At 36.8% G+C, this 60948-nt stretch overlaps 3 protein-coding genes across 3 annotated transcripts; all 3 read left to right on the top strand.

Annotated features, from left to right (window-relative positions):
• The first annotated feature begins 5140 nt into the window (after positions 1-5140).
• LOC132545679 (cadherin EGF LAG seven-pass G-type receptor 1-like) lies at positions 5141-38440 on the top strand. The gene is made up of 26 exons (XM_060209367.1): positions 5141-5329; positions 9699-9916; positions 10556-10678; positions 10888-11193; positions 11468-11785; positions 18230-18295; positions 18608-18727; positions 19782-19888; positions 20600-20758; positions 22533-22634; positions 25758-25965; positions 26274-26423; positions 26935-27004; positions 27188-27305; positions 28816-28865; positions 29200-29323; positions 29591-29700; positions 30938-31037; positions 32808-32979; positions 33493-33559; positions 34344-34404; positions 34851-34936; positions 35393-35519; positions 35732-35770; positions 36150-36266; positions 36565-38440. The coding sequence occupies exons 2-26, from the start codon at positions 9790-9792 to the stop codon at positions 36703-36705; spliced, it is 3168 nt and encodes a 1055-aa protein (XP_060065350.1). The 5' UTR covers positions 5141-5329; positions 9699-9789; the 3' UTR covers positions 36706-38440.
• Positions 38441-44119: 5679 nt separating this feature from the next.
• On the top strand, positions 44120-46776 carry LOC132545703 (putative sodium-dependent multivitamin transporter). Its single transcript, XM_060209393.1, has 4 exons — positions 44120-44464; positions 45644-45712; positions 46144-46195; positions 46739-46776. The coding sequence occupies exons 1-4, from the start codon at positions 44120-44122 to the stop codon at positions 46774-46776; spliced, it is 504 nt and encodes a 167-aa protein (XP_060065376.1).
• A 334-nt stretch (positions 46777-47110) lies between these two features.
• LOC132545704 (sodium-coupled monocarboxylate transporter 1-like) lies at positions 47111-59990 on the top strand. The gene is made up of 13 exons (XM_060209394.1): positions 47111-47164; positions 53492-53572; positions 54017-54090; positions 54304-54441; positions 54739-54874; positions 55370-55458; positions 55727-55839; positions 56019-56089; positions 56429-56515; positions 56951-57162; positions 57530-57630; positions 58884-59002; positions 59538-59990. The coding sequence occupies exons 1-13, from the start codon at positions 47111-47113 to the stop codon at positions 59988-59990; spliced, it is 1728 nt and encodes a 575-aa protein (XP_060065377.1).
• The last annotated feature ends 958 nt before the right edge of the window (positions 59991-60948 follow it).

A 60948-nucleotide genomic window follows, 5' to 3' on the forward strand; every position in this document is an offset into this window, starting at 1 on the left:
AGGTATTTACATGTAGTCTATACTATTTACATGTAATCTAACTATTTACATGTAGTCTATACTATTTACATGTAATCTATACTATTTACATGTAGTCTATACTATTTACATGTAGTCTATACTATTTACATGTAGTCTAAGGTATTTACATGTAATCTATACTATTTACATGTAGTCTATACTATTTACATGTAGTCTAAGGTATTTACATGTTGTCTATCTATTTACATGTACTATTTACATGTAGTCTATACTATTTACATGTAGTCTAAGGTATTTACATGTAATCTATACTATTTACATGTAGTCTATACTATTTACATGTAGTCTATACTATTTACATGTAGTCTATACATATTTACATGTAGTCTATACTATTTACATGTAATCTAAGGTATTTACATGTAGTCTAAGGTATTTACATGTAATCTATACTATTTACATGTAGTCTATACTATTTACATGTAGTCTAAGGTATTTACATGTTGTCTATACTATTTACATGTAGTCTATACTATTTACATGTAGTCTATACTATTTACATGTAGTCTAGGGTATTTACACGTAGTCTGTATTATTTACATGTAGTCTATACTATTTACATGTAGTCTATACTATTTACTTGTAGTCTCTACTATTTACATGTAGTCTAAGGTATTTACATGTTGTCTATACTATTTACATGTAGTCTATCTATACTATTTACATGTAGTCTATACTATTTACATGTAGTCTATACTATTTACATGTAGTCTAAGGTATTTACATGTAGTCTATACTATTTACATGTAGTCTATACTATTTACATGTTGTCTAAGGTATTTACATGTAATCTATACTATTTACATGTAGTCTATACTATTTACATGTAGTTGCATCTAGTGCAGTCTGTGATCTTTACATTTAATGTAGTTCATGACATTTGCATCTTAGGTGGTGAAAATAATATGTACATTTAATATCTAATGTATTCTGTAAATTTCCATCTAATGTTATTTACGGTTTAGTATGTCTGTGATAGTAACATTTAACGACATTTAATCTAATGATATTTGTATCTGATGTAGTCTACTTGACATTTACATCTAATGATATTTGTATCTGATGTAGTCTACTTGGCATTTACATCTAACGATTGTTGTATCTGATGTAGTCTACTTGACATTGACATCTAATGATTTTTGTATCTGATGTAGTCTACTTGACATTTACATCTAATGATTTTTGTATCTGATGTAGTCTACTTGACATTTACATCTAATGATTTTTGTATCTGATGTAGTCTACTTGACATTATCTGATGTAGTCTACTTGACATTGACATCTAATGATATTTGTATCTGATGTAGTCTACTTGACATTGACATCTAATGATATTTGTATCTGATGTAGTCTACTTGACATTGACATCTAATGATATTTGTATTTGATGTAGTCTACTTGACATTGACATCTAATGATATTTGTATCTGATGTAGTCTACTTGACATTGACATCTAATGATATTTGTATCTGATGTAGTCTACTTGACATTGACATCTAATGATATTTGTATCTGATGTAGTCTACTTGACATTGACATCTAATGATATTTGTATCTGATGTAGTCTACTTGACATTGACATCTAATGATATTTGTATCTGATGTAGTCTACTTGACATTGACATCTAATGATATTTGTATCTGATGTAGTCTACTTGACATTGACATCTAATGATATTTGTATCTGATGTAGTCTACTTGACATTGACATCTAATGATATTTGTATCTGATGTAGTCTACTTGACATTGACATCTAATGATATTTGTATCTGATGTAGTCTACTTGACATTGACATCTAATGATATTTGTATCTGATGTAGTCTACTTGACATTGACATCTAATGATATTTGTATCTGATGTAGTCTACTTGACATTGACATCTAATGATTTTTGTATCTGATGTAGTTAACTTGACATTGACATCTAATGATTTTTGTATCTGATGTAGTCTACTTGACATTGACATCTAATGATATTTGTATCTGATGTAGTCTACTTGACATTGACATCTAATGATATTTGTATCTGATGTAGTCTACTTGACATTGACATCTAATGATATTTGTATCTGATGTAGTCTACTTGACATTGACATCTAATGATATTTGTATCTGATGTAGTCTACTTGACATTGACATCTAATGATATTTGTATCTGATGTAGTTAACTTGACATTTACATGTAATGATATTTACATTTGAGGTAGTCGTCCTGAAATTTACAACTTATGATATTTACAGTTAGTAATAATTACACCTAATATAGTGTATACATGTGATTGAGTAGCCTGATATCAAGTCTTTTCATGTCCTGGTTTATAAATATCAAATGAAAATAAGACAGTTCACCTGTCAATTATAGTCAGCTTCAAGTTAACTCTGTGTAATTAAAACCCTAAAATAGTCACGAAAAGCGCATTGTATTCCCCATGCCAATCTGTCAAAATCATCTGGCTGAGCATTCATGTCCCCTGCCTTTACAAGTTAATCAATGCTAGTAGCGACATCTAGCGTAATTGTGTGTACACACGTCCTAATGAATCGGCCTGATATAAATTAATACCAAATTAGTTTAATTGAGTGATTTGTTGATGGATAGGACACAGAATGTACCATTAATCGGAAACTGGTGTTGACGAAACCTCTCCCCTCCTCCAATAGAATGTTCAGCAAGTACAAGCAAGGCATGGAGTTCCACAGAATGATGTTAACGTTCCTTCTCATCATTCATGTGTCAAGATTTTTTCTTCACGAAAAATCCGTCCGAATAATGAATCTGATAAAGAACTCAACTGTATCTTATAGTCCTGCCATGGTGGTTTTTCAGCTATATATTTGAATCACGATATCATATATTATATACAATTTGTATATGGTGATGCATGTATGTTGTTCATTGCTGGCAGTGTCTAACTATATCTAATACTTGTAGTGTGACGCTGCATCTAATACTGGTAGTGTGACGCTGTATTTAATACTGCTAGTGTGACGCTGTATCTAATACTGGTAGTGTGACGCTATATCTAATACTGGTAGTGTGACGCTATATCTAATACTGGTAGTGTGACGCTATATCTAATACTGGTAGTGTGACGCTATATCTAATACTGGTAGTGTGACGCTATATCTAATACTGGTAGTGTGACACTATATCGGATACTGGTAGTGTGACGCTATATCTAATACTGGTAGTGTGACGCTATATCTAATACTGGTAGTGTGATGCTATATCTAATACTGGTAGTGTGACGATATATCTAATACCGGTAGTGTGACGCTCTGTCTATTACTGGTAGTGTGATGCTATATCTAATACTGGTAGTGTGATGCTATATCTAATACTGGTAATGTTACGCCATGTCTAATACTGGTAGTGTGACGCTATATCTAATACTGGTAGTGTGACGATATATCTAATACTGGTGGCGTGACGCTATATCTAATAATGGTAGTGTGACGCTATATCTAATAATGGTAGTGTGACGCTATATCTAATACTGGTAGTGTGACGCTCTGTCTATTACTGGTAGTGTGATGCTATATCTAATACTTGTAGTGTGACACTGTATCTAATACTGGTAGTGTGACGCTATATCGGATCCTGGTAGTGTGACGCTATATCTAATACTGGTAGTGTGACGCTTTATCTAATATTGGTAGTGTGACGCTATATCTAATACTGGTAGTGTGACTCTGTATCTAATACTGATAGTGTGACGCTATATCGGATACTGGTAGTGTGACGCTATATCTAATACTGGTAGTGTGACGCTATATCGGATACTGGTAGTGTGACGCTATATCTAATACTGGTAGTGTGACACTATATCGGATACTGGTAGTGTGACGCTATATCTAATACTGGTAGTGTGACGCTTTATCTAATACTGGTAGTGTGACGCTATATCTAATACAGGTAGTATGACACTTTATCTAATACAGGTAGTGTAACGCTTTGTCTGTTACTGGTACTGTGACACTATATCTAATACAGGTAATGTGATGCTTTATCTAATACTGGTAATGTGACGCTTTGTCAGTTACTGGTACTGTGACACTATATCTAATACAGGTAGTATGACACTATCTAATACAGGTAGTGTAACGCTTTGTCTGTTACTGGTACTGTAACGCTTTGTCTATTACTGGTAGTGTGACGCTATATCTGATACAGGTAGTGTGACGCTTTTTCTGTTACTGGTACTGTGACGCTTTGTATATTACTGGTAGTGTGACGCTATATCTAATACTGGTAGTGTGACGCTATATCTAATACTGGTACTGTGACGCTTTGTCTATTACTGGTTGTGTGACTCTATCTACATTGCCAGAGATTGTGTAAGCAGTGTCAGATAATATATAGTTGTAAGGCGCAGACTGGTATCGAGTTAACGGCCGTACTGGGCGAGTTAGTCTGCTCGTACAAGGTCACGTGACAAGCTAATGGAGATGAAATACACATCGAAAGGCGATTGAACACTTTGTTTGAGCACAAAATAGTAACTTCAGCGTCACGATCGAGAAAGATAAGACAAAATTAGATCCTAATTTGTACAAAGCGGTAGCGTACACCGGAGGTACATGTCACGGTTAGTGTAACAGAGACAATTTTAACATCGTTTGGGACCAAAAAGACAGCATGGATATCTCTGTGCCCGTCTGCACGCGCAGTCTTTGATCTGTAATAATAGTATCAACGAGATTTGTGCATACTACTCCATAAGGTCTGAAGCAGGCTGTGCACACACAGCAAGGTCTAAAGAAAATTGTGTGGATAAGACATCTTAGTCGGCAGCAGACGTTGTGGGTAACGTCTGGTGTGAAGCAAATGACGTCGGTAACACAAGGTCTGAAGCAGACTGTGTGGGTAGGACAAATCACGGTTAGTGTAACAGAGACAATTTTAACATCGTTTGGGACCAAAAAGACAGCATGGATATCTCTGTGCCCGTCTGCACGCGCAGTCTTTGATCTGTAATAATAGTATCAACGAGATTTGTGCATACTACACCATAAGGTCTGAAGCAGGCTGTGCACACACAGTAACTAAAGAAAATTGTGTGGATAAGACATCTGAAGCAAACGACCTCGGCAACACAAGGTCTGAAGCAGACTGTGTGGGTAGGACGACTTGGTCGGCAGCAGACGTTGTGGGTAACGTCTGGTCTGAAGCAATCGACGTCGGTAACACAAGGTCTGAAGCAGACTGTGTGGGTAGGACGACTTGGTCGGCAGCAGACGTGGGTAACGTCTGGTCTGAAGCAAACGACCTCGGCAACACAAGGTAAAAAGTAGAAAATTATTGAGTTAAGACCCGGTCTAAAGTAGACTACATGTTTGTCGGTAACTTCAGATTTCTCGAACAGTCAAACGTGACATTTTCAAAATTGACATCTCTGCAGAAATAAAAGCCTTGGGGCGGTGAGCAACGTGCATTTTTAGCAAAATTCAGTCAGTATAAAGATAAGATGGTCTGTCCTAAATAAAACCAAAAAACTTAGAAATGGAGGGGCAGTTTTCAGGATTATCTCGATCTGTGTTTATTGGAATGAAAACAGATTTTCATGACGCGCACTTGCTACGCTACAGCAACACCTGTGTAACTTGTCTATTAATTAAAATTAATTAATTAAAAAAATGAAACATCAAAATTGTACGATGAAACCTAAATACTGTAAACACAGACTCGTTGGTTTTTAACTTGGCACCATGGCAAATACAATTTGTTAATGACTCCCGAGAAAAATGTGCAATCTAATATCTTTTCTAGGATGTATGACTAATAAATAGCGAATCTGTTTGTTTATCCTCCAGATCGATAACCATTCTTACCAAGACAGTGCCCTGATGGCGCGATAGGGAGCTAATCGGGCGCAAGTAGAGAAGAATTTATTTTCATATAAAGTGACTAATCAGTAAGAGAGGGAGAGAAAAAGAGACAGGATTATTTCAGGAATGTCTGATATACACAATCTTCAGCACGCTTGTCCCTGATGCACATAAGGAATAACATACTCGTCCATCTGTCCCTCGCAAACAACTCACAGCGTACTTGTCTGTCTGAGATGAATGGGAGTTTTAAGTCTGTGAGGTTTGACAGGATAATGTAGGGAATAGAAACAAACAACACAGTTACTAAACACCCCAACACTTTATTGAAGTTGAATCATTTCGTGTCAAAGTGTTTGTGACGCTACATTGTAAATTAACAATTTAGTCAACAGGTTTTTAAAATTAGATGTGGTTGATTTATCAAATGTGATTTATTTATCATAACTTAACATAAAAAAAATCAAAATTACTAAACACCCATTGATTACATAACATACGCATCATATTCAGTGTGTACACAACATTTCCTTGAAATCAATGTTTACAGAAGCATCCCTTTATAGTCTGTGTTTACACAACATAAACTTGTTAACCTGGTGTTTCAACAACATATACCTTACCTACCTAGTGTTTACACAACATGTACTTTATAACCCAGTGTTTCCACAGCATCTACTTTATATCACCCAGTGTTTACACAACTTACACTTTATGGAACCCAGTGTTTACACAACATACCCTTTATAACCTAGTGTTTACGCAAAATACCCTTTATAGCACCCATTGTTTACACAACATACCATTTATAACCTAGTGTTTACACAACATACCCTTTATAACCTAGTGTTTACACAACATACCCTTTATAGAACCCAGTGTTTACACAACATACCCTTTATAACCTAGTGTTTACACAACATACCCTTTATAGAACCCAGTGTTTCCACAACATACACTTTACATAGCCAGTGTTTACACAACATACCCTTTATAACCTAGTGTTTACACAACGTATCCCAGATAATAAATGTATGAAATCAAAGAAACGACAGAATCTTTCCCTATTGTGAATTTTCCATTTCTGGATAGCAATTCTTGCATCCCCAACCTATAGTGTTTACATGTCGCAGTTGATTCGATATGCTAGGGCCTTTTCTCATATCACGACTTTCGTGCAAGAAGTCGTTAACTTACGGAAAAACTTTTACACATGTTTCGATATTCTAGGACTTTCGTTCAAGAAGTCGTCAACTGACGGACAAACCCGTAACACAGGGTTCCAGTAGATGCAAGCTGATGAAAAATATTGGGAAGTTTAACGGTCGTCACAGTAATCTTGTTGAGAAGTATTTGATTTCTTTTGGCGTTGATTTGTGTTCCGTTGTTGTATATATTGTTCTCATTCCAGAACGTGACATTACTCACTTGGATTGACCAAGTTTTTTTTTTAAATGGCTGGTGTCGTCGATGAAATAGTAGACGCTTTCTCTTCCGGAGCACCTGGACTTATTCTTCTTGTACTTTGTTCGAGAACCTCCGTGTAAATCTTTCGTTTGTTTATATAACACCCTGGTTTTATTGAATTTGAGTTATGATTTTGTTGACTTGTTGGTATTTTATTGTGTTTTTATCGAATGTTTTCATTCTATGCTGAATAACCTGTTTACACGACGAGCTTATTTCAGGTTTTTACATACATACTTCTTAAACACTATGTAGACCGTGTTAATTTCCAGTTGTACGCGGCATATATGTGCATGCAGTATTTGCGGAGTGGCCACATGCCTACAGAATACACGGCTTGAATCCTAATTAGCATTTACCAAAATCTTCTGCCATTTACATTTGATGTATGACGTGTCATTTTAAGATCGTATGAATAATCTAGGCAAAGTTTTTCGTCTTTGATATGATGTACGGTTTCGTTTTTCGTATCGTCTTTAATAAGACAGTTACCAAGCGCGTGAGAGTGACGGACGCAGTAAAACTGCCGATCATTCCTGATACCGCAGTATTACATTAGCCATGCGCTCGGTTACACAGAAGCATTCATTATAACGGCACGCATTTGCAATATTAGTGGTATCTTGCATGCGAATTCTTATTTATCTAGTGATTTTGAAAACAAATATTGCTTCATATATCATAGTAAATCTCGTAGAATTCGAGGCTGATAGTAAGACCAGGCAAACTGGCGGTCAGGATTAAGTCGCGTCGCTGGTGATATCTTGGAATAGAGATCAAAATTACTGCCAGGCTTAAAGCTTACGGTCAGATGAATTCGGTGACGTCATGTTAACAACACATAAAACATTTTTTGTGAAATATTCGAGGCACCTTTTTACTGCTGCAGTTGCCACTAGTAACATAACGAAATAACGAAAACATGTAACGAAAAATTACGAAAACACGAAGTCATTGTACAAAACGTCGTTCTTTCCTTCGCCGGACGAAAAATACGATGATAATCGACATTTCGTACGCAACAGAAGACAGATTTTGTTATCTGAAAAAAAATCTATTTCGCTTAAATTTACTTATTTCGTTATAGCGTCGCAAAAAGACGATGCTTAGCAGAGCAAATGACAAACTTAATAAACGAAATGGTGCATCGGGTTAACCTGTAAAGGGAGATAACCAGAGTGACGTGTTCGAGAACACTTGTATGTTAACACAATACTTGTATGCACCGAGTAGCTATGAAGTGTAGGCAGCACGAGACCTCACCATTCTCCGTAATGAATTTACTGATGATACCCTATGATGAATGTTGAGATCTGACCCGAGAAGAATTAGTCCGGCGCCGTGTACTCCGGTCAGTGTTTGTTTTATGACAAAAGACGATAAAGAGCCGTATATCGTTAATTAGGTTTCCGAGCTAGTATCACTTTGTTACTTGTCTGTTATTGATACTTTTTGAAGAACCTGTTTTCCTCGGTTTTCCGGATGACTGTTGAATTTTTAACATTTCCGTTTATCAAGGAGTTGATCACAAGTTATCAAATTGCTTGATTTCTTATAGATGTACAATTATCAAAGTGAACCCGCTTAGTTGTTAGTAAGCATTTAAACATAATTTCTTTGAACTTGATGAAATGAAATAACCGTTTCTTGCGAATTTATTGAGTTAAAATAAAAAAAGCATCCACATGGGTTTGCCACACAGATTTCCTACTAAAATAAACTATACGGTATGCGGTCATGAGAGAACGGTATATGGTTGTGAGATACGGTATGTGGTTACAAAATACGGTTTGTGGTTATGAGAGTGCGGTCCGTGGTTGTGAGAGTACGGTGTGTGGTTATGAGAGTACGGTGTTGTAGTGAGAGTGCGGTGTGTAGTTGAGTACGGTATATGGATGTGGTGCTGCAGTGGAACAAGACTGATTTTCTTTCTATCACCATACAATTTGTGTTTCTCAGAAGCTAGAATACGTCTGTGACGATAATGAATACTAAGTGTAAATTGGTCGGCGGAACATTGACATGTAATAGGTGGTTAGCGCCGTAAATGACCGTCAGACATACTAACGGAGATACACTCAATGCTGGCGAATTGACGCTCGTCAGTCGAGGCACTTTGTCTGGAACCGCCCTGTGTCTTTGGTGTCTGGAGCCGTAGCTAGAACATACAAATCTCTGTATGATATAATATTCATTCTGATAGTCGTAAGCCCGGGGCTTCACAAAGGTAATAACTGCTGTACGCAGGGAGATTGGCGTACGTAAGAGCTGACGAACAGACGGTAAGACGGTAGGTCCTCGGAACGGAGGGGGATCAATATAGTTTCTAATCTCTCACACGCCACTCTCTTCCCCAGATAAACACCCGACAATTTTAGCCAACACCAACTCTCAGTTACGACGACGACGACGACGACGACGACGAAGACGACGACGAAGAATGGTGCAATGTCCTATGGACGGAAAGCCGGTTACTTTGAGGGAGTGGCGGAAAAAATCTGTGGAGTTGGACTAAGCATCGCATTTATTTCTCTATTTGGATTGTCCTGTGTGAGCAAACATGGCGTCACCGCCGGTAAGTATACACATACATCACACGGTATAAATCTTTATACAAAATATTACATATAATTCATATCGTTTGTCTGGACAAATGTTTAAACAATCCGTTTCGTGGCATAAACGATGTTTGTGCGTACAAATCGATATATGAAATTGTTCGTGGAAATCGTATTTGTTGTCTGTACTAAACGTCATACAAATTGTTCGTGGTAATCAAATATTGATTGTCTGTACAGAACGCCAAATTGTTCGTGGTAATCATATTTGTTGTCTGTACTGAACATCATACAAATTGTTCGTGGTAATCATATTTGTTGTCTGTACTAAACGTCATACAAATTGTTCTTGGTAATCAAATATTGATTGTCTGTACAGAACGCCATACAAATTGTTCGTGGTAACCATAGTTGTTGTCTGTTCAGAATGCCATACAAATTGTTCGTGGTAATCAAATATTGGTTGTCTGTACAGAACGTCATAAAATTGTTCGTGGTAATCATATTTGTTGTCTGTACAGAACGTCATACATATTGTTCATGGTATACCTATTTTTATCTGTACTGAACGTCATACAACTTCTGGTATTTTTCTGTACACAATGACACACATTTGTTTGGTTTGCCACTTACCGTGATAAGTTTTGTCTTCTCAGCCACAGATTTTGCGTCGGCCTGTCACAGTTCCTACTATAACAATCCCGAATGCATAGACCATCCGGACGGGTATGGCTGCGAGTGTGGGTCCGGCTTTCATTGGAACACGGAGCAGTGCATGTGTAAGTATAGATGGATGTGTCACATTGTTATTGTCGACATAAGGCCATGATAGTCTGTCAGAACGAGTCTAACACTTAGAGAACCCACTAACAACAGACGGTGTTTGTTTTACTGTCTATATATTTTGTGGATTCATCTTTGGAATTAGTGTACGTGTGATATGTGGACTCGCTGCGAACTTACTGTAAATATGTGTATGTATTTGCAGCCACCGCCATAGACTCCCGGTTGGAGTTTAAGGAGAAGGAGCCGAAGCGGTACACGTTGCTGCTAGGGAAAGGATTTCCGAGGGTAGAGGCATTTACCATAGTGTATTGGATTCGACTGAGCAAGAATCATTCTGCTTCCAAAAATGGCACAATTCTCTCCTACAAACAGGGAACCACTCTTGATATTATTCAGATGGGAGTCGACCACAGACTCTGGTTTCGGCTGTTTGACCGAGTGAAATACACCAAGATCATTCTTCCGGCCGGCGAGTGGGCCCATGTAGCTTGGACATGGAACAAGAAAGGTGCACTTTTTAGTTTATCGGCACATTTCTGAATTCAAATGTTTAACGTGCGTTACAATGAATTTACAAATCTACCAATACCGGTACCGTGCCGTTCATTTCATAATACAAGACTGACAATGAAATATTATGACAGTAATGACATACAAAAGACACCATTGACTGAGATATGACATTAGATTTAGGGGTAATATAATATTATAATTAGATATGCAAATGTAACGTATAAGATAAGTTAAATTCTTACTTACTTGTTGTTTAATTTCTATTTCAGATGGTTCATGGAAACTGTATTGGAATACCGAAGAGGTAAACAGCGGCCGAAGGAACGCTTTCCGGAAGTTCGTACCCGGGGGAGGAGAGTTTGTACTGGGCCAGGCGTCCCGGGAAGCCTTTGATTTCGACTCAAGTGTTGCATTCATGGGTGACCTGGCTCATCTCCACGTGTGGGATTTTGTCATGAGTCACGATGATATCGTCTGGCTAAACACCTCATGTACGTTCATGTATTGTGGAAATGTCGCTCAGTGGGCAGACTTCCGGAGTGGAACTCGAGGTGCCATGCGCATGAGATGGCCTTCCGGTATCCTAAGTAAGTTACATGTGAAACGGAAGTAATTTATAAACTTATAGACCTGTTCCGGGTGAACACCATGTAAAAACAATCCATTACATAAGTGTTGAATATTTTCTTTAAACTTAACACACACACACACACAATGTAGTTTAGGGGTAACTTGCACAAACAATGAACACTTTATTATACAGTTCAACACAGATATCACCCTGTAATTGCTTACATTTCACCAATTCACGTTACACATACTGATCTGATGTACATGTTGTTCATTATCTAGTTCACCACATATTTTGCAGAAGGTCGAAGATTATGATATCATGTGATGGCGTCATGTTTGTAAACCGTCTCCATTGTTTTGAACACCACAAATCCCGTCATTTGTGTAATTAATCCAATACTGTCTACGTCTCATCGTTCTCGTTGGTTTGGAAATAAGGTATTCTGAACATTTTTCAAGCATCGGTTGAAAATCACTTGTGATCATTGTGACTTTTGTGTCTCAATTGTGTAAAAGTATAAGCGAAATTCATTGAAGCCGTCCTCCTATTCTATTGCAGGTGGGATATTAACAACCCTACAGAGTATGTTCTATGTTTTCCTCTCTCTCTCTCTTTTTTTTTTATAATTTTCTACGCCTTTTTACGATTGTTCACTAGTTAACATGCACGTGTGGTGTAGTTTTGCGCTGCCAGGTAATGATCATTACAAGGCAGCTGGAGTCGCCACACACGCAACTCAAGTCCCTGTTATTGTTGTGAAGCATTTATAATAGTCAAACGTTTAAACTTATTTTCCTTGTTGTCTTTTTATCTTGTTGTTGTAAAATTTGAATTTTTTTACATACTAATTCTTACCGATGTCCATGCAACATAGAGGTACGGCAAGGAAAGTTTAAAGTTCCCCGTCACGTACAGGTTCAAGAATCCATATGCAGCCATAATGATTGGTTTCGTAGCCTCTACTGGTCACGAAAGGTCATCCGTAGATTCTAGCTGGTTTGCATGACGTTTTTTAAATCAGGGATTTTATTGAAACTTTTTATGGTAGTGCCAACTTTTTTATGTATATTTTTTCATTTTCTAAAACTCAATATAGATTCACATCTAAATCAATTGTTTTACAACTTTCGTTAATATGTGTTGGTGTAAGGTAGGTCCACGTAGTAATTTTGGAATGCTCTGTAATTTTTTTTCTTATAATATCATGTCTCCATTTTTAGACTCGTGGCACCTCGAGGCTATAGCCACACAACTTTCTGTAAGCATGGGTGAGATATCGACATTGCACCGACTGTGTAAACGACGAAACACTACTCTAGAATGTTACAAAATTGTAACAAGATGTCAAGATTGTTTCAGAATTTATTTCAAATAACCGTATATAATGAATGTTTTGAGGTTTTACCTACATGTGATGAAACAAGTGCACCCTACTTAAGTAAATGTATAAAATTTAAATAAACAAAGCGGAATGCAAATAAAAAGTAAAAAGAATAATGAAGAAATAAATCGCCCACACCGTCCGTTTTACTTATATTTGATTTATCATATTGTCGGTCGGGTTTAAGTTCATTCATCTTCTCTATGTGAAATAAAACGGATTAGATGAATTGCCCCAAACAGAAGGATTGACTAATTGTAAATCAGGTCTTTTGAAGACTAAGAAACTTATTTTAACAGAAATTGCCGAGCGTTTTGCAAGTTTTGTGTTTACCACTTAGAGAATATTTAAGAAACATTTTGCTGGCGACCTTTCAACTAACAAACTATTTTATGATAAAGTCAGAGAAGTGAGTCTGTGCTGATTCTCACCACTCACTTACATCACGTCAAAAACTGACTGCAGGACATCGCAAGCTGGTATCGCATCGATTTTCGCTCTGATAACCAGTATGAATGGTTAAATTCTGTATATCGCTAAAGATTGATTAAAATAATCAATATAATTTTAACATAGAAAAATCTGAAGTCCTGGAATCAAGAGATGTGGTGTTTCCTCGAGGGCATTCTGGGGTCACAATCAAGATGACGTCATCAAAATTCAAATCAACCTCGTGAGAACATCCAAACTCTCAGAACCATTCGTGCAAGTCATATAAACAAAAACGATGCATTTTAAGCCATTCTTATACGCGATATATAAATTCTAGAACTATATATGTGTAGCTTGTGATCACATCAACCAACAACCACTCGTCAATGCTAAACAAACACCCATATCCAGTCCCTGGCTCGTAATAACCAAGATCAAGTTCGAAAGGTGCCATGATGTAAACAGTGCAATGTCCTGACTGTCACGAAGACTAGCAAGAAGGTCTCATAAAGTATGAGAATTTAAGTTTCTTAATTCAGATTTTTGAAAAAAAGCGAAAAAGGCGAGAAAAATAGTGATGTATTTCATGGTGTGTAAAAAAACAAGGACAAAGTTCTGTTATATTAAGGAATTTGGTAGTACCAGTAGGGCAGCTTGTCTGGTACCACCTTCTTAAAACTGGACAACATCACTCAAGATAACACCACAGTGATGTTTGGTAGTATCAGAAAACCAGCTTGTCTGGAACAAACTTCTTAACAGTGGACAATAACTCCCAAGATAACACTGGAGTGATGTTTGGTAGCATCAGTAGGCCAGCTTGGACAACATTATAAGATAATGTTGCTTTAAGTGATGTATAATTGTCAATTATGAACTATTACTTATCATATCTACATTTCGACAGTTTGTTTTATTTACAATGCTGAAGAAAACGCTTTTTCGCCATTAATTGGACGTTATCATGTGACACAATGACGGAATGTTTCCAATTTGGCAAGAATGGTTGTCAGCAACACTAAGTAAAAAGAAAATAGTTCTAGAATAACACATTTTTTATTTTAAAGAGATGTTTTGAATATTTACATTTTAGTTCACATACTGTTTGATTGCTATCGGATTCACACTAACTTTCTATCACTTGACGTTTACCGAAGTGTAAACATCAAATTTTATCGTAAGGCGAAATAAAGAATACACACCGGAAATGTAAATATCTGTACGTGAACTGATGAATAGGGGATAATCACCCCATTTTAAGTGATGTTTGGACGTATCACATTAAAAGACCTATTTAAAGGCACAACTATATAAGACTATGCAGTTTGTTTATTTGAACATAGTGTAATTCAAAATAAAAGCTCTTCAAAGCAATGATTATTAAGTCAACAATTTTAAATATAAAAACTGCCGCTAGAAATCGGAAAATGGGAGGAAATCTGACTTGAACATGTTGTTCTGTGTAATACATGTAAAACACCAGTTGTGACTTGTCTGCACTTAAACTACACTGATTCAAACTTACACAAACAGATGTGAAAACGAAATTGAACTCGAATGAGATTTATCAGTTTGATATAGGTATTTTATAGATTGTAAGTGAGAGTTTTTTTTAAAATGCCGGTTTCCTTTATCAAGCAAAAGAATGCAAATAATTGAGTGTTGTCGACAGGTCGCTATTCGGTGAATGGATGAAAATGTAAAGTCTGATGTCAAATTGTCAGGACATTCTCGTCCTGCTTGCACTCTAATACAACAGGCAGTCTGAAGGATGGTCGGTGTTTCATTCGTTCCTCCCTTTATATTATTACTGTAGTGTAACTATTGTTCCGGAAGCTTATACTTTTCACGGTCTAGGATTATGTAACATTTTATAAACATGTCAATATCTGTGATGTATCTTTTATCTCGAGTTTTCATGCCGATGCTACTATTTTGATATCTATACTGTTCGTTCGTAATGTCGCAGAACTCTCTGTTTACCGTTCTCTCTTAATGTCGCAGAACTCTCTGTTTACCGTTCTCTCTTAATGTCGCAGAACTCTCTGTTTACTATTCTCTCTTAATGTCGCAGAACTCTCTGTTTACTATTCTCTCTTAATGTCGCAGAACTCTCTGTTTACTGTTCTCTCTTAATGTCGCAGAACTCTCTGTTTACTATTCTCTCTTAATGTCGCAGAACTCTCTGTTTACTGTTCTCTCTTAATGTCGCAGAACTCTCTGTTTACCGTTCTCTCTTAATGTCGCAGAACTCTCTGTTTACCGTTCTCTCTTAATGTCGCGGGCTCTCTGTTTACTGTTCTCTCTTAATGTCGCAGAACTCTCTGTTTACTGTTCTCTCTTAATGTCGCAGAACTCTCTGTTTACCGTTCTCTCTTAATGTCGCAGAGCTCTCTGTTTACCGTTCTCTCTTAATGTCGCAGTACTATTCTCTCTTAATGTCGCAGAACTCTCTGTTTACTATTCTCTCTTAATGTCGCAGAACTCTCTGTTTACTATTCTCTCTTAATGTCGTGGAACTCTCTGTTTACTGTTCTCTCTTAATGTCTGTTTACTATTCTCTCAGAACTCTCTGTTTACTGTTCTCTCTTAATGTTCTCTCTGTTTACTATTCTCTCTTAATGTCGCGGAACTCTCTCTCTGTTTCTCTCTTAATGTCGCGGAACTCTCTCGTTCTCTCGTAATGTCGCGGAGCTTTGTTTACTATTCTCTCTTAATGTCGCGGAACTCTCTGTTTACTGTTCTCTCTTAATGTCGTGGAACTCTCTGTTTACTGTTCTCTCTTAATGTCGCGGGCTCTCTGTTTACTATTCTCTCTTAATGTCGCGGGCTCTCTGTTTACTATTCTCTCTTAATGTCGCAGAACTCTCTGTTTACTATTCTCTCTTAATGTCGCAGAACTCTCTGTTTACTATTCTCTCTTAATGTCGCAGAACTCTCTGTTTACTGTTCTCTCTTAATGTCGCGGAACTCTCTGTTTACTATTCTCTTAATGTCGCGGAACTCTCTGTTTACTGTTCTCTCTTAATGTCGCGGGCTCTCTGTTTAATGTTCTCTCGTAATGTCGCAGAACTCTCTGTTTACTGTTCTCTCGTAATGTCGCGGGCTCTCTGTTTACTATTCTCTCTTAATGTCGCAGAACTCTCTGTTTACTGTTCTCTCTTAATGTCGCAGAACTCTCTGTTTACTATTCTCTCTTAATGTCGCGGAACTCTCTGTTTACTATTCTCTCTTAATGTCGCGGAGCTCTGTTTACTGTTCTCTCTTAATGTCGCGGAGCTCTGTTTACTGTTCTCTCTTAATGTCGCGGGGCTCTCTGTTTATTGTTCTCTCGTAATGTTGCAGAACTCTCTGTTTACTGTTTGGTACGCTGCTGGCGAGTCTTAGTTCTAATTTATAGCAATCTTTTATCTACAGGTAGTAACCCAGTCGTGACGGCCTGTAGTAATATACTTGTAATTCTTCTATAATTGCACCAAACTTGAGTTTTTCACATATTTGAATATAAACTTTATTTATTTTACAATTGCGAAACAAGCTTTCAGCTAATAATAATTACTCCGGTTGAACTGTATAGAAGCGTGCGAGGGCTGTGAGAAGAAACCAAGTACCCGAAGAAAACCCACGTGGTCGGGCAGGTAACCCGCTACCTTATCATGTCCGTGCCGGGAATCGAACCCCGCACCCGTAGGTGAAAGACGAATGTGCTACCATTGCGCACCCCGACCACACATGTACCTCTTCAATCTCTAAGATTTTAGTTGGAAGATATTTCAAAGAACATTACCAGTTGCAAAGCTTGTTACTTCTTGTAGATTGGCCGGCAACAGACGCGATAGCATTTCGTTTTATGTTTTCATTCTGTTGCTGATGTCTCGAAAAATCATTCCTTCTTCCCCAATACTTGGTAATCTTTGTGTCGTGTCTGTAACATGATCATTAAGATGAGACTGTTTTCTCCCAGCCAATCACTGGTACACCTTATCTTGCCCGTAACGCCAGTCTGTGCTATCGCTTTGGAGTGTTTATTGAATTATCGATGGTTAAGAATCAATACGTACGTATTATTGAGCGATTATTGGCGGCGTTTCTGCAGTCGCCATCAGATACTCGGTTGGATGTTGACACCAACGTTACACGACGGTAGACACGTGACTGGACTGTTCGGGGCCTACAGACTGCAACGCGCGGTCTTACGACGTTGTAAACTTCCACTATCAGATCTGAGATAATTTGAAGTCGTGGAATTCAGGGGAAGAATGGGTAGAATGACGATGGATGGATTTGTGGGAGATAGTTTCACATTGTAGTAAGAACACCAGGCTATTTTGCAATGCTTTCTTTTCTTTGCTGATGTTATCTTTAGAGTTTATTTTTGAATTCGATAAATGTCTAATCAGATTAGCAAAGTTCAATCAACAAATCTACACAATACAGACACTAGAATATAAAGAATTGAACATGTATAGTACATGCTGACGAGGTAACACGATCATTGTTATGACTATACACCATGACTAATGCATAATGATCCCAGGGATGGAGATAATTTAAAGTCTACATTTATGTAGACATGAATATCATAACATCAACAAATATGACAGTAATAGGGTAAAATATCGTAAATGTCTCTTTATTTTCCAGAAGAGAAATGTAAGACGGCTGAAGAGGAGGCAGTCACATGCAACAAACACTGCAGTCTAACTATAGGTAAATAATACATTTGTTCAACAAACACCGCAGTCTGACTATAGGTAAATACTACATTTGTTCAACAAACACTACAGTCTGACTATGGGTAAATACTACATTTGTTCAACAAACACTACAGTTTGACTATAGGTAAATACTACATTCATAGTGTGCACCGTGTCTTTATCTTAGCCGTCCTTCGTAATCTGGTCGTGTTTCAGAAGGGGTATGTATGTAGTGCAGTGTATAACGTGTGTCTAAATTGTCATTTGTTTTATTCTATGTAGATTTACTACTGTTGAAAATTGATGATTTTTTTTTCATCTCCAGGTGCGCAATGCAATAAGGATATCGTTGAAAATATAGTTTGGGAGAGGACGAAAGCTGTCAATTATCTCAACGTATCATGTCCTGGTCAGACGAATCTGGAGGCCATGAACGAAACTGTAGGTAGGTTTGATATGTCACCTGGCGAACTACCATAGGTGGAATAATCCTTTTTATACGTCGCTTTCCTGTCTACCGCACATTGAACGAAACTATCGGTAAATTTAATACGTCGCGTTGCTATTTACCGCACATTGAACGAAACTATCGGTAAATTTAATACGTCGCCTTGCTATTTACCGCACATTGAACGAAACTATCGGTAAATTTAATACGTCGCCTTGCTATTTACCGCACATTGAACGAAACTATCGGTAAATTTGATACGTCGCTTTCCTATGGTAAATTTAATACGTCGTTTTCCTGTCTACCGCAGACTGAACGAAACTATCGGTAAATCTGATACGTCGCTTTCCTGTTTTCCGCAGACTGAACGAAACTATCGGTAAATTTAATACGTCGCTTTCCTGTCTACCACACACTGAACGAAACTATCGGTAAATTTAATACGTCGCTTTCCTGTCTACCGCAGATTGAACGAAACTATTGGTGAATTTAATACGTCGCTTTCCTGTCTACCACACATTGAACGAAACTATTGGTAAACTCGATACGTTGCTTTCCTGTCAAACGCACACTGAACGAGACTATCGGTAACTTTGATACGTCGTCTAAGTATCTCCTTTATGACTAATGCTTGTTTGAATTTTTTTCCAGTAAACAACAGAAGAGGTTTTTCATTGCACTAATTCCCCATTGGATGTATTGGGAATTCACACACTCCCGAGATAACTTTGATAAACTAAAGTATAATTTTTACAAGCAGGAGTAAAATTATAATTTGGTTTTGAAGGTGATATGTACTGCCGGACATTTAGGCGTCATGATCACGTCTTTTAAATCATTGCACTCTAAATACAATTCAAAGAGCCGTCATTGACGTCCTCGAAATGAACCTCTGTAGAAAATGAAAGTAGTAGAAGAACGCCTCTAGCTGATTAAAATGAAAATTTTATGACGCGATCATATTGGTACATTGTAAGTAAAATACAGGCACAACAGATATATCTGCCAGAATCAGAGTGTGAATATAATACCGGTGTATGTGTTTGTACAGAGAACGCCACAAGACTTTGTGAACAGACCCCACAGAATGACGGGATTTGGGGAAGGCCTTTCATAGACAAGTGTATCTCAGAGGACCTGATGGAAATCAAGGACAAAGTGAGTCTGCTGACAATTCAAACGACGAAATGGTGCTACAATGCTGTCCTCAGTCTGCCGCAGCTTCCAGAGGGGCATTGCACTGGTATTAGTTGTCATGAATACATGATGCGCGTCATTGCGGTGTAGTTCAATCCAATTTTCCAATGCCAATTTAAAATGCTGTCCCCAATTTCAACAGTATCGATTGTTTCAAGTTTTATGTCAGGTTGATTCGGATGAAAAGTCGTTCATAGGGTGCGTAATGAGCTCATTACAACTATAATAAAGGGGATCGCTAGCTGACATCGGCATTTTACACCATCGTGGATGTAGTTATCATCGCCTAGTGGTTGATGTCCCGAAACCCCCCTGACGTTTTCATGCATAAAATCTGTTTGCTGAATAGTTCATGTAAACGGACGTTGTGCTTTTACGTAATCACAAACAGGCCAAAAACTTTCCCTAGTATAATTTGTTTGAAGACTAAATTTTGCGTTTGGTACATTAATTGCTTGTCACATATATATAGAACTAAATACCGACGTGTGACATTAATGTACAATAAAAAAATGACGAAATGCTCAGAAGCAGCTGTTCCATCAACAAAATCAATACATTGGATCAATTAGGCAGAGCCATACGCATCGATCTGGCAATATATTGGATACGTATTGCAGTGCATCAAACAAGAATTTCAGAATACATTTATATTTTTTGCTTACTTGGCAGGTTAAGAGGGCTTTTAAAGGACCAGATATAAATGAGAGCGTAGTCTTCTATCTTGCCGAATTGTTGTTAAACCACACAATTAACAACGTGTATACCAACCCTATAGACGTGGCTACAGTCATAGACCTACTGGATCTCATAGTGGACACTCAGGATGAGGTAAGGTATCACGTGATAGGTACACCAACCCTATAGACGGTGACTACGGTCATAGACCTACTGGATCTCGTAGTGGACATTCAGGATGAGGTAAGGTATCACGTGATAGGTACACCAACCCTATAGACGTGGCTACGGTCATAGACCTACTGGATCTCATAGTGGACACTCAGGACGAAGTAAAGTATCACGTGATAGATACACCAACCCCATAGACGTGGCTACGGTCATAGACCTACCCTACTGGATCTCATAGTGGACACTCAGGATGAGGTAAGGTATCACGTGATAGGTACACCAACCCTATAGACGGTGACTACGGTCATAGACCTACTGGATCTCGTAGTGGACATTCAGGACGAGGTAAGGTATCACGTGATAGGTACACCAACCCTATAGACGTGGCTACGGTCATAGACCTACCCTACTGGATCTCATAGTGGACACTCAGGACGAAGTAAAGTATCACGTGATAGATACACCAACCCCATAGACGTGGCTACGGTCATATACCTACTGGATCTCATAGTGGACAATTAGGACGAGGTAAGGTATCACGTGATAGGTACACCAACAATATAGACGTGGCTACGGTCATAGACCTACCCTACTGGATCTCATAGTGGACACTCAGGACGAGATACACCAACCCCATAGACGTGGCTACGGTCATATACCTACTGGATCTCATAGTGATAGATACACCAACCCCATAGACGTGGCTACGGTCATAGACCTACCCTACTGGATCTCGTAGTGGACACTCAGGACGGGGTAAGGTATCACGTGACATTTACAACGTGATCCGCCATTCTTATTTCTTTGGAAAGATTGGTTAATGCTATATTTGAATGAAGGGAATATAATTATGTCTGTGGACAAGGATAAAGTTATAAGTGCCTTGTTTACAGGTACAACAACATACCTAATATATAGTAATGAAGTGTTGTTTTTACACAAGGTATACAGACTTGAATTGTTTACGATTTAGCGTATTCTTTTAACAATGATAGACCGAGTAGATTTAGTCCGCTGTGAAATTAAATCTAACGCTGCATGTTTAACCCATTCTGGCATAGTTTTCCACGGAATCCATAAGTATCTTGAAAATTCACATTCTAATTAATGGAAGGGGATTCGCGATATTTTGGACCTTGCATGAAAAACGGTCTGACATTCTGTAGTTTAAAGTTTTGGATAATGCTTAGGTTGCCAGTTGCTAAATAGGTGCCGCGATGGACAATAGTCATAAGGAGAGGTAGAACAAGAACAGTTCGAAAGAGGAATAGTTCGTAGGTCATCTAGATTCAGTTGTTACAGCGTTACGAGGTAAGGTTGTGTGATCAATACAGTGTCTCACTCGATAACCCATTATAAAATCCCGGTAGGTGTAAAGCGTCGCGTGAAGAAGTTACGTCTTATTGTTGTAATTTAGTCATAACACACTTATTTATTTGAACAAGTTACTTTTATCTCAGAGCCGTGTTTCATTCCAGATTTCGGTGTCTAAGGTATATTGCTTTAAAATAATTTAACATTATCTACATGAACCAAACTCATAAGGATGGAGGAGAAATTGAACTACATGTAACACCTGACCACCCATTACATGATCAGCTATGTTTTATAATCATATTACTGAAAGGTGCGCCAGTGTTTTGTTTGCTATGAATATTTTGCTATTTTTACCCATCTTTAAATGATTTTATCAACAACGCGTCAAGCACATTCATTTATAGGGTGACGTTGTTTATGTAAATTTACTTTTTTTCAGGTTTCTATCCTCCAAGAGAAGAAATGGAGAGAAGGACGAAATGTTTATGCCCAAACTGTAAATGTTGTTAGAACAAAGGAAGAAACTAAAAACTTCACAGAGGTAGGTTTTTTGTGTCTGTACACCAATACTATATTACTAGATGTTTTTTGTTGTCTTGATGAAGGATTTCATTCTACACGTGTAAGAACTGCGTCAAACCGTTTTGCCTTGAGATATACATAAGTACATGGCACAAGTACGAGTACTTTGAATACGCTGCAATACTGAATCAAGTAATCGATGTAAGAAAGTGTTGTGCCTTACAGGTGAACTACTCTGTCATCCTCAATAAGCAGCAGTCCTCCAAAAATCAATTGTCCAATTAAGAGCGTAATTAGTAATTGCCTCGTTGTCTTCGGAGTCAGAAGTCCAGTACCCATTTTCTCTGCGGATAAGTAGTTATACCTGATAACACATTGTTTCATTGAATCAGTTACGATTCTTGAAAATCCAATGTCTTCCCGAATCACGTGATACCCCATCCTAGATTTTTCTATCTCGCCCGATCTGTCTAGTACCCTAGCGGTTTTTTTATTACGCATCGGCTTATTCATCCGCGTGTAGGCGTATACATTTAGAAATCGTTTCAAAATTTACTATCTGCTTTATATGATCTGTTTAGTGTATGTTTTAAGTTGTTAAGATTCCAGGTGTTATAGCTAAAATAAGATCTTCACTGTAAAATGTGTTGTATTTTTTGTAAGTGCGGCCTACATTGTTTACGCTGCAAACGTTGTTTAAAAATGAAGAGACTGTGTGGGTAGTTTGAGGCTCCCACGGGGTACACAAAAACTCTGATGAAATATTGAATGATTTTTATAGTAGTAGGCGGGCCCACAAACTCTATTACCTGTAACTGAGCGAGATCGGGGTATCTCAGTCGAGGGCTACGATCCTGTAGGTAACAGATTTTATTAGTCTCACCGTAATATAGACGGGGGAATTCCCTGTCAGGACAATGATATGACGTCACAGTAACAATTCACTGACGTCACGTTAACAAGTAAATCAGCATCTGTTATATAAGATTTAATCCTGCAATGATCTCGTATGAGTGTACAATAGAAGAGGGACTATGGTTTCCATCTTTTCGCACCAGTTTTTCTCTAAGTATCGTCAGCCTATACATGATAACACTTCAACTTTTCCAAAATGAAGTTTTTTTCATTTTTCACTGCAAGTTACCTTTCAAGGATAGAATTCCTCCCACAGTGCCCCAGTAACCATTAATTAATGTCACCCCATCAAACCCTCTGTGGTGTAATATTTTGTGTTTTTAGCCTATGAAGTGTTCATGTAGTGACTTGACTTTCTATTATTTCCCCCGCTATAAAAGCCCGATACAATCAGTGTCCACCACATTAGCCGTATTATGCTGGACTGATAACTACTGTAAAACACAAAGTTCCTTTCTCAGATAACCACTGTAATCTTGTGAAATATTTACTATTCCAGCAAAACGTTGTATCGTAGTCAACATGGGTTCCCGTGTAAATCAGGCATGTGTGGTGGAGGTGTTGTTTATGTAAATACAAATAAGTTCGTGTAGTCATGCATTAAATAGGATAGGTTCATGCGGAAAACAAATACATTGTATACATACTAAAAGCTATTTTAGTGGAAATCAATACTATTATATGATTATACAACTATTTACAGTCGCTGTGTGGAACGCAACGCATGCATTTAAAACAACACATTTTCTTTGAACATGATTTGATTTACAGCGAAGACGGTCTAACACAGTTAGCTTCTACCATAGCTAACAGTAGGCCTTCTAACCAAACCACGTAGGAGGTTGGGTCACTAACAGTCTTATCTATTTTTTAAAAAAATTTATGTCATTACCTGATTTAACTTCCTAATTAAAACCTTTTTATTGGTTGACTCTTCTTTGATTATGAAGTTCGAAGTGAAACTGTAATTGATTCAGACGTTAGAGTATTTTAAGCCTTTCTCGGAAAATGCATTATTCATTGCTGAATTTGTTATTTAATATAACTAAACTTATGATTTCATCCTGGCAAAGTAGTGACAGCGCGATAAATCTACAGGTTACGTTTTCTGGTATGTAGATCTTTGGTACAAGTTTTATACGAAATGTCCAATGATTTCCCGTTCGATACGTATGATGAGCTGGTAGATAAGCATTGAATCTCTCACATGTTGTTTATAATTTTTTGTGTAACATAAGCATTTAGCTTATCGACAAGGCAGTGTCATGAAACAATATCAGTAAGCTTACAGACAAAAGAGTCATTTAACAATAACACAAAGCTTACAGACAGATCAGTGTCATGTAGCAATATCACAAAGCTTACAGACAAAACAGAGTCATTTAATAATAACACAAAGCTTACAGACAAATCAGAGCCATTTAATAATAACACAAAGCTTACAGACAAAACAGAGTCATTTAATAATAACACTAAGCTTACAGACAAAACAGAGTCATTTAATAATAACACAAAGCTTACAGACAAAACAGAGCCATTTAATAATAACACAAAGCTTACAGACAAAACAGAGCCATTTAATAATAACACAAAGCTTACAGACAAAACAGAGTCATTTAATAATAACACTTAGCTTACAGACAAAACAGTCATGTAACAATAACACAAAGCTTACAGACAAATCAGAGCCATGTAACAATAACACTTAGCTTACAGACAAAACAGTCATGTAACAATAACACAAAGCTTACAGACAAATCAGAGCCATGTAACAATAACACTTAGCTTACAGACAAATCAGAGCCATGTAACAATAACACTTAGCTTACAGACAAATCAGAGTTATTTAACAATAACACTTAGCTTACAGACAAAACAGTCATGTAACAATAACACAAAGCTTACAGACAAATCAGAGTTATTTAACAATAACACTTAGCTTACAGACAAAACAGTCATGTAACAATAACACAAAGCTTACAGACAAATCAGAGCCATGTAACAATAACACTTAGCTTACAGACAAATCAGAGCCATGTAACAATAACACTTAGCTTACAGACAAATCAGAGCCATGTAACAATAACACTTAGCTTACAGACAAATCAGAGTTATTTAACAATAACACTTAGCTTACAGACAAAACAGTCATGTAACAGTACATGTATTTTATTAGTTAATCTATATAACAGGAAACGATATGGATCTGTTTGATAATGTCTTTCAGGTGATAATTCGGACGGTGGACAATCTGTTGTCACGGAGAAACGATGTGGGATGGAACGCTACAAAACCGGCCGGTGTCGAAGGGGACAATTTACTCAGTGCTCTGGAAGCCTTCGCCCGGACCGTTGCCAAGACGATTCAGTATAACATACATATAGGAACCGTCGATGTCAATGATGCGTCTATTTTCGAAGCCAAAGGCAACATCGGTATGGAATTCATTTTTATTATAAAGTGTGCGGATATATTAATTTCATTTCTCATACTTAACATTGATGATGAGCTACAAATAACATGTTTTCTGTCTTACTATTGTATCAATCGAAATGACGTCATAATTAAGTAAAGATAATTATGAAAATGCTGGTATTTTCAAGGGTATTTGAAAAAATGATGTTCGGAGATAGAATGAAATAGCAAATAATAGTTAAATTGAAAATAAAATTACTTACATGTGTACCGCCAATTTATGCGTTTTTAGATATATTTCTACAGTATAATCATCTTTTTAATCCAGAATTCAAAGTTGATGTGCACGTGTCGAAGCTATTTCGAGGGTATACCTATCCATCTAGCCTTGACCGTAAATTGATGAAAACACCAAATAATCTCGGGGAGATAAGATTGCCTGATATTTTAAAGACACAAAATGCATCGACCATACCCGGTAAGTAATACAATGATTTAGGTTTTTGTGTCATTAGGTATGTTATGTATAAACATTTTAATTTGAATTTGACTACAATATCAACATGCCATTATTGAGGGTATTGAGTCCTCTCGCGATATAAAGTGACCTACGATACGACTCTTAACGATTGTACAAAGGACACACAGGTGAAGGGAGCATTTTGATAAATAAGGCACAGCAGCGCCAAACAATGAATTAAACTTCATCATATAGCTGTTTCGTTCTTCTATGGCTTGTCAGTGATCCTAAGGGCCTAGATTTTTATCCCAAGAGACGACTGAAGAAAATCCGAAATAGTCTAAAATCCAAAGTCAAAATCTAGATGGAAGGTGCACTAGCCCCCATAATTCAGTAAATGTCGTAATTTTCACACAACTGATGTTTCTGGCCATATAGCAACTAGATCATCATTTCATGATTTCATGCTTTACTTATCAGAAGTGTGTCTAATGTTATTATATACAGACATCATATCCTACATTTTCAGCCTTCATTTTGACTGCCAGTTTTCGCTTCAAACATCTTGCCATGTATCTGCCAAATCACGACCTTCTAACGTAAGTTATCCTACGTTTCTACAAGGTGTAGATAAAAGCCTGTTTTTGTGGCTATTTGGGGTCTATTATATGCTATCCTGATGATGTAGTCATGGGTAGTTTTCTATCGTAAATAACATAGTCCTATGACGCTCGTATGAACGTAAACTGTACATGTGATAAGGATGTTGTTTCACTTTCCAGGAAGAGTAAGGAGGACAATGTGAATACTCCTATTATTGCCCTCTATGTTTACGCTGGAGAGGCATCCTTTGTCAATAATCTATCATCTCCAATAGTGTTCAAACTACCGTTCCTTGACGTAAGTATATAAACACACAATTTTGTTACTTTAGTTTACCGTATATTGCCCCTCTGTGGCTGTACCCTTCTTCAATATGCCCTTTATTTGTATAGCGTTCGAAACATCGTCCTTCGAGATTCATGTATAAAATTGTCCTTCGAGATTTATGTATAAAATGTAAATAGTGTATGTGTAATAAATGTGTTATTTGTCCGGAATGTGACTGATCGTTGTCTTATTTCTACCTGTTGTATGAGTTGGTCTCGTGATCTAATAAATGTAGCACTATTGATTGTAGCTAAACGTAAATATTGATTGATTCTCAACTGTTCTGTACTGAAGCAAACGGGGGCCGGTTTTATGTGAGTCCCTTATCTCAGAGGTATCTGTTTGTTATTATATAATGTCTTGATACAAGGTCCCTTGATGTCCACCATAAAACCACACACAGGTGTACTAAGTGATAACCGCAATATTATTTGACGTGTTTGAATGTATAATTAATATGATGCTGCCTAGTGCGTGGTGAAATATATGTATATATCTCTCTGTGTCCCTTGGCTAGCTACCAATGAACATTGGGTGTCGGAAGAACGAGCAGATTTGCGTATGGGGTAGATGATGTTTTAGTATGATATTACGCACGAGAGAACGATAGGGAGATGATGATGGGAAGAGAATAATAGAGAAGATAGGGAGCGGGTGCAAAGGGGATGGCAATAGGGAGAGGACGAGCGGTAGATGATGAATGAAAGAGAATGATAAAGAAGATAGGGAGAGGATGATAGGGGAGGTCAATAGTGAGAGGATAATAGGGAGAACGATATGGAGAGGACGAGCGGGAAATGATAAATGAAAGAGAATAATAGAGAAGATAGGGGAAGGATGCAAAGGGGGCTGGGACAATAGATAGAAAATGATAGGGGAGGACGATAGGGAGAAGGCGACGGGGAGCGGATGATAAAAACAAGACGCAAGAGAATGGATGATACGGACAAAACGATGGGGAGAGGATGATAAGGAGTGGAGAATAGGGAGAGGAAGTTGGACAGGAATACGGTATGACAATGCGAGTTTTGTCCAGTTCATCGAGTTTATCATAGAAATCGAGAAATTCATCAATACGACTAGACATGGTCTTTAGTTGGCGTTGATGGATGTTATGATAAGTTTTTTTTATGATTGTCGTGGTTTCACCAAGCACTTGAAGAACAAAGGTTGCATCTTCCAAGCTAGTTATAAAACGGGCCTCGGTTTTCTCGGTCACTGTTGTTTTCAATGTATCTTTTATCGCAGTTTTATTTAATCTTCGAAAATAGTGAGAAATATAACCCCTTGCAAATAACCGAAAAATAAGAAAGGTAGAACCACATGAACATAACGGAAATGAGTAAAAGTAGCACTTTTCGCAAAATAACCAAAATCAGTAAAAAATAGAACCTTTGATTTTTAAAATGATTTTAAGCGTACGATAGAAAAATCTATGATAATCATCGTTTGATGTAATTGAGTTTTATTTTCTCTCCAGACTTTCAACATATCTAACCCGGAATGTGTCCGTATTAGGCATAGTTCAATGTGAGTAGCAACCACGTCACATGTATATTGGTCATTCGGCCTTCATGTGTCAAACATGGAAACATACAATAACGAGTAAGCCAAACGTTGTCCAGTAATGATAACTCCGTTTATCAGGCCTTTGGCTAGCAGTTCGTGACTCTATTTTGTGAATCAATTAATTCACGGGAAGAAATTTTCATGATACAAGATATCTACAAGTACGCATAATCATCAAATATCTGACTAGTGGCATTTAAATACAAAGACATTCTCTATATGGCATATAAACCATCCTGACAGATAGTTTATGCATTATTTTAAATCATTACAAGAAGTTAATTGGATGCTACAGATCAGCTGAGTGGCGCTGGCTACGAGATGACTGTCACCTGATTTGGCAGGACGGAATATCAGCGCTATGTGGTTGTTATATTCCTGGTATCTACGCTATCACAACAGACATGTACAACGATAACGTAAGTGTGACATCACTTATATTTTAAGGTAGACCGGTCGATATGTTGATAAACAACTGGCTGAGCAACGAAACGATTCTTTTTAAAAAGTCAATCAATACTGATAATTTCTGTATTTACCCCTTTTTTACACTCTATAGGAACAGTCTCTAGTTTCTTTTATCCTCAAATAAATATGGTATCACAATACTAAGTAATACATTAACAGTCGATAGACACTATGTAAGGTCTACTATATGACACATTTTGCTATTCCTCATGTTGCAGTGGGACAAAGGAGAAAAACGTCCAATACTAATGAATGCGGCGTCTTATATTGGTTGTGCACTGTCTGCCCTTTTGTGCCTTGGCACTTTAGCCATCCATCTCTACTGCAAGTAAGTCTTCATCAGGCATCTTGTGCGTCTTTTAGAAAATACATCTCATTATTTCATATGAATTGAACAGTTCAGGAAGTAGTACATGCGGTATTCACCATGATAAAGGACAACATTCTGGTTTATAAGCATTTTGAAGAATATTTAGACATCAATGTCATGTATCTGAGCCTGTTTGCATATGTTAATTCGTATTGCTTTTTTATGCTCCAAGGAAATTTTCGGTGGAGCATATAGTTGCCACTTTTCCCGCCCGTCCGTTCTTTTTGGTCCGGAGCATATCTTTGCCCACACTTAAGCAATGATTATGAAACTCTGTGTATACACTGGTTATACTAAAGCAATGTGTTACGCACCGAATTCAGGACCCAAAATCCCATAATCACAGAATTATTGCCGTTTGATTACATTTCTTTTCCAGAGCACAAATTTAGAGATATAAACTAGGATAATGTAAAAAGGTGTTTACATTAATTAAATGAATAACATTGATCAAGGAATTATAATGTGCAGTGTACCAGCCCCTTACTTACAGATTTATTGTCGTGTGTTAAAAGTTTTTGGTCAATAAATTTGCTTTCGGAGAGCTTTCATCAGTTTTACTGATACTCTTGTTTTGGTTTAGGAACGTTAAGGGTATGTTTTTCTCGAAATGTATCGTGACAAATTTCCTTCTTTGTCTTTAAAGTTAGATATCCCTCCCGTAACACTGATGACTACTGTGAACGGGTTACAAGTATTTTTGCATCATTTTGTTGTTCAGATATTTCCCTGCTTGCAAATGTAATACATGTAATTTATAAAAACCATATTCATCATTGCTTTTCTAATTAATCTAAAGCCAAGACGATTGCTCTAAAAGAAACGTTTCTTCATTTCGGAGAATCTAGCCGTTCACTCATTATTGACTAAAGTATTCAATACGATTCAATACCATTTTTCAGTCCTGATTTCATGTTTCAAGACTAGTTGCATGCGAGATTTCACCGGAGAATGGCTTGAACTTCTTTAACATGCCTACCTAAGGTCTACCCTTACCACCGTCAAATAAAGTCTTTCCAGACACATTCAACTAATTTTGAATTTGACTCATGCAGTGCCTCGCAGCCATATAACCTTACCCTACGTTATCTTTTGTGTAAATAAGCTGAAGTAGGCCTCTTGGTACTTATTACTTCGATATACTTATGTGGCAGTTTTCTTCAAATGTTACAGATTTTGCTATTTTTCCTTTCAGAACATCGTCTGCCATAGCTTCGCTCCATAAAAATCTAGCCCTATCGATTTTCTTCAGTCAGATCGTATTCATGATAGGAATAGATCGATACGAAAATCAAGTAAGTACAAAACACACGACTCCAAAAGCTGCCTACGGCACAGCGTCCCCTCCAGAAGGACGCCAGGCGGCCACTTATAAGCAATTGTATCGATTCAATACTTCGTTTTCCAGCTGCAGTTAAATCAAACTATTACATTAAATTACATTGCTATAATTGTTTTAAAACCTATTAAGGGAAGTATTCAAAAGGAAAAAGAGCTGAAAATGAAATGAATCCCTGTGATTCTGCTGATTTGGCTGTACCTTACAGAATGTTGTATATTAGCTGTTTATGTTGTTGTTTGTTTATATCGTATCCTTTGTCTGAGTTACAGGTCTAATTCATTACATTGTTCTACGTTATATCTGTGTGAAAGGATTGAAAGTGTTGTATATTGATTTAAGTTTTTGTCGCACAAGAAATCTGTTGATACTAAATACGGAGAGTTTGGCTGTCATTCATGTTGATAGCTCAGATGATCTATCATAGATAACTCTTCGGAAAATCAACCGTAGAAAATGTATCCATCTTACATTGACAATGTTTGCGAATGTTCAGTAAATCACCAACTATACGAGATTCATGAAATTCCTTGACGTTGCAAACGACGGTGAGTAAAGTGATGGATCACCAATGAGTGTGGAAGTGATGGATTCGGAAAACGAAAATTGTTTAAGTAATCGAGATATAGATTAATCAAGGCTGAGTTTTAAACACTTCAAAATCCGTTTTCAGTTCTGTAATTTGATATGTCAACGGTAAAAATAGTGTAGTTAAAAAAGAGGATTTGTTGTTTGAGAAAGCACATTTATATTTCTGCCTGATATAGTAAAGTTAAAATTCTATCAGAAATTAAATAAATATTGTCCTGATTTGGTATCAACATCTGATCTATATTGTCCCCCTGTTTTAGTAAGTGACAACACTGGTATAAAGATGAAAGCTGCGCAGTTGATTTATGTCCGTGATAATTCTATAGGTGTCATTAGGAATTTACAAACTATGGAGAGGCAAAATTCAGGCATATATAAATGCTTAACCTAATAAGAAATGGTAAACGCAGACCTGAGTTCGATTTCCGTAACAGACGCGAAAAACTATCGGGTCATCTGTCCGGCAAAAAACTGAAAAAAACTTGAAAGCAACTGTTTGAAAATAAATAAAGTTTAATTAAAAGAATGATATCAATGACTAATCCAAAATGCCTTTCTCTCTGTTGTACACGTAAAATTCAGATACTGAAATATTCCCCAAAACACACATTGTGTCTACAGAAAATAACGTCTAGAAGCTATTTCTATTTAAGTCTCAAGTGACATTTGAATAAGCCATGATTTAATAAAATTTATATATGGTGGCGCTAAGCGCCAAATTGTGTGTTTTTGTCCAATACGCACTCGCCAAAACAAGCGAAGTGTTATGGTATGTCTTGATTTTTTCTCTCAAGCATGCGTAATGAATTCGAATGGTTTTATATTTGTATTGTTGTCCGTAACTGTCTATATTATAGATGACCGTAGTGCTATTTTCAAATTCTTGACCTCCATTGTTACAAAATCTATTTTAGGTGACCATCGTCGAGGTTTCCAAACTCTACATTTCCGTGTATGCAGTGTTGTTCAGGCATAACGTATTAATTCTTTTTTTGTAATCTCCTTCGCCGCTTAATGTCAGAATCTGTTTGTGAAATGGTGTTATTGATGAATTCTTCTTCTTCGTTATGCTTTTTATTATTGGTATTTTGTGTTTACATATATTAATATCCTTCTATATCGTTTTGTATTGTAGGTTGTATGCGAGGTCTTTGCTGTTCTCATCCATTATTTCGTACTTTCGACCTATTCCTGGTTGATGAATGAAACTTTTAATTTGTATACAACGGTGACATACTCTGCCCATGCACAACATCAAGATTTATCGGATTCAGGATCTTTTCTGCGCTATACGTTTTTAGGATGGAGTAAGTTTGAAAATCAAAATAAGCCGAATATAACATGAAAAAGGTTTAAGTGATGTTCGATTTCCTTTGTTAGTGGGTGGTAAAATTTTACCTAATGTACGTTTAGTATCTCTGTAGTCCTACGAGGAGTGTTTGTTGGTGGGTGGTAAAATTTTACTTAATGTACGTTAAGTATCTCTGTAGTTCTACCTGAAGTGTTTGTTAGTGGGTGGTAAAATTTTACCTAATGTATGTTTAGTATCTCTGTAGTCCTACCAGGAGTGTTTGTTGGTGGGTGGTAAAATTTTACTTAATGTACGTTAAGTATCTCTGTAGTTCTACCTGAAGTGTTTGTTAGTGGGTGGTAAAATTTTATCTAATGTACGTTTAGTATCTCTGTAGTCCTACCAGGAGTGTTTGTTGGTGGGTGGTAAAATTTTACTTAATGTACGTTAAGTATCTCTGTAGTTCTACCTGAAGTGTTTGTTAGTGGGTGGTAAAATTTTACCTAATGTACGTTTTGTATCTCTGCAGTCCTACCAGGAGTGTTTGTTGGTGCTTTTGTGGGATCGCAAGGTGAAACTTATTACGCCAAAGATATGTAAGTACCACTTTTCAATATAAATTTGAAAATATTTTTTGAGCATGTAAATTGAATTAATATAACGTTACTGATTTATCTTTGATGTCAAAACACCCATTGTAGAGTCTGATATAGGGAGAGTAGTGGACGTCATGACACGTTCACTGATCTTATAGCAGATTGTGACATGATATTTTCTCGTAGTTAACAGATTTCCAATTGTATTCACACACAAGGAAAAGTTTAAGCGTCATAAATGATGTTTCCACGAGTATTTGTACTACAATTCGTCTGTGTAATAAACAAAAGCACTTCGTTAAAATTCCATTCTCGTTTATGAATTCTTCTTTTAAGATTGCAAGAGGCTTTGCGAAATCAGCAGATTTTAATATTCTACTTTTTATGAAACATAAGTTATATGTATAGACATCAACGATAATTTTGATAGGATACATTTCATAAATATCTCACCATTCCTAAATTAATGTATTATTTTACCATATTTGTCACTCGGTCCGCTAAGATTTACAAAAGTATAGATACTACTGAGTTATAAACTTTGAAAATATTCCCACATGAGCCCAGATACGTTCATCCAAATCACACTGACGTGATTGATTATTTTTCTCCAACACTTATGATCCCAATCGTGGCGTGACTACACCACATACAACGATGACGCGTATTTTGCACGTGTGACTTGTCCTTTCACTAAGGAAAAACTTATTGATCCCTATGTTGTGAATGCATCTGTCAAGTGTGGGCGAAGGCAATTTCTTGAATGATGTGTTATCTGTTGTAGGTGCTGGATTGCCTGGGACAACCTGTGGTTATTTGTGGGGCCAACACTTGGTATAGTTACGGTTAGTATTCTCAGCCATCCCTATATCCACAAGCTATCAACAATGGTCGTAATTAAGATATGTTCTGAATATATTTAATGCTTTCCCGCAATAAGGACAATATGTGATTAATCTAATTATTGGTTTCCGTTATTTAGAATTAAGTATAGTTTATCTGGAATCCAGAGTAAATAAGTAGTCAAATTAGTTCGCAATCGATCAAAATTCAAACGTAGAAATACATTTACGGATTTGAACAATGGGGATATTACTCTGGGCACCGTTTGCAGAACGCATAACAGTCAACACGAACTGAGGCTCTTGTTTTCGCCTATCACTTTAGGATAATGTAGGTGATAATTCATATGGTGCGTATGGAACGAATTGGTCTTAATCCATGTGACGTCTTTATCTTATCGATGGGTGACAGAAAATGAGAGTTGGTTTAACAATACTGCTATTTTCAGGTGGCAATCATGGTTTTGATACTAACAGCAAAGGAACACAACGAAAACTCATATACCAAGAGTGAAAAGACCAATAAAGTACTAACGTGAGTGTTGCTCAAGACGCGAAATATGATTGGAATGTTGGAAATATCACTCCAAACCATAACACGTAACTCGAACCTCAAAAACAGTACCGTAAAAAGATTTTGGAAGAAAGGGCATATAGCTATTACTTCTAACAATTAATGATTCTTGTCAAATTAGTCTGTATAAGGGTAATTATGATAATCTTAACCGTCGCTTTCCTGTAGGAACATACAACATCATAGCTTCATCAAATTATTTAACGAATGTATCGCTGATAATTGACGGGAAAATCACACTGCACTTTACATAGAGAATCTTGAAACACATTCTTATGTATGTTACATAGCGTATATTGTAGTTGAACGAACTTGTATGGAATATAATTTTTTAAGCTTTTTAACCCAAATGGACCGAGGAGTATTCGCCGGGAATGAATAATGACGTTTTGAGTTTTCAATGTATGGATGTTACAGGATACAGATGAAAGGGATGTGGACCCAGATCATACTGGTCACTGTTAACTGGTCCTTCGCCTTCCTATCCCTAAAGATGCATGACTCGATCATCAAGTACCTATATGCCCTTATGAATGTTTTACAAGTATGTTTATCATTGTCATTTCAAACATATGAATAAACAGAATACCAGAAAGTTTGATGATTATCAGCAGATCATTCTGATAGATTTAATGTTGTGGTTATATCGAGCTCTTAGTATACATACACGTGAAGGGATAAAACCAGTAATTGCTGTGAAGGCTTTTGTGCATTTAATGTTTTACCTATATATTTATGTATATACATATTTTTCAGGCGATGTTTTTTACGGTATTCAACCTTCTCCACGAAGAGGTAGGTGGTTTCGTTGTTTGTAAATGTTTTATTAAATTAAATCCTTGTGGAAGCTGCGTTATAAAGCATATTGAAGTTTTGAAGAAACATTCCACCACATGCTGTAAACGAGTCAAATTACGTCACGATAAGGACAAATATCATGCGTATCCTATTGCGGAAAATCAATTACTTTCTTCCTGTACCCAAGTACAAGGGACAATATCCTTTATTATCACTTATTATTACAATATTGAAAATAACAACATGAACTGTTATTTGATGGCTACGTTTGAATGTGAATTAAATGATGTATTTAAATGATGTTATTTGGAACTGCCCGTGGTGTGAAATTAGTTACATTAATTCTTAGTTCGATATTACTATTTTCTTTTGCCAGATTCGAAACGTGCTTAAGGCTAACGAAAAGCTGAAGACACTGTCTACTCCAGGTATTGATCCTGAAGTGGACGAACGCTCCATCGACTCATTTGCATCCACTCCTCTTGTCGAAAAGGTTAGTGTAACAGTTACTTTTGTGGTTAAAAACAATGGCGTCTCTTTTACATTCGAAGGAATAGGTGGTGACAATTCTCAAATAAAAAATGCTGTACAAACAGTCTCCAAGGGAAAAGGAAGTTGTCTCCCCTCTCATGTTGTGATGGTTCGTTTTATAAAAAGAGCACAATAATTACCGAAAGTGGTTGATTTTTTTTTCATTGAGTCAAACTCAAATCGACCCAATAAAAGATGACGGAAGGATGTTATTGTATTTCTTAATGGAATGTTGATTTTCATTTCATGGCGATTTCCAGGATATGAAAGATGTACTGCCTTTGGAGAAAAAGCGCATGGGTAGAGATCGTAGCCGAGACAAGAAATCCCAGATCGAAGCAAGCAGTGAGGAAGAGATCGAGCGGGAAGGATCAGACTGCGAAATGATAACTAGTCTGTGATCGAAAGAGAAGAGTATTGATACGTGACGAACCGAACTTTTATCTGACGTATTTGATCCTAGCACTGTTATACATTTGTTACAACAGATATGTTATAAATTTGCTGCCGAAATGTAATAAACATGTTACTTACTTGTCTGTTTAAACTGAAATATACACTATGATTCTGTATACTTTTTGTATGATTAATTCATTAATCTAGTTTTCTTAAGGCATTTTAACAATTTCCAAAGTGGTAATATATTTTGAAAATCTTATTGCTACATGACGTGACGTTAATGTTCTTACAACTGTATCCACAGCTTCTGTGATGATATACCAACCGTATAGACTTCATTCATTGAGCGGTTAACATGACAGGTAAAATCATCCCTTTAGTCCGTACCCGGCCTGGTGTAGTGTATCAGTTTGAATTATTCCTTGTCAAAAGGCTATCAAAAATCTGATCATAAGACAACGTGTAAAATAGCAATCATAAATCATTATAAATCCCATTTTAGCGTTTTGGTTCTTCAAGTTCTCGGAATATGTCTGTATAAGTATACTTGAAAAGCCTTTAAAAGGTTGAAAGTCGAAAGTTCAAATCAGTCATGTGTACCTATTTTTAGAATACCACTCTTTATAAATTATGTGGGGATATTTCACATTTACGATTGGGTATATATGTTTGTTATGGTTATATATGTATAACAGATATGGACGCTAGACTTCATTTCAAAATATTTTATTAAATCAAAAATATTTAACGGCACTTGGGCAAGAGGCAATGTCAAACAATAATAGGATTATGGTTTAGCCATATACATGCTAGCACTGGCTTGGAATATTAAGTATTAAAGAAAAATCAAAGTAAGGATTGACACGTAGTAGAAGTACACACCAATAAGTGTATATTGAAAATGCTAGGTAAATAAACCGTCATTATGCATGGATGCCTTCGTCATACGATGTTAACAGAAGTTGTTATAAACTGATACGGGTACACCTGGTTATAGATGAACAAGGACTAGTAAATTTAAACAAGTGTATGCGTCGTACAGTATCCTAAAGGGTGCATGAAATAGATGTTGTATAATCAGCGGAGTGAGGATAGGACGAAAAAGTCAAGTAAGGACGATTTGACCAGGTAAATAGAATATTGCACCAGAGCTGTGACGGCTTTACGTTGTTGTATTACTATTACAATACCGTATAGGGTTCGGCTGCTAACTTCACAACAAACTAAGCTAGAAAACATAGAGACAGAAGTCATTTAACTACAGCTGTTAGGTCACGTTTTCACGTTTTTCTTACGCTGGTGGTTAGTTTATTCCATAAGCAAAGATTAATCAGATAAAAAAAACCCTGTGTAGCCGATGGAATGTTTGTGTACATTAAACTATCCTCTAGTATTGTACCGCAAATAGTCCTGTACGTGCGTGTGTACAACCTCTATTATCGTACTACAAGTGTATTTGTGTTTGGGAAGATTGGGGTAAGGTCATTTGGGTGCTTTAGGGTGTGAGTTTTATTCAATTGAATTCAAGTATGAATGTATGAACGCTTGTGTGCTGTATCCGAATTTTTTAAAAAGATTTTGACAAATACGTTTCAATAAAACTCAGTCGGAGTGTCAACAGTGTAAAATAAAGCTTCATACGATGTATGTAATGTTGGTTGGAAAGCCATCCAACAAATAATTGTGTCATTTTGTGAGCTTTTTTTATTGTTTTGTTGTTCGACCAATATCATCATATATGCTATGTCTTTAGATTAATTGTATAAAATAAAGAGTTGTGCGTTTTTATTTTTTCTTGAGTCTATTACTACCAGTATACTGGCTTTTGTATTTTTCCGTTTACGCGAACATTACTTGATAATATAGGGTATTGTCCCGTGTACTTGGGTATTAGTCGGTTATCCAGATGACACCGTCTAACTGGGCATTGATTGATAAAAAATAGGATCTTCTCCCGTTAATTTGGACCCCGCTGTCTGATCAATGATATCCAGAGATGGTCCAGGAGTTCGGGTTAGAAGAGGCGTATTTTTTTATATTGAAAATACCATCCCCTCCCGCCTTCCGCCTTCAAAATCTCTTATTACTATTTCTTCAAGTTCAAGTGCAATTTTAGGACTACGATATCAGTAAGATAAGGGGGAGATAACCATTTTTATATAACATGGTCAGCTTTAACATTGGCGTTAACACTTCACAAGGATATAAACGATACAATGATATAATATTTTACATTAATATTTGGTTTCTGTTTTTCCATCACATGCCATGAGTGTTTTCCCTGAGAAAAGAGCTTTTCACATTGCTCACAAAAATAAGTACGCATAAGACTTATTTCATAATATCTTTTATATTATGAAAACAAATCTAATCTGCTTTCGTTATCCCAAAGCTAAGAGAAAATACACTAAGCGAGTTTGTTGTATAACATTTTGTATGAAACAGCGAAAGGTAATGCTTTTTGATTTTTGAAAGATAACTCGGGTAGAGAAATTCCATACATAACAACAGTGCGTTTGTATGATATTCTCCAGTTTCAAGACTGCGATTTCAAAAATACGTTTAAGTATAATATTTATAATGAATCATATCAAATAAATTAGTTTATTATCTTTATTAAATTGATAGAAATCCACGTAAAAATCAAATCATTACGAAAACCGAACGTGAAATACTTTGCCTTTTTTTATTTCCGCGACTGTGAAGTGTCCTTCGGTCAAAGATCAACTTGTCAACCGATCAAAAGACCAGATGTGACATACCATTAGTATTTTCTAACCGTCATCATTTACATGTATATACAATGGTATGAAAGTGGAATAACACAGTGTATTGTGGTAGAAACGTCAAAACTTCAAACAAGTTTTTTTTGTTCTGTATCTTATTACTTGCCGTTAACGTTACGCTGAATTTTGCCTGAATCTTCGCCAAAATAAATGCTCCTCGCGGACGAAAAGTTCAACATGCATAACAGCGACTTTATAAATCTAGACAGGTATTTCTATTTATTGAACGTTATCATTAGGTAAATTCAGACAGCAATTCTGTCGAATTCATGCACGTGCTAAATATAACTGTTTTTGTCAGTGCCGATTGCAGCAAAATTAAATGTGTTGGGGTGGTCGGATGGCGCAGTGGTAACACACTCGTCGGGGATTCAATACCCGGAACGAACGTGAAAAGGTAAGGGATCACCTGCCCGACCACGTGGGTTTTCCCAGATACTGTTTCCTCCCACAATAAGAACCCACGCGCGCTTGCACCCCGACCAACAAGTTAGTGGTATAAGCTGAAATAGCTTGTTTTTGTTGTGGAAGCATACATCGTACGCACACAAGGCAGGTCACTAGTGGTTCCTTGTAAACAAGACACTGTATCTGTCTATTCAGTGTGTATCTGATATATCTATATGTGTCTACCTGTATCTTAATGGCTTAATTTAGAAATATACTTTGTTGTATGCTAATATATTTAGAAAATAAATAAAACATACTCTACACTTACCTGTAAGTCATATCTAAATTTATCATCGCAGAAAAAAATCCTTGTAGGTTATTTTTAGCAACACATAATCATTTTGATTTTTTTTTCTGATGTGACATATTTTCAAAATCTTATTTTTTGTGATTTATTGGCAAAGACATGAATTTATATATAAACACAATATAGATACACAATACACAACTGTCCGATAGGACTGCATATTTTGTGCAGTTTTATAAAATCGGTTGGCTAAATATTACGGATTGAAAATTAAACAGAAAATTCTGAAATCATTATTAAATAGCGATCACATAAAAAGTAAATTGATCGGTGACTATGAAAACCGTTTTTAATTCGACACTTTTCGAAAATAACACTGCACCTGCATTACTCAGCCTTATCGTATATAGCTTCGCACTCCAGAAAGTTTACCTTTATACGGGTATATAGGTGACAAGTCCGGATCCGATGTAACAAAATAGGGTTTAGATATATTGTTACAAAATGTGGTTTCGATATTGGTGTAACTCAGATACATAAGTCAATAATCTTTGACTGACTGGTTGATTAATTTTATCAATACATAATATTGGGTAGACTGGGTGGGACTTATGAATGCACACCGATATTTCGTAACTATATTTACAGCGGACAGCACTGATATCTTCTGATCCTATTAGTCTATTCTATTGACAAATTCAGCTATCTTTCGGACGGCGGTCTGCATTTGAAAATGTACGCCGTGCCAAAGATTAAACTCTAACACATGCAATTCTCCCGGTTAACAGGTATTAGTTAGTCTAATGAACTGAATTCCACCCTGATATGAAAGTCAACCAATGGGGCATAGGATCGTGGCATTTCCATGATAAGATCTTATAGAGTATGGATAAATGAGGGGAGTTTTGGGTGTGATAGAGAGCACTAGGAAGAGGGCCCTATGGACAGAACCATATAGACTAGCCCTATGGACAGACGGGGAGATAGCTCAGAACCCTATGGACAGTTCTGATACGGGACACAATGCGAAGTACTAGTATATGGACTCTGTATGTTGATGAGATGTTGCTTTTGCACGCCTACTTGTGTTACACCGTACCGGCTGGGTCGCCCGTGTAACAAACAAAACGCTTAAGATTTACCCAGTTCTTACTACCCAGTTGACTACATATGCTGGTGTTAGGGTTTAACAACAAAGCGGACATTTGCACATCAAAGGAGTTTTACCACGAATGATCAACTATCAGGTAATACATATATGTTTTCAATCTAAGCCAATATATGAAACCGGTGAAAGTTATATCCACTACTAACCAGTCTAAACACCAGGGTAATTTATTATATGTTATTAAATGACAGCACAGTGAAAGTTAAGCTACACATAACAGATAATGACTTATATCTGCGTAAATATATGACACTTAACCTTTACAAAATTACTCTCTGGTCAAACACAATTCCAGATATACATTCCTAATACTCCGTTTCATGTTTGTAATAAAAACACAGTGCTTCTTCGTCTCTTTCCTTGTCTGGTTTAAGTACTGATTATGGTAAATGTATGCCTGTTTCAAGCATATTGCTGTTTTCAAATGGCAATTTTCCTGCAATGCCCCTCAAACTTCGCTATGAATTCTCTCAAGCAACGTGCACAAAATCATTTGTTCCGATTCTAGGTAAACTGCTTTATCCATCAATATTTGTCATGTTGAAACAATCAAAGAACCCTGTATATATTACAAAAGCGAATATGATCGTCTAATCGTTGATTTAACTGTCAAAGAAAGATTTAAATTCCACATCATTGGGAATTTAAGAAATCATTTAATATATCTTCGATTATCTTGATGATTAAGGAGGTCGACTGGCTACCAGGAAAAGTACAAGACCAAATAGTATTATGTATATGTGTATGAATCATCGTTTCCAAATATCCAATTCCCTTAAAAACAGACTGTACATGTAACTGTGTAAAATTTCTTGATACAAAGTAGGTAAACGCTTATATATTGTAGATTTTACCCGATGTCAAAAAGGTGCCCCAGGTTATTAGTTTACTGACCTGACAGAGCGTTCTGAATATCATACCTTGTCTACGTGTTTCTCACGATAATAAAGTCATGATAGACTGATTTCTAGTTATGCTGGTTCAAGGTTAAAGGTATGAAAAATCATACAGCATACCAAAGGAACTTTTGGAACACCTCTATATTTATCCACTTCGATACTCACTCCGTATACAAGGTTTGTTTCTTCCTCTAAGAATGAATCAAGAAACTAAGGGAAAATGTTGTTTCTGCTAATACAAAGCAGACTCCTAGCACTAAGACAGTTTATTTAATATGTAAACAAATTTGGAGCGGATCCTGGAGATTTCTCCAAGCAAGGATGTGCTCATTCAGACAATTTCCCAGAAATGAAATTTAAATGGGAAGCTATAAAATTTCTAACTCGAGATGATGGACCTTTGAAATAATTGTCTACCTAATATTACAAACTTCACCTGATACTACACGAAGTAGATACAATAATCTAACCGTTGGTATCACATATCGCCCTTGACATTAAATTTGTTCGTAGAGCTGAAAACATGTCATTGGAACGCAATAGAAAATGGCGCAAAAAGACAGATCTTACTAAAAGTCATCGAGTTGATCGCCTAAGACATTTTTGTTGTTTTAAATCGTATGGTCTGCGGACAATACGCAGGGAATTATGATAAGTTAATAATCCTATAACACACATTGTTAAAACTTGATGATGAAGCCAAACAGTGCTTTAGTTATGTAAATTGCCAACGAGTCAATAAGCGCTAGAAAACCATAACCCCTTAACTTAATATGAAATATTCTTATTTGCACTTGATTAGTAGTTCTAATTGTGACTTTTGGATATCATCGTCCGTGATTCCTACATGAAGTTGTTAATCTGTACATTTTTAAAATATATTGTAGGTACATGTACCAAGACCGTCTGGAAAATATGCATACATAAAGAAAAATCCTCCATCGACTTATCGAAGCACCAGCAGGTATAGATCCATTTGTCGTAACCTGCATTCCATGTTTTAATCATTTAGATTAGTGGCACGGTTCAGAATAAACACATGCACTTGTTCTAAAATTGTCTGATATATCAGAATTACGAAATTCATACTATTATGTAACCGCTGCACCTTTCGACTTTTGACTTTTCTTTCGATAACTTTGGGTTTTCCTGAGTTGCCTCCTTAGCTTCAAAATTTATTTATTTCCTTAACATCACTGACGAGTCCCAAAATGACGAAACAGCTGTATGATGTAGTTTAATTCATTGTTTGGCTCTGCTGTTTTAAACACTTAGTTATTAACAGGTGCTATTCACTCGAGTGTCTTTTGTAAAATATATACAATGACGTTGCAACGCATATTGGTCAAACGTGTATTACGCAAATCTTTGTGACACATACCACCTGGAAAGGATTCATGAGGTCATAATTGACAGGACATGTACTCAGGGAAACTTTTATGGACATTATAAATTCTTTTACGTTATATGATATCTAGGATACTAGATAATTAGATAGCGCTTTGCAATAAAAATGTATGTTGAATGAAAAATAAAATCAACTTTGTCTTTTCTTATCTTGGGTTTAAGCTACATCTATCTACTGTTTTCAAATCAATGACCTAAACTGACAATCATTTACACATTGAATATAATGTATCTTAAAACTGTTATACCACTTTTCTTGTTCTTATAAACAACGTTTTTCCATATCTAAAGAATTAACAGTGTTGCGAACTATCCATGACTTTTTTTATTTATTGACAACATTAAAATAGGTATAAAGAGGACCAGTGAATATATTTAATCCTTGGCTGCACGATTTATTAAGTATTTAGGTGATTGCTCTTTGTTATTTGGTTACTTTGGGTTCTTTGTTTCACAGACATGATTCCGGATGTTAAGGGATTTGTCGCCTTAGACTACATCGTCTTTGTGTCGATCCTTCTCGTCTCAATAGGAACAGGGTTATACCTGGCTTGGTGTAAACCGAAACAGGACACAATCAAGCAGTATGTGCTAGCGGATAGGAAGCTGAGCATCCTACCAGTAGCTCTGTCGATGACTGTCTCCTTCCAGTCATCCATCATGCTCCTTGGAAATCCGGCGGAGATATATATGTACGGTGCTCCCTTCATGTGGCAAGCCATTGGACTAGTACTCTCTAACCTGTTCGCCATGTGTTCCATCATACCTCTCATCTATCCCCTCAAAATCACGAGCCTGTATGAGGTAAGAACAGTATGTACGAAGTAAGAGCATATTTGTACTACATCAAACTCACTAGTTTGTACGAGTTAAAATCATGTCCGCACTTCAAAATCACTAATGTGTTCAGAAGATTATGAATGTACTCCATCCAATCATGAGGTAAGCATTCACGCATTTACCTGTGCATGAAATGTAATATAAGCAAACTACATTTCACAACAAGGAGTCATGGGACAGAATCGAAGTGTCATTACATCTTGTGTCATTACATCTTGTGTCATTACATCTGGTGTCATTACATCTTGTGTCATTACATCTTGTGTCATTACATCTGGTGTCATTACATCTAGTGTCATTACATCTTGTGTTATTACATCTAGTGTCATTACATCTTGTGTCATTACATCTAGTGTCATTACATCTTGTGTCATTACATCTGGTGTCATTACATCTTGTGTCATTACATCTTGTGTCATTACATCTGGTGTTATTACATCTTGTGTTATTACATCTTGTGTCATTACATCTTGTGTTATTACTTCTTGTGTCATTACATCTTGTGTTATCACATCTTGTGTCATTACATCTTGTGTTATTATCCTGTTTGTTATACAGTATTAGTATATTTACGCTAGAACAATCCATAATTCTACATATTGATATGTTAGTGAAGATATTGAAATTGGTAATTGCAAAATTGTGGCCTTGAAACTGTTAAAATAGTTAAGACAAAAAGCATGCGGGCTTATGTTAAGTGATATTAGTAAAATGGCTGAAAAAATCGTTGAATGTTCTAACTTTTCAAAATTTTGACATGTGCCGGTGTACAATGGAAAAAAGTTTATTTTATGTCTCAATTAAGATAAGTTTTCCCTTTAATCATAATTTATCTGTAGAAAGATAAAGTACAAATGTATACGAGAGAAAGAAGTTAACATTAACCTTTATACCTTTCATACGTGTATGTTCCATTGAAATGTTTATCATATCTCCGGAATATAACAGCCTCCCCCGATTGTAGGTGACAAATAATAAAAGAGTTGCAGACTTGAGTAAACAGAAATCGCAGACAAGATTTGGATAGTTTTTCTTATTTACTTAATAGTACAATTTAATTCCAGTCCGTATGAAAATGTGTCTTTAATGTATAGGTGTAACGTTTCTTTATTTTGAATGATTACAACTTTTATGAATTTTTAGTATTTTCAGCTTCGATTTCAAAGTAAAGCACCTCGGGTGGTCGCAACTAGCATGGGAATCCTATTCAACGTAAGTTGTGGTAAACGTTAGGCTAAAGATGTCGTTTTATAGGACCATAATGCTTTTATCTATATGCAGGGTAATATGAAATAATCGCTGGGTATCATAAACAGCAATATAGAATGTATACTACAAACCCATTCAGTCCGCTGTGGACATTATTTTCAATAATATTGCAGGTACTTATGTATTGTGAATTCATATGCTCATGAATCATTGAATATTTTATATAAGTAATAAAAGTAAAAAAAAGTATATGATGTTGCAGCATAGGGCAATATACATTATAGGGTAATATATCACACAACGAGTTATACCTATATAATATTATATAAACGGTTGACGGATTAATTGTGATTACGGTCGGAAAAAGTTTTTTAAACCTTTAATTACATATTTCAAAGTGATGTTTAATGCAAAGTTAGATTATTCCGTTTCAGGTCGTGTACATGGGCATTGTTCTCTATGGACCTGGCATTGCAATTGAGGCAGGTTTGTATTTTTTCCTTTCTCAAACTAATTTATGATCGAGTTTTATATGGTAGTGTCAGTACATATGTGACAATGGACTTTACCCAGAGTACACTTGATGGAAATTGTCGATATAAAATAGCTTTCATCTTCGTTGCATAGAATATCGATGAAAAGAACAACAGTGGAAGGATAGCATTTGTGAATGAAGCTAGAACTCGATAAACCATCCATCATATGGTCATTTATAATACAACTTGTACAATAACCCTGTTGCTAACCTTGAAGCCTGCGCGGTTTTTGATGCTTCACGATGCAGCCACGACACAAGTGAATTATTCAGGTCATCCAAAAATCCGATCATATTCTGTTGTCTAACTACTAAGTAATCACAAACCAGGCTGACGTAATGTTCAGCAGACAATTAATCAACGTTTCCCCTTACCCAGTCACACCCATTCTATTGAAGTCCAGATTAGCTATCCACTAATATATATATATATACATTTCTATCAATTCATAGGATACTTTATACTCAATGCTAAACCATGAACATGTTAACAGCTTACTCGTTGTCCAATTGCCCAACCACCACTTATTAAACTGTCTCTCTTCTCAATTCACAACTCAATCACCTCAAACACCCATCAGTTATCGACCAAGTTGTCGTACTATTAAAACACAAATTACCAAGTTACCACTTTCATAATTGTCCCAAAACTCAGCCATCAATCTGTCTCACAAGCCTCAATATCCGACATGTGTTTTGACCTATGTATAAACCATGTGGAATACTAATCACTGGTGCTTAGAACAAAGATGGCTAGATTACAGAGAAGAACGCAGTGATACAATTCAGTTTTCTGTATGTGTGTGTCTGAAATAGCTATTCTTTAATTTTGTCTTGTTTTCTTTACCACAGTCACGGACTTTCCAATGTGGGGCTCAGTGTTGGCGGTTGCTATAACCGCAATTATTGGCACGGCGACGGTAAGTGCATGTGGTGCAACGATTATATACACAATTCTATGGATTTGTATAGGCATCTGGTTGCTGCCTTCTGCTGCACAATTCCCTTGAGCATGTAGTATTCTTGGAAATCTTTGTGAAGTCGCCGTATACGCTTTTACATGTACCATAATCCATGTCAGATAACACGATATTGTAATTGTTTGTAATTTTCAAATTTCAGTATTCAAAAGATAATACCGTATATATGAAATTAAGAAATTTTGATCTACTGTACGTTAAGACGGATTCAAACGAAGCCTGTTTGTTTTTAAAAGATACAAGCCTTTTGTTTTACATGGAAAGAAACCATTCAGTTGTTACCGCCAGTATTTGTGTTTATTTTCTTCAATCGTCATTTGCCTTATCGACGGTTTCTGTCTTTTGGCTTCATCAAAGTATTAAAACGTTTGTCTGTAGTTGTTGCAAGAAAATATCTAATATGTTATGTTAAGGAGTCCGTTGTCAGAATGCCGTACCCAGGTCAATACTGTACGTGAAATTGATACCTTTTTCGGAAAACCCTTTGCGAATGAAGCATACAAGAATTCACACTGATCATGTAAAAAGTACAACATCTAAGTGTTTATTCAATACAGATTTAGTGTACAAAGCATCTAAGTTTCTCTGCAAGACCCTTTCGAAAAGGGGAAACGTCATGGGACAGGTATTTTTCTAGTCCTTCTGGGCATTTTTAAACATGATCAAAGAATCTGTTATTACATAATAAACTAAACAAGGAAAAAAAATCAGTTTCGCGTAGACAATATCTAAGAATTTTCTGTCGACGTGCCATCTGCCATCTTTTTACACTCCTCTGCACATGGCGCCACTAAAACACGCAAGGTGGAAGGTGCCCGAAATAAAATCCGGACACGCTCTTCGTGACATGAGATCCGCTTTTGATAAGCTCAAAATCATTTATTGTCTGTAAATGATAATACGTTCTAAAATAATGTTTTTTCTTCTAATTATTCGTATTGACAATGACTCCAAACAATTCAGACTAATATACAGTAGATTCTATTGCACGTTATATAAAAAGTATTGTTTCTTCTACTGAAATCTTTATAATATACACATCACTTGTCTACGTGTGTATACGTGAGATAAAATTGTCTCATTTGTTTAGTAATAACACAATTTAAACAGAAAACTAACATTTCAAATGTATGCAGGGACCTACAACTAGGGAAGTCGCTGGTCAGAGTAAACATATACTTTTTTAACTCAGCTGGTCCTTCGGGCCAAGTGAGCTATATGTATACCGCGGCGCCAGCGCCCGTCCGTCGTCTGTCTATCGTCCGATGTCCGTCGTTTGTCAACTTTCAAAATATATTGCAACTATTCATGAACGACTGAGCGGATTTGGTAAAATTTGGGATGAAGCATGGTAGGTCTCGGCTCCAAGGGATTAAGGGTGCGGAGCCCAAATAGGGAAAATCTTACCCCAACGTAGATTTAGTTCATTAACAAATCATTGCTTTGCACCATCAACAATTTATTTTGATCTTTGATTGTTCTAAACAGTTGTGATACCCACTGAAAAACTATAGCATTGCTGAGCATCATGAGATAAACACATTCATAGCTGAATTTGTCCTGAGGTCTGTTCTATCCCAGGACAGATTATATCTTCGTCGCCAATGAGATTGCCATCCCATAACATAATACCATTGCTGGACATCAAGAGATTAACAACTGATCTCTATCCCTACCCCTAGGGAATTTAAAGCTGTATCTGTGGGATGAAAATCACCAGGGAAAATATTTTCCTTCTACAGAAACGTAAAGTTTTGCTTTATAGACATTATTAATATCCAGGTGAGCGATACATGTCGTCTATGCCTCTTGTTTTTATTTGAAGTAGAGATAAAGCCATTTAATGTTTCGTTGTTTATAAAGAACATGACTCATAAGCCCTGAAGAGCTACTAGATATCAAAATGAAACATTTCCCAGAAGTTACTGACCACAGTAAAACCATGCACGGTCAAATACCAGGTAAACAAAAATGCGGACTAATAAATTCTGTTGCAGGATTAAGATTAAATGTAACTTTATATTTTGGTTATTCCGAAACTTTGTCTATTTTTTAATTATTTTTTGAAATGGATTTTTCACTCAAATAATTTACATACCTGTATATTTAAGAGATACCTATATATAGTCCAATTTCAGTGTAAACAAAATATTAAATTTAAAATTAAAGTACATGGCATTCAATTCAATCCAACCTGCAGTTTGCAGTAAACAATACTATCAAATGACAAAATAAAATTGAGGTTTTTTCATGTAAAACCAATTTTCATGATGTAATAAATTTCAAATTAAAGTACATGGCATTCAAATCAATCCAACCTCTTGGTGGGATCGAGCACCACCTGGTCCACTGATTTGCCGGGCCAGGAAGCCTGCTCTCTGGTTGAGAGGCCAGCTGCCCGTCATGTGTGGCATAGTCGGAGGCCAAAGTCTCCGACAAATCGCCAACACCGAGCTACAGACCGGCAAACCCGGGAGCACGGGTAGAGGAGGAGTCCTTCTCTAAAACCCAATCCCGGGCAGTGGCCAGAACCGAAGACACGATAGTGCCTTCTGGCAGAGACCGATCTGAGCGAACGGAAGCCCGAGGAGCCACCAGAGAACCCAGAAGGTGGTGGATTCGGGCACCGACGATGCAGAAGGCGGTGGGCAGACCTCCAACCCCAGATTCCGGGAGATGCCGGCTCGGAGGGGCCGCAAACCCGAAAGCACATGCTGAGCCTCGGCTTCAGTAGTCTTAGGGCCATTTACCCCCTGGGAACCCTCCTGGCCGGGAGAGTCATCATCAGATGACTCGAATGGATCAATATCCGAGCACCCAGGAGAAAGATGAATGACATCGTCTTCCTCTGCCGAGCCCGCGCCCTCGACGTCCATCTCCTCCTCAATAGGGAACGAAGTCCCCTTGGAAGGAACAGGGGCCGCCAGAGGAGCCATCTGCAGAGAGGGGGACTAATCTATACGGCATTTAGACGCAGAGCGTCTAGCAGCCGTAGCTGTAGGCTTGGGTCGGAGACCCGATGCCGACCCCTGGGAACAGGAGACCGATGGGTCCGCGCAGGAGGCGGAAGTTCTAAAGGTCCCGCGAACCTTTTTAGGACCGGCCGACAAGGCCCCCGACGTAGCAGATCGGTGGGGGATTCCGCACTGCTATAACATCTCCTAAAGGGAGAGACCAACCCCATAGGGTTCCACGAGGGAAGACCAATTGGGTTAAACCCAACCCCTGAGGGAATGGGAATGGTCCCGCGGGCTGGGAGTGACCCCAGAACTGGCCAGGATGGCCCGCCTGAGCCTGGGGCTGGACACCCTGTCCAAAGGACCAGGAGGAACCGCCACTTTCACCAGGTGGAAACCCATACATGCTGGGTAACTGTTGGTACCCAGAACCATCCGCAGGTTGGCCTGGAATAAGTGCCCGCAGGCACCCCGGCACCTCGAGCACGGGGGAAAGGGAGACCGGAAACCGGACGCCTGACCTGAAGCCCCAAACCCCTGGGAAACCCTGCACCGGGAAATCTGGACTGGAGCGGAATGTCCCAGAGCCAGAAACCTGTGAGGGTGGGAAAACAGACCCCGCGCTGACACCAGGATTAGTGAACTCAGTGTCACTAATCCCCGTAGCCATAGACAATCATGACAAAAAGTCTGTGGTCCCTGACCCTATACCCGAAGGTACAGGTCCGGTGTCAATGCGGCCTCCACCAACGACGCCACCTGGCGCGCCGAGGTGCCTGAAGGAATCAGAGACCTGCGACCGGAAGTCCCTTTCCGACGGTAACACCGCCGGCTATCGAGAGCTACCGGCCAATTCGACCCTAGACTGCGCCGAGTAAGGGTCGGGCTGCCCCCCTACTCCAGTACGCAGCTGGACAGTGGGAGCCACCCCCTGCTCAAGGGCGGAGTTCGGCGGAACGAGAGCACCTCCAGCAGGAACACCTAAAACACCTACAGAGGAGGAGGACTTAAAAGCTTACTTCCCTTACCGGAAAAAGAGGACGAATCCCTCTTCCGGCGGGAAGTACGCCGAACAGGCATGGGAGCCTATGCAGCAGACCCCATGTGCAAACAAAGTTCACACGGCGAGGTCTGGCTGCAAGGTCGGCAAACAGGACAGGCAATACTTAATTTCACAATATAAGTTGGGAGATTGGTTTATAGACTACTAATAGAGTAACAATTTACTCAAACGACAATAGCAGTACGAAGAGAAGGAGTAAGAAAAGCACTCAGCTCAGACACCTCCGCACTCGTCGGCAGCCATAAAGGTAAGAGGAAGGGAGATCACTCTGCGTTCCTGCCGTGATGGCTCATGGATCGTAGGGAGGGCGGGATTGTTTCGAATCTTTTGTTGTTGGGATACAAAGATGGGTGTAGGTACTGTATTTGCATACTAAAGTTATGGTAATTATTAATGAAATGAAATAACCTGTCAAGGATACTGAGCCATATTATTGTGGAATGTCTTTTGAAATTCAATTCAGTCACATTGTAACCAGCTGAGGATGAGCTCCATCCAATTTATCCAATCGAAGGTTAATTCTTCTGTTTAACAACTGTCTTTAGTCATCTTCCTTCCCTATTAGCACCTTAGCAACCATACAAGTTAAAACGTGGATATGATTTAAATGGCCACATTTTTGCATTCATTTCCAGAATAATTCAAATATACAGCATGATCTTCATTTATTATGATTCATTCTTAGCATCTTTGTGAATTGTCATATTTCCTAATTTGAGATTTCATAAGTCTTTTTCTCAAATTCAAAGCCATGGGCCTCATTCCAAAAGGAACGGAAGAAACCTGTCAATATACAGTAAGAGACATAACCTCTATATAGTTCTAATCTATTGAATGTTTATACAGTGTTGTAACTTATGGAAATTTTAATACGTAATACGTAAATTCATTAAAGGAAATTTACTAACAGACATTTCTGAGTCTCGATCAATTATTTTGTAATTCTTGAAATTATAAACCGAATTCAATGTCAAACTGTCAAACTGGGTTGGCAAATTGAATTCCGTGCATCTTAAAAGATATCAAAATAAAATTGCAAAAGCATTGTCATTTTCAAATATCTATGAAATTATAGAATCCATATACACCAGTTTCGGGTTACTCAACCTACATATCTGAGACTGACAAATAGATATTTGCAACATATCTATGATTCACTAATGAGCGAATTAACGGTCGATGATTGGATACAAAAAATGCTGATCAATGCCTTTAAGTTGCGGCAAACTAAATATAAAGGTAAACCATTGAAAATTGATATAATTTTGTGCAGCGTCACGTTAGATGTACAAAAAGGTATTATAATTTCTTGTGTTTCTGTAAACATCCTTTGTTTAACAAAGATGAACTTGGTATTAGACATCAGATCATGGCTAAATGTGACTTTATGCTATCGTCGTTTTGCTTTTATCTCAGCCTTTCTAATCCTGTACATTGCGTGTTGTAAAGCCGACGATGTGTCTTGCTTGTTAACAAAAAACTCTACACTTGTTTTGATCGGAATTGGCCACGTAAAACCTACCGATATCTCGTCACAACCTCCGGTCACCGGATGGTTTCTGAGAGCTTCCCATGCCTATGACATCATTAGCACATCCATACCAACATTCCACTGGCAATTAATGCAGAAAAAACTTCAAACCCCACTGAAGCCAAGTTGATTTTTCCACTAATATAAAGCTATACATGTTTGAAGTACTACATATTAGTGGAAGCCATAACAGAACTGTGATAAGAGATATATTTTGTTCGAGTATAATGGAGCATTTTTGTTTAATAGTAGTATATTATTATTCCAAATACAATGGACTGTTATGTTTTACTATAGAATGATACGTGTATGGTATCATTTGTATGGCAGGATATCATTTGTTACAGGATAGTGTGCTATTCTTACAATGGTTTGATGCTGTTTGCCACAGGGTGGTATGACATTATTTGTTACAGGGTGGTATGACATTATATGTTACAAGGTGGTATGACATTATATGTTACAGGGTGGTATGATATTATATGTTACAGGATGGTATGACATTATATGTTACAAGGTGGTATGACATTATATGTTACAAGGTGGTATGACATTATATGTTACAGGGTGGTATGACATTATATGTTACAAAGTGATATGACATTATATGTTACAAGGTGGTATGACATTATATGTTACAAGGTGGTATGACATTATATGTTACAGGGTGGTATGACATTATATGTTACAGGGTGGTATGACATTATTTGTTACAGGGTGGTATGAAAGCGGTGGTGTGGACCAATGTCTTTCAGTTCTTGGTCGTCTTTACTGGGATATTCAGTATTATTGTGCAGGTACTATCCTATCCTTGATTAGTAATTACATATATATATATATATATATATATATATATATATAATAACGTCATCAACAGATAACATGTTGTGACGCCACACCATTATGTACAGTGACTATGCACCTGAAGATATAATACAGTGAAAGCGCTAGTGCAAAATGTAACGTCTTTCTTCTTTTGTCAAAAATCATTTTTATTTATATATATATATATAACTGATATTTTTAATATTGTGCTTTTTGTGTACCATGTTACTTGTGCAGCCTTGTTTGTATAATACATGTATTTCTTAAGGTAAATATTTTACTGTAATTTATTCTTATTTGAATAGAAAGATGATAAAACGTGTTAAGTCTTTTTCGTCATTTCGCAATATGGCTTCGTGAATGCGACAACGTTTGATGAAAGATTGTTTTTATATAGAAATCAATTATTTTGACAGAGTGCGATAGAAGTTGGTAGTGTGAAGTCTGTCTTTGATATAGCTTACGAAGGAATGCGGCTGCGATATCCGTAGTACGTATGTATGAAATTGTTAAAAACCAATGTGTTTATAACGAAAATAACCTTAATTGTTGAATTGTTATTAGTTGATTTATTCTGTTTAACTGATGCGACTATCGTGGTTAATATCGTTGCAGTAGTATTATTGATGTACATGTCAAAATAGTGGTCATTTTATGGAAACAAGTGTCTTTGTGACTTTTGTGTCATTTTGTTGACTTTCAGCACGAGCCCTAACCCCACTGTACGCCACTCCTACTGGACATTGATAATAGGATCGACCATTTCTCTCATATATCTCCTACCCACCCAGACAACTATTCAAAGGATCTGCTCAGTCCCGACCCAAAGAGATGCCAGGAAGTACGTGTTAACCCTGATCAATACCCTTAGCTGTTAAGAACAAATATTGCCTTGGTTGTCATTGTAAGCAGTTGTTTGATTTTAATGATTCCAAGGCAAAAATAGTCACAGACAGAAGTCAATTAATTGATTTCAATACGCAAGATGTATTCAGCGACAAGTGATTTCAATGATATTTCATCTAAATATATCGTGTTATTTAATTTTATGTCGTTACTAATATCAGATAGAAAACACTGCTTTTTGACTTTTAGTCGTTTAAGCTTATCGTAATTCCTAATGTGGGTTTCCTTTCAGAATGGTAATAATTTCAGCTGTAACGACTGTTGTTAGCTTCTTGCTCTCCTGTAGTGTAGGCATTTTCGCCTACTCTTACTTCTATAAAATCATGTGTGACCCCTTAAAGTCTGAAGCTGTCGACAATCCAAACCAGGTACCTACCTCCTAGATATAACATCGGTGGGGAAAACTTGATGCGTAAGGTTTAAGAAGTGTGAAGAGTATATGTACATATGCATGTCTACTGATTTTTGGAAGGATTAATTATAGACTCCTTAATATGATGGTGATATGGTCAAAAGTGTTTAAAGAAAGGGTGAAAACTTATGAAAATTCTGTAGAGGCTAATGGTCTATGTTACTTAAAGGGTCAGGTCAACGATAATTTTCGTCATTTTCATCTTTAACTGCGAAAAATTGATAAGTTTCAATAGTCTTATTTTAATAGCACTTATAATGTGATATTAAACAACTGAGCTTGTACAAGCAAACAATGGTCACATTAATCCCCAGCTATTCATTTGTTGTACATTGTATATATACCACAGATGATCTGTTATTGTGGAGTAGGTACTGAATAGTAGCATACCAAGAATATATACTCTTTCAAGTTAATTCAAACGTGAAAACCCATGTTTTTTCTTTACCAGATCCTTCCTTATTTGGTGGTGGTCCTTTTCCGTGACATGCCGGGGATGGCCGGGGTATTTGTCGCCGCCGTCTTCAGTGCCTCATTAAAGTAATAACTTTGAAGCTGGATACAATACTCCATACAATGAGAATTTTAAAAAAGAAAAACAAAAAAGAATTGAACAAGAAAACAAAAACAAAACAAACATTAAAAACTAATAGTCTAACAATTTTATTTCTCATTTATATATCACTAGCAATAGCCACACAACACAAAGTCATAACTCATAGTGCTGTAAGTTAGTCACCGTAATTGTTGTAAACATGATACCAGGACGACTTGTTCCTGTAAGACATACATGTCCTTTTCTTGACAGTGCCATCACGTCATTACTGAGCAGTCTTTCAGCACAAACAGTAGTGGACATCGTTCGACCACTGGTCAAGGACATCTCGGAGGCCAAAGCCACGCTCATAGCTAAACTTTGTGGTGAGAGTAAATGTTATTCCAATATTAAAATCTGGAGTTTGTTTATCGTGTAATAGGCTTTAACAACACCTTAATTTTTGCCGTGATTTACACCCTTTTCACAATAGTTCCAACAATCGTTAGTTGACATACATGTTTGTATTAACCAACTAAACAATACATGTGTGTTATCGTTTCAGTACCAGTTTACGGAGTTATAGGAATAGGGATTTCCTTCATGACTGCAGAAATAGAAGGCCCATTATCAGAGGTATAAGAACCATATAACTTTAATGATTAAATGTATTTAGTAATGTGGATAGATCAACGCATTCACAATTCAAATCAACAGCCGAACATAATCGAATATAAACAGATATGCGATAATGAATATAATGTGAAATAACATTATTTTTTAAGTATGTCACCTATGTAATAAGGAACACTGTTCACTCATTATAATCGAAAAACTTAATATAACCAAATTATATGTCATGATTTCAGCCGCTTCAATTACATGTAGTTATATACACCTTACTTATTTGATCTGTGTACCACCAATGTTATTAATTCTGAGATATTATAACATTTTTCTGTTTAACTACAACAGATCGCCTACAGCATGTTGTCCACTTTCGGTGGAGCGTCAGCCGGTATGTTCTTCTTTGCGGCATACTGTCCTTGGGCCAACAGTAAGGTAGACTTATTATTTGAGATAGATATATACATTATCATTACTATACGCAAGACAATTCATACTTCAGGAGATTTTATGAAGATACATTTATGATTGTACAAACGACAAAACTAACATCTTTCAATATAAATTAATGAATTTTTAAACCTAGTAGGCAACTGAGGACAGTCCAATGTGATAGAAAGACAAATGAAAATCTAGACAGAAAGTGCATCAGTCCCATAATTCAATCATTTGGTAATACGTATGAGTACATATGGAAAGCAGGTTAAGCAAACCTCAAGGAATAAAAGCCTCTAGCAGTATTTGCTGTCTGCAATCTCAAACATAACGTAAGATATACTCAAATGTTGCAATCTCCAGAAGTAACGACATGGCAAGTGAGATATCCACTGAAATGACATAGATAAAGTGATGGATATTATTCTACCCCAGGGAGTTATCACAGGAGGGCTAACAGGTATGGGACTTGTAATGTGGCTGGCTCTAGGACAGAGTTTTTCACCCACCCGTATTAGAGCACAAACGTTACCGCCCGTCTCTACAGATTTGTGCTGGAATAATCACGTCAACCAGAGTCAGTTAGGAGGGAACATCACAACACATAGCTCAGCTTCCGCCGTCTTTATCGGAGATCGAGAAAACAAGTAATACAATCACATTATAAAGAAAAGTTTAGAAGTCGTATATTGAATATATATATATATATACGTGTCATGCAACAAAAGCTGATCAACATCCCTCTGATTAAAAAAAAAGTTTAGTATGATTTTATTACTTGCCGACATATTAATGTTGTACATCTGGTAAAAACAACGATTGCACTTAACAACATAAATAATTAAATTTGAAATAAGTTTATATATTCCAAGTACTCTATGACTTTTTTAATGAGGGAGCATGCAGATAATCGTTTTTAGACGTATGTGAAGACATTTTAACGTCTACTTTATCTAGCAGTAACGCAATGTGCCTTCTGCAAAGTACATAGTTAACCTTGTTTTTTTGTTACAGTGAAGGAATAGACGTGCTGTACTCAATATCATACTATTGGTTGATCCCTATATGTATGTTGACTACAGTCATTGTGGGCTCCGTGGTGTCTGTCCTAACAGGTAACTGTATAAACTATAAACTATAGTTATTGTGGGGTTAGTTCTCTGTCCTAACAGGTAAACTATATAAACTGTAAACTACAGTCATTGTGGGGTTTGTTGTGTCTGTCCGAAGAGGTAAGATTTGAATTGCAAACTACAATCATTGTGGTGTCCGTGGTGTTTGTCCGAACAAGTAAGCTATATAAACTATTAACTACAGCCAATGTTGGATCCGTGGTGTCTGTCCGAATAGGTAAGATTTAAATTGCACAATACAGTCATTGTAGGGACAGTGGTGTCTGTCCTAACAGGAAAGGTATATTGACTGTAAAGCATGTGTCGTTAATACTTTCTTGAATCGCTGAATAGAAATCGAAGTGTGTTGTTAAGAAATATCTTGATCCGTTCTATATTTGTCTTCAAACACGTGTAAATAAAGTCCGAAGTCATGTCGGTCAAACCTGCTTGTGAATGTATTACGATGTGATTGTAGTTAAAACCACGACTGCACATTTCTTCTTTCTTAAAACGATCAGTTATTGTCCCTAAACTATAATTTGCCAGCTTAAGGAATGTTTGGATGTTTCGGTAACATATAATTATTACCATGGTTGAAAAATTAATATAACGTTTCACATATAAAAAACTAGAGCGTCTTTATCAAATACGGACACCAACTCTAAAAGCAGTTGAAATTCATTCGAACAATGGCACGGCTCAGAATATATGAGTTTGTTTACAAACTTTGAAATATCTTAAAGAAAAAGTTACCTCTATATTTGACATTCTTATGTATTCAGGTCACAAATGTTACAAAAGATAAACAAGTACATTTTAATACAATTTTAGAATAAGAAACAGTATAGCCGAGTAATGAAGGAAGCTATAATATACAGCTGTTTCATCCTCTTGACACTAATCAGCGGTGATAAAGACCTAAATTTTGTAACTTGAGTGGCGACAGAGAAAAATCTAAAATGATCGAAATAAATGTCAACATCTAGATGGGGAGGTATACTAGTCGCATGATTCAATAAGAATTATTTAACTAATTACTGTCGTAACTATAGATTAAAGAAATAGGTCCGTTCCCGTCGTAATTGTCCTCCATGCAATGTATACTTATTTGATTTCTCATGTTAGTTAACAAGGGTATATGTAATAACCCAAGGTGGTTTTACAATATAAGCATACATGAGTGAAAAGTTGTATAGAATTTTATGAAAACAAGAAATGAGAAATACATGATAATCGTTTATTGAATTTGACAGGACGACCAGACCCTGTTGATGTTGACGTCCGTTACATCATCCCATTCTTTGACCACTGCTTTCCTTGTCTTCCTCGGGCAGTTCGCGCATTTCTGTACGGGGGAGTAAATTTTGAAGAGGTAAGTGCATTAATGTTTAAATGATGCTATGACATATAGCTATTCTTTTCGGTTCCGACAATGAAAATTTTGACAACGCTTTTAGAAGCAAATATTGGCCGGTTAAACTTGTTGCGAACATCTAAATAAGAACGCTGGCTGTACAGTTTTCAGTTTTCAGCATTTCAAAAGTCAGTAATTTTAACTTTGTTTTACTTTGAAACATTGTGATTGTTTTTGAATGCATTCAATACCACGCAATGAATTATCACTATGATTTACTGACGACGGCTAACTCTAAGACATGTAATTGTCTATATCACCACACCATGCGTGGCTTGTATTCTAAAACTTGACCATTTATTTTCATGCACTGAAATTCCTTGAAAAGCTGTTTCAAAATGATCATGGTTGATGTTTAGTTTTCATATATGGTTACTAAAATAAATGAAATCTATCTGACCGGTTTGGTTTAAGTGCCATTGATGTTTACAAAACAACATAGATACTGTTGAGATAATTCTGATATAAAGTCTCGAGGCATTATCATTAACAGAGAAAAACATGGTTGAAAAGTCTGGATGTGAAAGAGGTACAAAATGAAGAAATTACCAGTAACAGCACCACAAATTTATCCCGTCAACACGTCAACAACATAAGCATATCCTCAAACACTCGCACGACAGATAACCGGCTCCAGCACTACAACTGTGCTCACGGCACAACGGAACAACAACTCCAGCACAGCAGATGTTCACACGACACAACGGAACAACAGCTCCAGCAAAACAGATGTGCACACGACACAACGGAATCAAATGTCCAGCACGACAAAACTTCACAACTGACGTCGGAACAAATCAGTGACAATTTATCAACGAGAATTAGAAAGCAACTCCTTATTGATAACACGCTAAAGAGTGCAAAAAGGGATCGACAAAACCACCATACTGACACGGAAATGGAACAGAACAGTGACAAACAGATTACCTGCTCGACTGATCTTTAGTAAAGAATATTGCTTTGTCATACTGGAGATGTTTGATGTACTTCAATGGACTTGTATACGTTTTTCACAACCTTGATGTAAATTTCAATTCAGTTTAAAACCCAGTTTAATCAACCGGACAAATTACATAACATGTTCTTTATCAGTTTCTAGGTGTTCTCGAAAAACGGATATATCACTGCATTGAAATAATAAATTAACTAAAGAGGTAATGAAGTCTGTCTTAGAATAGTCCTTTGCAGAAAAAGCACATTTGCTATTGCGGTACCCATGAGGTAATCTCTACGGCTTGTTCTCGATTAAAAATCTTTAATTGTCGTGAATGGGGTATTTTCGGGTAGATTTGTTTTAGGTTTATTGTCTCGATAGAACTTGACAATGATGGTTTTCACTCCCTTATATGGTATCTGAATAACAGGTCCATCAGAATTGAAATAATGGGTTTATTTGTATTTGTTTTATTTGTATATGTAAAGCACAGCCAGTTTTGATAAAGAAGCGAATTTCTTATATAGTCTCAATCGTCATTTTAGCAAACAAAATGATGTCACTTGTCAGGATTGCATATCATTTATCGGTACTCGACTTGACCGTATGCAAGAGACCCATAAAGTGACAGAATTCATCAAATGGCCGTCGTTTATGTATCATAAATATTTCAAACTGTTTACAAAACACAGTCAATCGTTTACTATTACCTTCAAAAGATATTCTGATATTTGTAAATATCTGTTTATAGAAATAACAAGAAAATACCACCCTGTCAATATTATTCATATTCCAAACTCAGATTCAATAAAACTAGGATATATTATTAACAAAAGAAAGCTTACATGGAGACCAATGAAAAACTGTGGATGTTGACAGTAAAACTTAAACATCCCACCTTAAGTCAGAAATAACGTGTTGATAGTGAACCATCTGTTGGTGCTATACTGGTCCTACCTCTGTGTTTCGT

This window comes from Ylistrum balloti, unplaced genomic scaffold (assembly GCF_031769215.1).
Source record: "Ylistrum balloti isolate Yb309-2 unplaced genomic scaffold, AGI_CSIRO_Ybal_v1 Utg369852, whole genome shotgun sequence".
NCBI lineage: Eukaryota > Metazoa > Mollusca > Bivalvia > Pectinida > Pectinidae > Ylistrum > Ylistrum balloti.

Bases quoted from the DNA above. Each gene is read 5' to 3' on its own strand.
- LOC132545704 (XM_060209394.1), top strand. From the start codon at position 47,111: ATGTGGGGCTCAGTGTTGGCGGTTGCTATAACCGCAATTATTGGCACG. The intron at 47,165-53,491 runs GTAAGTGCATGT...TATTTGTTACAG, and splicing joins CAATTATTGGCACGGCGACG to GGTGGTATGAAAGCGGTGGT. The intron at 53,573-54,016 runs GTACTATCCTAT...TTATTTTGACAG, and splicing joins TATTCAGTATTATTGTGCAG to AGTGCGATAGAAGTTGGTAG.
- LOC132545679 (XM_060209367.1), top strand. From the start codon at position 9,790: ATGTCCTATGGACGGAAAGCCGGTTACTTTGAGGGAGTGGCGGAAAAA. The intron at 33,560-34,343 runs GTAAGTACCACT...TATCTGTTGTAG, and splicing joins ACTTATTACGCCAAAGATAT to GTGCTGGATTGCCTGGGACA. The intron at 34,937-35,392 runs GTGAGTGTTGCT...TGGATGTTACAG, and splicing joins AAGACCAATAAAGTACTAAC to GATACAGATGAAAGGGATGT.
- LOC132545703 (XM_060209393.1), top strand. From the start codon at position 44,120: ATGATTCCGGATGTTAAGGGATTTGTCGCCTTAGACTACATCGTCTTT. The intron at 44,465-45,643 runs GTAAGAACAGTA...ATGAATTTTTAG, and splicing joins AAATCACGAGCCTGTATGAG to TATTTTCAGCTTCGATTTCA. The intron at 46,196-46,738 runs GTTTGTATTTTT...ACATGTTAACAG, and splicing joins TGGCATTGCAATTGAGGCAG to CTTACTCGTTGTCCAATTGC.